The sequence below is a fragment of the Arachis stenosperma genome, chromosome 3 (assembly GCF_014773155.1).
Source record: "Arachis stenosperma cultivar V10309 chromosome 3, arast.V10309.gnm1.PFL2, whole genome shotgun sequence".
NCBI classification, from domain to species: Eukaryota; Viridiplantae; Streptophyta; class Magnoliopsida; order Fabales; family Fabaceae; genus Arachis; species Arachis stenosperma.
The window spans coordinates 171,121,780-171,193,503 of record NC_080379.1 but is presented as its reverse complement, the minus strand read 5'-3'; the positions used below and the strand labels follow the sequence as shown (position 1 = coordinate 171,193,503).

Genomic DNA, 71,724 nt, shown 5'->3' with positions numbered 1-71,724 from the left:
TTATTTACAGATCTTATATTTCAAGGGAAACAATATAGTTAGAGTACCTGATTTCATAAACAAGCTTCCCAGACTGAGAGTGTTGGTGTTAGATAACTGCAAACGGCTAATGTATGTAGATGAGTTCCCATTACCATTACCCTATCCAGCGGCAGAGCGAACAAAACTTGTGAACATCAGACAATTGAGTATGTTGAACTGCCCGAAAATAGTAGAGAAGGAAAGGTTGAGTGGAATGGGTAGTTCATGGATGAGAGAGTACATTAAGGTGCGTGCGTATTGTTGTTGCCATTATTGCTGCTCTTGTTTATCTAATGATTAGGGTTGTTTGTGTTTTGTGGTTACAGGTACACAATGAATCCACTGAAAGCCTTGGTATTGTAATACCAGGGAGTGGAGTTCCAATTCCAAGGTGGTTTAAGGATCAGAATAAGGGGGCGGATAATTCAATAATGTGGATAGAATCATTTCCGAATGCCAATGACAACAATTGGATTGGCATTGCCCTTTGTACCGAGATTGTTGTCCAATTGGATAGAATCATTTCCATTAACCTCTACTTTTACGACCAAACAGGAATAGGCAACCGAGTGTACTATGCTGATTGCCTTGAAATGGAGGAGGTGAGGGGCGAATTGGTTCAGCTCTGCCTATTCTATTTTTCTCGCCAACTACTCATTCAGGATGGAAAGCAGCATGATCTTGATGGATCCCGCTTTGAATTCAAAGTAGATTACCAAAGCTATGTCGATAATGAGCGTTTGGAAGTGAAGAAGTGGGGAATGCGTGTGGTACTGAAACAGGATTTGGAGTAACCCAACTCTGGAAGATATTGATTTGGTTTGAATATTGCCCAATTCTCAGGTATTCTTTCATCGTCTCAATGTCCAATCTTTTCCAACCTTTGACATTCACATCACCAAATTAAACATCGTTTTTATGTTTTCTTTTCCCATTCACGTAATCATTTTTTTTCATGGTCTGTATGTCATTTTGAAATATAAACGGTTTATCTACAACTTCTCTATTTTTCTTTTCTTATCAACGCTATTTTTCCATTCCAAACCGAACGCACACTAGGCTTCTAGTGGATTCTGCCGGAGTGCAAACACGAGGCTTTTCTTCCCATGTTCTATATTTCTGCTATTGTTACTGTTATTCTCACTCTATGCTGCTATATTATTCGAGTATGAAGCTTGAAGCTTGGCTGAAATTGTCTAATCTATGTCCTTGTTGCAGAGAAGAGGATTGAGATATGTTGAGGGTGATTCATAATTATTATGAGTAACTGGAACTCATCATAGAAGAACTTGTTGGTGTTCATGCTACCATGTTGCTGAAATGCACTTGCCTTTCTTGGAAAATTTGATATAAATGGTGATATCCATGTTTCAAAATAAAGTAGCGTTCTTTATTTATGTTTTTTTTTTTTAAATAAAGGAGCTCAACACAATAGAGTGGAGCAAACGTAAAAACAAGCAAATGAACAACACCTAAAGCAAACACAACATAAAGAAGCTCTCCATGTCATCTCCAGCATAGCCATCAACAACACGAAGAGCACACACCTTCCCACTCTTTAACGCTAAGCAAGGACATATTGATGATTTCTTTGACACCTCTGCTTTCATTCTGAAATATCCTTCTATTTCTTTCTATCTAAATGTTCCAGATGACGGCACAGAAGCACCTCAACCGCTGCTTACGATCCCTCTTCCTACGCGGTTCTTCTGTCCATCTTAGAAAGTGGTCCTTAATCAGTTTCGGTAGAGATCATAGTCGGCCAAACACAGATATCCAAGCATTCCACACCTGCCAGACAAAGTCGCATCCAAGAAACAAGTGATGGACCTGCTCAACATTCCTGTTGCATAAGACACACCTCGTATCCTCCTTGATGGTTTCAGTGGCTAAGAGAAGGGGGGGTTATGGAATTTGGTGGGGCCCATAAAATTTAAATTCTGTGTTCCCTCCCCCTAGACCACAGCTCTTCCATTGTGCCATTTATTTTTATCTCGTCCAAACCTACGAGCAAGACAGAACAGAGTCACAAATTCACAGATTTTCAATAAAACTCAAATCAAACATTCCCAAACTTTTTCTCAATTTGGTCTTCAGATTTTACAAATTGAATATCAATAGTACCCTTTTGCACATGTTCCCTAATGAAATGATATTTTATCTCAATGTGCTTAGTTCTTGAGTGCAGAACAGGATTTTTTGAAATGTTTATAGCACTCATATTATCACAAAATAAGGGTATACTATTGATTTTTAATTTGTAATCTTCCAATTGTGTTTTTAACCAAATTAATTGTGAGCAACAAGCAGATGCGGAAACATATTCGGCTTCAGCAGTGGATAGAGCCACTGTGGCTTGTTTCTTGCTTGACCACATGTTGAGTGAGCTTCCAAGGAAGCAACACATGCCGGAGGTGCTCCTCCTATCCACCCGGTCTCCCGCATAATCTGCATCACAAAACCCTACTGCACAAAAGTCATCAGATTTAGGATACCATAATCCATAATTACAAGTTCCCTTAATGTATCTAATGATGCGTTTAACAGCCGTAAGGTGGGATTCTTTTGGATGTGATTAAAACCTTGAACATACACCCACACTTTGGACTATATCCGGTCTAGAGGAGGTAAGGTACATGAGTGAACCTATCATTCCTCTATACCTTGTTTCGTCCACATCTTGGCCATCATCATCTTTTTCAAGTTTAGTATTGGGATGCATAGGAGTGCCCATTGATTTGGAATTTTCTAGGCCAAACTTTTTGATAAGTTCTTTTGCATACTTTCCTTGGTGAATAAAAGTACCACTAGGAGTTTGCTTAATTTGGAGGCCAAGTAAGCTCTCCCATTAAACTCATCTCAAACTCACTAGTCATGAGTTTTCCAAACTCTTCACACAAGGAAACATTGGCCGAACCAAATACAATGTCATCAACATAAACTTGAACAAGAAGAATATCATCATTAGATGCTTTAATGAATAAGGTAGTGTCGGTGGTTCCCCTTTGAAAATGATTTTCCAACAAGAAGGCACTAAGCCTTTCATACCAAGCTCTTGGAGCTTGTCTAAGACCATAAAGAGCCTTAGTTAATTTAAAAATATGATTTGGAAATTCTTTATGTTCAAAACCGGGGGGTTGAGCCACATACACTTCCCTATCAATAAAACCATTAAGGAAAGCACACTTAACATCCATTTGAAACATTTTGAAACCCTTATGGGCAGCATAGGCAAGAAGCAACCTAATTGCTTCTATTCTAGCTACCGGAGCAAAAGACTCATCAAAATCAATACCCTCTTCTTGATCGTAACCTTGGGCTACTAATCTAGCCTTGTTACGAACAACTTGTCCATCCTCACCAAGTTTATTCTTAAAAACCCACTTAGTACCCGTTACCTTCTTACCATCCGGATGAGGTACTAGTGTCCAAACCTTATTCTTGTCAAATTGAGCAAGCTCCTCTTGCATTGCTTTGACCCATGATGGATCCTCAAGAGCTTGTTTGACATTGTTGGGCTCTATTTGTGACAAGAGGGCAAGATTGCTAGGTTCGGTTGGCCTTTTGGTGGATGATCTTGTTGTTACTCCTTGAGAGGGATCACCAATGATGAAGTCATGAGGATAACCCTTCATAGACTTCCATTCTCTAGGCTTTCGAACAGGTGTTGAGCTTTGATGAACTTCTGGTGGTCTCACTGTTTCAGTTTCTCGTCCCTGCTCAGGAGACAAATCAGAAGTTTCTCCTTCAATCTGACGAGACAAAACTGGACTGGCAGATTCTTCATTCTGGACAGATTTGTGATTTTCTTTGCTTGTTTCAGCTCCTTCTCCATCTGAATCATTATCTATCATAGCACTGGGAATTAAGTTAGAATCACAAAAAGTAACATGTATGGATTCCTCTATTGTCCTATGTTCCTTGAGATAAACTCTATAAGCCTTGCTTGTGGTGGAATATCCAACAAACATTCCTTCATAGGATTTTGGATCAAATTTTCCAAGATTTTCTTTATTATTAAGTACAAAGCATTTGCATCCAAAAACATGAAAGTATTTAAGATTTGGAGGGGTTCCTTTCCATAGCTCATAAGGAGTTTTCTTTAACCCTTTCCTAATGATTGTTCTATTCAAAATATAACATGCTGTGTTCACAGCTTCAGCCCACAAAAATTTAGGAATTTCATTCTCACATAGCATGGCCCTAGTCATTTCTTGAAGGCTTCGATTCCTTCTTTCAACCACCCCATTTTGTTGGGGTGTTCTAGGGCATGAAAAATTGTGAGAAATCCCTAAGTCATCACAGAATTTTTCAAAATCTTGATTTTCAAATTCTCTTCCATGATCACTTCTCAAATGGGCAATTTTCAAATCCTTTTCATTTTGAATTTTCTTACAAAGGGTGGAAAAAGCATAAAACGCATCATTCTTATGAGCAAGGAAAAGTACCCAACCAAATCTAGAGTAATCATCAACCACAACAAGACCATAATGTTTACCTCCCAAACTTTGAGTTCTAGTAGGACCAAAAAGATCAATATGTAACATTTCCAATGGCCTTTTGGTTGAGATTCCATCTTTTAATTTAAAAGAGGATTTTACTTGTTTGCCCAATTGGCAAGCTTCACAAGTAAGGTCCTTATCAAACTTGATGTTTGGAATTCCTCTAACCAAATTCTTTTTGACTAGCTAAGAAATTTGGTACATGCTAGCATGTCCCAACTTTCTATGCCAAAGCCATTTTTCAGATTCAAGAGAGGTGAAACATGTTACATTTTGTTCCTTTAAATCCTCAAGAGTTAATCCATACACATTATTGCATCTTTTAGCTTCAAATAAAACATCCCCAGTTTTCTCACAAACAACCAAACAAACAAACTTCTTAAAGATAACATCAAAACCTAAATCACACAGTTGACTAACACTAAGTAAGTTATGTTTCAAACCATTTACAAGAAGCACATCATTTATACAAGAAGAAAAGTTTTTACCAACTTTCCCAACAGCCACTATTTTCCCTTTGGCATCATCACCAAAGGTAACAAGTCCTCCATCATATTCATCAAGCTTTATGAAGAAGGTTGTCTTTCCGGTCATATGCCTAGAGCATCCGCTATCCATGTACCACATATTTTCCTTTTTCTTAGATGCTAGGCAGACCTGATCTATCTCATTTGCCATGAGACAGTGCTGTGATTTAGTCTCAGACTCTTCATCATCATCATCTAAATCATTTTCCAAATCTTCCCATGTGGCCATCAGTCCTTTCTTCTTCACCCTTTTCGGCTTCTCTTCTTTTTTCAACTTGGGACAATCAGATTTGAAATGACCCATTTCCTTGCAATTGAAACAGGTTACCTTGCTAAGATCTTTCTTTGTCCTCCTGGAGCTGCTGCCTTTGCTTTTGAGCTTTGCCATTTTCCTAAATTTTTTTGCAAACAGCACAAACTCATTTTCAGAAGAGTTATCACTGGATTCATTATCCAGAGGGTTAGTCACAGAAGAAAAAGCAATTCCTTTCTTTTTTGAATCTTTTTTCAAATAGGAGTTTTCAAAGGCAAGTAAGTTTCCTCTCAAATCATCAAGTGTCATAGAATCTAAGTTACTACTCTCAGAAATAATTAAGGCTTTTGTTTCCCACTCTTTTGTGAGACATCTCAACACTCTTCTCACTAGCACAGATTCTGAATGTGTGATTCCAAGAGCATCTAAGCCAACAGTGATGACATTGAACCGTTCGAACAGTTTATCAATGGACTCTCCTTCCTTCATTGTAAACATTTCATATTCCCTGTTCAACATGTCTGTCCGAGTCTTCTTTACTATGGTAGTTCCTTCATGAGTGATTTGCAACTTGTCCCAGATTTCCTTTGCCGTTGTGCATCGTGATACTCGTCGGTACTCCTCAAAGCTGATAGCACAGTTGAGCAGATTGGTTGCCTTGGCATTTAACTCCACCGTCTTCCTATCTTCCTCGGTCCAGCTTGCTTCTGGTTTAAGAGAGACTACACCTTGAGCATTTGTGGTGGTTGGAAATTTGGGACCCTCCAAGATGATCTTCCAAAGTCTGTAATCCACGGCTTGTACAAATATCTTCATCCTCTCCTTCCAATAGGTATAATTTTTCCCATTGAAGAGGGGAGGTCTGTTGCTTGATTGACCTTCAGCCAGATTGTATGATAACACATTTGTGCCACTGTTTTCTGCCATGAGGATCTTTACTCCAAGCTGCAAAGCTTGATCTCTTTGAGACCAAGCTCTGATACCAATTGATGGTTTCAGTGGCTAAGAGAAGGGGGGGTTGAATCTTAGCCCTCTTTTAAATGCTGGCACTTGCTGAACTTCAGAGAAGACTTTTCTGTTTTTGCTCGTCACTTGACACGAGCAACTTTGTTTTGTCTCGTCCCTTGCCACGAGACTTTTTGTTTTGTCTCGTCACTTGGCACGAGATAATTCTGGCTTTTGCTCGTGTGTGGTAGAAAACAGAAATGGAGTAGAAAGAGAAAGAACTTGCACCCAGATATATCCTGGTTCGGCTGCTAAGTGCAGTGCAGCCTACATCCAGTCTCCATCACAAACATGATGGAATTTCACTATAATCAATCTGATTACAACTTGTAAAGTGCTAACCCAACTTACAAGGGGATTCCCACAGAATCATGATACACAACATAGATGAACAAAGGACCTCTAAGACATCTATGGCTTTTTCTTTCAATTTTGCACTCTCTGCCTTTTTCCGCTCTATGGCTTTTTCATTACAAACCTCACTTGTTTGCCTTTTACCATGAGACTCAAGACATGACAAAATTAAACAGAAAAATTACAAAACAGAATACATTGAAGGAGAAGAGAAATCTGTTAGCTCAGGTAGCTCTGAGAACTCTGTGCCTTGCACTCTCAAATTTTCTCCTTGCTTCAAACAGTGGTTGTTCCCCCTTTTTAAAACAAGAGGAAAGCCTCCACACTTGAAGCCAAAACCGAACCAACTTTCTTCCTCCTTCAACAAACAGAACCGGTTCGGCCACTCAGAGAGAGAAGAGATAACCATACATTAACCAACATGCAATTACCTCTAGTCCTTTCTTGATCATCACCCTTCATCAATCCGGGCTCTCCATCCTTGGCTTGCTCTCCAAGATGGATTTCTGGCCCTTGATGCCTCATGATGATGATGACTTCATCTGCTTCAATCCCTGCCTTCAACCATCACTTCGCCACTCTAGCTACTCCCTGTGGTGGTTGAGCAGAATCAAAGACAAGTCATGCTTCAAGAATCTCCTCTAGCTGGCCGAATCTTCTTCTTCCATTTTTGAGCATGAAAGGCTCAAGATAGCTTCACCAAATCTAACCACATTTGGTAAGCATCTTAGCCACAGCTCATCTTTCTTTTGGTATGTTTTCTTGCCATCATTAGCTTGATGGTCTTGATGCGTGCTACTCTTTCCTTTTCTTCGTTGAAGAGCACGGCGTCCATGGTTTACTGGACAAAGACCAAAGAGAAGAAGAAAGAGATGAGAGAGAATGAAAGGAATCTGAAGAAAAGAAAAGCAATGCAAAGAAGTTAAACAAATTAATTAGGCATAGCTTGCTTTTACTTCCCTAACATAGAGTGGTGTGTAAGTCATAATAACCATCAATCACATCAGCTGAATTTTTCTCTCTCATGTTCCCCATGCATTAATTAACAATGTAATAGATTTTGAAATCCATCACATGGTTAACACCTTGGTTCCGTTGGAAGCACTTAGCTTTCATTTTTCCTTTTGTTTCGGACCAAGAATGGAAACATTCATCATTTGTGAGACTTGGGCTTGTAGTGTTGAAATTAAAAGCTGGCCCAATTAGTAAGCATTTGCTTTCCTGATAAGTTGTGTAGCGGATCAAGCATAGGAAGCAAACAATAAAGCTTTTGATTGGGCTTGCAACATTAATATTTATTCTGGCCCAATTATAACTAACTTTAATAAAAAACACAAGGCTGAACCAAAAATTGCAACAGTTGGGCTTTGTTAATTTTCTTTTGTTTCGGCCCAACAAAAATCTGCACAACAAAATTATTTTAATCAGTTCATTAATCAAAATTAGCTTAATAATTTTGCTGTTAATAATGTTTGATCATCATCAATTTGGTTTAGAGTTTTCCAAACTCATCACTCCTGATTGAGGATCCCAAATCGACTCAACCTTTTCTTCGTGTTCACCCTGCCTATCAGTACAAACCAGGTAAACAGCTCTACTTTCGGTGGAACTAAACCTTTCCAAATGGAGCTAGTGAAGCTGTAGCTGGTAATATCCTCTCCAAGCATTCCCTCTTGTAGCACCTGCACAAAAGAGTTAGTCGAATAAATACCAAGTCTATCATATTTCCACACCACTCTATCCTCCTTAGTGTTTACTAGCTTCACAGGTCGCAAAGTCTCATGCAAGTGACCCACAAGCCCCAATTCCCACTTGAAGAGCTCTCTCCTCCATAGGAAGTTCCACACCCACTCTAGACCATCTCAAAACCCACAATCCCCAATAAAAGAACCACATTGGTTTGAAACAGGGAATAGTCGGGAGAACCGATCTTTCAAGGCACTACAATGTAGCCAAACATCTTCGCAGAACCGAGTCCGGCGACCATCACCAACTTCCATGGACAAACCTGTAATCATCTTATCCCTTAATAGTGTTCTTTATTTATGTGTACAGACATTTTTAGTGGTCATTGTCTTTATTTCTATATTTGCCTCCACTTGAAGTTATTAGTAAGTTGAGACTCTTGTTTGACTTCTATTACCAAAAAAAAAAAAAGAAACTGACGAATGTGAATGTGATATAGTAAACTCTGTGACCGTGAAAGTGTGAGGCAGTAGAGTATTATTTATGTTGTTGCAATTATATATCTAGTATCCATGGAAAAAAACCAACTTATTTGGTAGCATTGTTGTATCAGTTATGATTGCTTTGCTTCTAGCAGTACTTGCATATCTGTGAGCTTAATTAATGTAAAGATTTCAATATGCTTCACACGACCTTGTGCAAGTGAAGCAGTTGCAAACTTTGCATAAGATTTTTTAATTAGCCAGTTAAACTATTAAATGAAAAATGCTTATGAATGAAAAGATAATAAGATAGGACGAAAAAAGTGTAATGCACATTAGCATTTATACCATATATATATTAGTACCGTTTAATCTATGACATTGTCAATATACTAAATTGATCAGATGAAAAATACAGACAAAAAAAAAAGCATAAACTACATAATTAATATGAATGAAAGTTCAAACTTAAAGCTTAAGTGACAAATCAAGCCCTGGAGACTCGGAACTAGAGGGTTCATTATCTGGCTTGGTATCCTGATCATCCTTTGCATGGCGAGTGAGACTTGTATCAACATTGTTGGTAGAAGAATCTCCTAATTGGGAAGTAGTTCCATTACCATCATTATCATCTTCTTTTCTCAAATTTGAAGAACTTGCTTGAATTCCACTAACCCCACCTACTTCATTATTTGGTTGTAAACCCTCAATACTTAACCTATCAAGTGCTAATGATGATGATGAACCTAGAATCCCCTGCGTTGACCAATTATGATTACGACCAAACCTAAGACCAGCAGACCAAGGATAAGAAGGTTTGTGAATCATAGACTCCACTCTTACCCCAAGTGTCCTGTTATAGGACCCATATAAAGATGGTGTGGAAAAGCTATGGTAAGGGTAATATGGAAAGTGAGGGTGACCAAAAGCACCCGTGTCCATCCCTTGGCGACGTTTCGCTATCGCACGCTCTTGTTTGTGGGCATTTTGGTGCCCACCAAGGGCTTGAGAGGACGAGAACTCTCTCTTGCAAAAATTGCAAGAGAAAGTTTTCGGCTCTGAAGTCCTTTCTTTTTCTTCAGTGTTTTCATCTTTTCCTTCGTCAACATTATTATTAGTCCAAGTTGACGATGATCCCATCACCCTCTTCCCAGTGTTGAAAAAATCGAGCTCTTTCACGTTGGAAGAACAACGAATCGATGAAACATCGTTGTTGGAGAGCTTCACAAAATCCAATATCCTTTCCATATTATTATTGGAATTTGAGGCTTGGTCCGGTTCAGAAGCTAGATCATTGTCCCTTGTGTTGTTATCAATCCCTTGGGAGGTGCCAGAGATGCTAGAGGACTCAGAAGGACAAGCATCAGAACTTTGTCCTGCCATGGCTCAAGAGAGAAAGAGATTATGCAATTTTGAATTTGAATAGGTATTGATAGTGGCATGATTAAAGGTTATTTATATAAAAACTTGTATTGTATAGTGTTGATTAGAGTTTGTAGTTGTGCACAATATTAAAAGGTTTAATTGAATATACTGAGATCTTTATAATTAGAGAAATCGGTTCTACTCTTCTAATTAATATCTTTGTATTAACTTAGAAAATCTTAGAATTAAATTTGACTGATTGGCTACGTGATTTGGGAGGGTTATGTGCTTTTATTGCTACTAATAATAGTGTGTTCTATTTTAAACTTTTAGTACAAGTTGATAAAACTCGGTTATTACAAATAACTTGCTTATTTTGGTGTTTTATACAGATATCTTGAACAAATGAAAAATTACTTTCCTTTTTCAGCTGTCTCTTGCTGAGCAAACTTGTTTGATAAGGCAATTTTTATTACCATCTTCTGTCCACTTGTGTGGAATAAATTTTCACGTCTTAATGATTCGGTTCCAATTTGCAATTGGAAAGAATTGCTTGCACCGGTTCATCGTTACAATTTCAAAGTACTAAACAATAATATCTGTGTAAAAAAAATAAAAAATTGATTTGATAATCTTCAACGAATTCGGGCTGTCAATTAATTAATTTTCTTGAAGTTTTTTTCTCATTAATGAGTTTGCTAACGGAATGAGATCGAATCTTTCGTATTTAATTCTTGTTACTGTCGGATAACACTACCTCTTTAAAGAAGATACATGTATGAATGTATGTATGTATTTTTCCAATTTTAGAAAATAAAATTTGACTTGTGTTTTAGAATAAGAAAAAAATGTTATGTGAGCAAATTATTTTTGTAAATAAGTTCAACAAGTCTTTTTTCTTTTTCTTCTTATGTCTTTGTTCCTTTGTTCCTTCTCAATTGATTTTCATTATGCCAATAAACTATTGGACCAATTTGTTTACCGTAGGATTTTACTTTAGAAGGTAAAATAAGGAAGTTTTATCGTTAGATCAAATTAGAACTAATTTTTCATTCAAAGGTGAATATTTGATGAATATTTTATTTCCTGATTATTTTCCACATTCACTACATTAATATTACTAAGAGTTGAGTTCAATCCAAATAGTTATATTCATTGCCAGAAATTTGCAAATAAAAGATATTTAGAAGAAGTAAAAATCAGCAAAAAGTAACCTACAATTTTTTATTTTATATTTTTTAATTATTACCAAAATAAATAAACAATTTAAATTTAATAAATATATAACTATAAATATTATATAATATAAAATTATAAATATTAAATTAAATATAATAATTTTGTGTTATTAACTTATTATCTATTCGGTATTAATAAGCTGGGGAGAATGAAGATCTGATTTGGTCAAAAGACACGGGAGCGTTTAATGGGATTTTTTTTTTAGACTGCAGGTGAATATTATGATTCAAGGGTTTCTATTTTTGGTAAGTTTCTGTCTGATATTCAAGGCTTTAATGCTCACAATGGTGGTTTTTCTACTGAAAAAGAAATAGTGGAAATTCAAGTGGTGCAATAATTGGTTGATGCCTGTCAATGGAGCTGATCGAAGTCTGACCCAATGGGTGCAATGCAAGAATATGACAACACTATTCTTACCATAATAATCATTAGTTAACTCAAGTTTCCAACAAGACATCATGAATCATGATTCAAGAGGACTCATGTAATGTGCACAACTTTATCAATATTATTATTAGCTTTGTTGACAACACAGCTCAGTAGAAGATCTATTTCTCCCATTAATTATATTTATTATACATAATAGCTAAAACAACAGCAAAAAAAATACAGAAATAAGAAGTGGCATAATAGATATGCATGGGTGTGTCTTCACCTAACAACAAAGCTTTTCTGAATAGTTTGACTCTTGATAAACTCAATCAACCAAGTGAAAATGGAGTAACTATAAGCTTAGATACCTCTCTCAACTTTCCTCTATCTAACCTTCAAATTTTCACTACTATCAAGCACACAGGAATACCAGAACTGACTTCAGTGACTTGTACAGAACACTTGGAAAGAAAGCAAGATAGGAATTTTTTCAACTCATTGCAAGCATCATATAGATGATGAATATTGCACTACAGGGTATAGAGTATTCTTAGAAAAAACAAATGAGTTAGATTGTAAATTAAATTCCTCATAACATTCATCCTTCAATGGACAAGTTAGTGAATTCCCGGTTTATATAGTGTGGATAGAATCATAGAAGCATTGATGAGATATATTAGGTAAAAAGAATGTGACTTTTACAACTCAAGTTTCATAATTCAGTAAGGAAGAAACAAGGAACAAAATGCATTATTATATATATAGAGATAGTTACATCAAAAATGTTTAAAACTAGACAGAGTGTACAATCATACCTAACTGAAGAGATACATAAGTACAGTTAAGAATGCGTTCGACAGTTATGTGCAATTTTATGTCTCCTCTTGTAAATGAAATGATCCTTGGACATCAGAGTGCAGATACACAAAATGTGGGGGAATGCATCATCCATCAACAATGAATTGATCTTCTTGATTGTCTCCCTCAACCCTGGTGTCACCATGAACCATTCCGTTTACATGATGCAAATTTTGCATCATTTGTGAAAGATAATGGTTGCTAGCACTAGTATGATCAGATAAACCAGCAGGTTGAGCAGTCCATTGTGAGAATATACCAAGTAACTGGCTAGTAAGGTTTTGTTGCTCATGAAGTATTCGGGTTTGCATTTGGCCCATCTCTGCTCGGTGCTGATTTAGCATCTCATCAACCCTCTTCTTCCATTCTAGCCTCCTGCAATTCATTCTCTCTTCCCGTTCCCTCTCACGAATCAACTCTTCATCTCTTCTTTTCCTTTCCATCTCTTCATTCTCCTTCTCCATAGCTTCCCACTTAGGCATCCACTGCCTCCTTGCCTTCATCCTATCCTTCTCCCTCTCCTCCAGTCTCTTCTCCCACTGCTTATCGAGCTCCACTCGGACGTTCTCCCTCCTTTGTCTCTCCCTTTCTCTATCCATCTCACGCTGCTCGAACCGAGCCTCCATTTCCCTCAACTGTCTCAGCTGGTTAGCTAGAAACCTCCATGCCTTCTTTTCCATCCCCTTAACCACCTTCCTCTTCTTCTTCAAATTCAACCCCGTCAATTCCCCATTTTCACACACATAACCGTTCTCCACATCATCCCTCGCTCGACTGCCACCACTCCCATTACAATTCTCCTCCCCTTCCTCAACATCATACTCAAACCCCAAACCCATCACTTCATTGTCCATAGCAGCCCCAAAATCCCCATCCTCACCATGACCAATCTGCTCAAACTCAACTATATCCATTTCCCCACCCCCACCACCACCACTACCATCAATAAACCCATCTCCGTGATCATGATCGTGATCTCGATCCCCGTCAACGACCACCATCAAATCACCACCACTACCATGACCACCAACACCAAGTGGGACATCCCCAAAAACATCCTTGTACCTCAGAAAATTAGACCAATGCGTGAGTCCCTCCACCCAATCAAAATCACCATCACAATCCCCACCGTGAGAAGAGCCGTTCTCCGACCCGGAGAACTCAGGCTTCTTGATCTTCTGCTTAACAAGGAGGTACTGGTGGCGCATGTTCTGCACTTTTGTGGACACGTCCTTCCAGGACCACTGCCAAGGGAACGCGACAGGGTCGCGGAGGTGGTGGATCGTGTTGACGTGACAGGCGATTGGCTTGAACTTCTTCTCGCGAGTTCTCATCTTCGCGAGCGTGCCGTCACCGACCATCTCGCCATACTTGTCGATTAGGGTTTTCTCCTCCGCTTCTGTCCATTTCTTCCGTCGAGGAGGAATCATCTCAAACCAATCCCGATTACGGTAACGGTAACGGTCACGGCGGTGAAGTTGGTGTTGGTGATGCTGCCTCCTTCTTCTTCTTGTTCGGCTTCGTCAAGCACCAAAACCTTGTCGTGTATCGATTCTGATTGCATCGAGAACGGGAAAATAGCCCAACTCGCTTGAATTTTGATTGGTTTCGAATTCAGAATTTTAACCTAGCGAATGAACGGTTGATTGTCTCTGAAAATGGAGAGGAGCAACATGATGGCGGTGGTGACTTACCTAGTGGAGCTTCGGAGGAGGAATCCAAATAGAAGGAGCTGGGCGCTGAGTGTGGTAACAACAATGATTTTCGCGGAAAGTTGGATTTTTCCTGAGAAAGTGAAACTAGTTGATGTGGCTAACTGGGGTGGGATTGAAACTCACAAGCACTCGTGTGCAAAGAAAGCAGAAAATTTCCCAGCTAATTTTACTTTTCCTTTCTTTCTTTTTATTTTTCTTTTCTTCAATTTTTGAAAATAAAAAATTTAAAAATATTTTTAGAAAATTTTAAACAGCTGTGGGCATGCTGGAGTGGTTATCGGGCATGACTAGAAATTATGTGGGCTCTGCCCGCGCAGGTTCGAATCTTGCTGCTCACGTTTTATACTTCTATTTATGAATTAAGATTACACTCCATTATTTGTGCCTATACTATTGCCCATTTGGCCTACAAGAATACGAGTTCAATCAAATTTTTAATTTTCATATCATCTGCCCCTCACAAATATGCAAACATGAAAAAGCAACAAGAATAAACTATAACAGGAACTTCTAAATAGGTTAAAACTTGCAAAGATCATAATCTCATGTTCACCCAGATTAAGATCATAATCTCATGTTCACCCAGATTATTGTTAGTCTTTTGGCCAAGAATAAAACAAAAGTATCTGTTTCCATAATTTATTTCTACGAAAAAGAAAAATTATTCAATAGGAAAGACTAGGAGAAACTAAACTGTGGCATGTATCTATCTACAATTTCCAGCTATGCTTCCTGTAATCTTTCAAAGATGATGTATTTTTGGCTTTGCCGTTTTTCCATTACAGCTTCATCTTTGAAAGAGCATTTAGCATAACCTTCATCAGATTTTTCTAAAGGGGAAAAGACCATCACTGCCGCACAGCTATATTGCTTCTGAGTCGTTTCTAGTATGTTCTGGAGTCATGAACACAGGGGGAGGAAGTACCGATTTCTCTCCCATGTCCTTAGTTTTGTGAAGGAGAAAGGTCCCGGATAAAATCGTGACAAAGCCGCACATCTCAGTGGCGATTTGCGATGCATTTTGCGAGGCCCAGTCCTGCACAGCACAAAAAACAAACCACCAAAGTAGAGAAGAACTTCATTTGCAAAGTGCCAATACATATTTTATGTGAAAACAGATCACCAGAATTCAAAGTATAATCTTGGAGTCTTGGTCTTTGAAATACAAATTAGAACCTCATCCTGAACAGAATAGATTTATTTTTCTCTATATTCTAACTCTAGCACAGAGTGATCACTGGCTCAACTAATCAAATTCACATAATATGAAAATTCAGTGTGCCTAAATTTAGATGTCCATGTTCTCTAAAAAGTAGCCAGAGAGTACTGATTTATTGTTAATACCATAGGTAGTTATGTTTATCACATTTTCCATCCATGTTTTATCTTTCAATTTTACTTTGACATGCACTCTGAAGAAGCAATTTTTATTTCTACAAACTACCAGATTTGAAGATAGTATTGCAGCTCTAAGTTCTAAACAAAAGTAATAGATGTTTGGAACAAAAGATTCATAAAGGGCACAAAGGTAAAAGTCACCTTAAACATGATCATGCTGGCAAAAATGGTAAATGTTGTAAACATGACATAGTAAACTGGTGATACGACAGCAGTGTTGAAAGTGTCTAATGCCTGCAAATTTTACCAGAATAAACTAACAGCATTACAACTTAGTTAGAAAGGCTCTTATCGCAAACTGCTAACTCAACATACTTATTTTAAAGACACAGACAGAATGCCGAAATGAGGTGAAGTTCTACCGTGAGTCCACTGAAGATACTAGAATAAATAAGATGCCATGACATTCCTAGAATATTGCATCTCAAGCTTTATTCATCCGGGACAAATCAATTGTAATTGGGAGAAAACACTACAAAGCCTCTTGTTCAAAACTTTCTCAAAATGCTATATACTGAATTACACAATGAAAGTGTGGTCATTTAGCTAGTGATATCATGACAGAAACCTCAAAGAGGGAGAATGCATAATCTTTTTTTTTAGAAAAAGCCATGCAAATCACCATCTAAAGCTGAGTCAAATTCTGAAAATCCTAGGAACAGTAGAAATGACTCTGGTTCTAATTCTCCAATAATCAGCAAATAGAACAGAATACATTACATCACTGATAAATATAATTCCAAAGATTACCTTGTTCAAGTAGTTAATCTGTAAAAGACAACATCCTAACACGATCAGTGTAAAAAACCAGGTCTGAAAGTACTTGAATTGATTTGTGCCTTCAAATGTAAGCTTCAGAGCTATTCCTACTGCTTTCACGCTCATAACCTATAGTATGCAACAACAAAGAAACAAGAATAATTTTGACGATGCTAAGTTTATATGGTCAACCATGACGCATGAGAGCTGAAGATAATTAGTACCGTAATTGAGCCTGTGAAAGAACATATTCCAATATATACTATCATATGGGTCTGTCCATAGCGTGGAACGCAATAGAAAATGAGAAAATTAACCACAATGATCATAGCACAAGTGTACAAAATAAAACCTGTTCATGAGAAAAGAATGGGCGCCAATGTTAGTCACACATATATGAATGCTTGGAAGGAACTAGTTGAAACAAAGCAATTAAGGGTGAAAGCATACCTGGCTCTGTTGCAAGCTCCCAAACTTCCTTGACAGAATGAATGATTCTTTCATGCGGAGCATGTAAAACAATAGTTGTAGATCCAACCACACAAAGAGCACATCCAAGCACACCAAAGATGTGCAATCTCTCTTTCAAGATAAAGTGAGCTAGCACTGCACTGCATCATGATATGAGTTCGTAAATTTTTCCGGCATCCACATTTTTATTATTGAAGTAACAATATGCCTCTCCTAAAAAGTTATGCTATGAAGAATACCATGTCTCTTACCTGAAAATGATACTTAAGGCTCCTAAAGGGGTTACAAGAATCGCAGGTGCAAATGCATAAGCTGCAAAATTGGCTATTTCCCCAACTATCACTGCAAAAATTTAGACGTCTATACAAAATTAGTTGAAAAAATTCCCTAAGATTAGTAGCACGAGAAAAATAATCACAGAACACTAAGAGTTAAGATGAGAAATTTTTTCTATAAAAGGCCTCAGCTAAGTATATATCTAAAACATGATAGATTCATGTAAATGTAAGGGATCTAAAATACTGGTGATCACTTCAGAAGAGACTCTTTATTCTTTTATGACACTGAAAATTTTAACATGTGCCAATTATGTTTTTCCCTCTTCAGGTCTTCCCCCTTGCTTTTGAGAGTAAAAAAGGGGCAGTGTCATTTTACAATTGCTTATCAAAGAGTTACGTGAATTTTAGTGCAAAAGAGGTTAAGAAAAGTCCAATAATGTATTTCCTTTTTAGTTAAAGATATTTCAACTATTTGTAATGCTTATGAAGACCAAAGAAAGATGAAACTCATCATCAAGTAATACAGCACAACATGCAAACACAACTTGTACCTGAGGAATGTTACAATAAAATTAGGTAGCTTATACACTAAACAAAAGGGGCTGGGTTTCAGCTTTCAATACAGTAAAGGAAACAACCAGGGAAAAAAATCACTTACTTGAGATCATTCCAATCCACCAAAACGGTTCAAGTAGGTATGAATGCCCTCCAGTGGCTGACCAAACCAAAACAATTTCATTGATATTAGATATATTGATCAGATCTAATAACGTAGCAAAAAGTGACAGTGACAGATAAAAGATAACTTAGAGAGTATGCTGAATAGACAACAGACAATTGCCGCATTCTAAGGTCAAGTATTTTCAATAACACAGATGATAGCATGATATGAAAATTTCAACAGAAGAAAAAATATTGATAATTGATGATGAGATCTATATATGAACCTGCTCTTTTCCCTGTAGTGGCTGCTCTTCGAAGCCCCATCTTCTTGATTATGAAGCTAGAACCAATGAAAACGCTGGACGAAACGGCCAGAATAAGCCCAGTAACATTGTCCTTGGTTGCCTCCATATATCACAATAATCACAATAATATACTAAGAAGCAGCTACAACAGCTCGCTCAACAAATTCACCTTTAGCTATTGATCTATCATCATGAACAAAAAAGTCGCATATTACGCATACATCTCAAATTAAGGAATCAAACAGGATCGAAATTCGAACGTGAAATCACATAAATCACGAATCATGACATGAAAAGCAGTAACTGGATAGAAATTAAAAGATCCGTGCTAGCGAAGGTAACTACAGTTCTCGAATCAGATTAGTTGAATTCCCCGTAACAGGATCTAGGTACGAGTGAGTGACAGAGAACAAACACGATGATATGAAGAATAACGAAGAGAGATACGTACCTTCGGAAACAAGTTGGTAATGGGAGCTAGAAGAGCATGATTCAGAAGAAGAGAACGTGGAATTGAAATGAGTCCGTTACGCATGCATCCCCTGAAGAAATAATGATTTTCAATTTTTAATTATTGATTTTTGAATTTTTGAGATTTTAAGATCGTCCGCAACCCGCGTGTTCCAATGCGAAATTGTTATAACGTGTTGTTTCGCTGTATTGTGTGTCTATTTTGTGACACTCTTGTGTATATATATATATATATCTCCGAGTCTGAGAGCGAGTTTTGTTGATACATTGCCTCTCCACTTTCCACTCAAGTATGAAACATTTAGAATCACAAGAACCTAAGCCAATGGCATTTGGACAGATACTAATTTGCGAAGACCACGGATACTTTATACTTCCACAATAATAATCTATCAATATTGGACATCTTCTCATGTGCATTGCCCATAATCTATATCTATATCTATATATCTATATATATATATATATATATATATATATATATATATATAGGTATTTTTTTGGAATCTGAATTTCATTTAAGAGCCTATTATTAACTGTCAATGAGTAATAGTTTAAATGGCATAGTCTCTCCATACTCAATTAAGAGATTGTGGATTCGAATCTCTTATCTTTGGTAAAAAAAAAAAAAAGAGTCTATTACTAACTAAATTAATTATATTCTAATCTGCTAATGAGCTATAATTTTAAATGCCATAATTTTTTTATATTGATCTAAAAATTGTGGATTAGAATCTCACTCTATTAGTTGTTACATATAAATGATTATTAATCAATTCTAAATTTAATTATTCTGTTATAATGCTTTTAATTATTTTGGTGATTAATTATTTAGTTAAAAAATATTGTGGTAAATTTGGTAATTAAAATTTATATATGTAGCATTTTTTTTACTTGTTTATTTAGTATATTTGAGTTTTATTTATCTATCAATATTATTTATTTATTTAATATATTTAGTGGGAGAATGTTTTTTTTTTTTTTTCTCTATGTGATAGAAGGAATGAAAATTGAAAAGTCAGTGTACAAGTAGTTAGAATTCAGGACATAATTAGCATCTTATTAGCGGTGAAATCAACAACAGAAGAAAATTAAATCAAGAAGATTTGAATCCGAGACATTGCTTAAAATGAGTTTCCTTATCTATTTATAGAGTTTATTGAATCCTAAGAAATTGGATTTGAACTAAACGGAATTATTGAAATAAAGATCTAGCATTCATTTTCCTTCTCGTCCACAAAATTTAAACTCCATATTTTTATTTTATTTAAAAAAGGAAGATACCAAACAAGAGAACTAAACAAAATGGTATTGTCATCCTTTTTAGGCTTCTTACTACTTCTTTTTCTGATTTCTCGTGTTCTTTTCTCCTTTTCCACCCTTTATTTATCAGCTGATGTGAAACCGAGACATGTGAATTGGTGAAGGAATCAAAACTAAACTGAAATTGACCCAAAAAAAAATAAAAAACAACAATTAAATCCATTTTTGCTGAAACCTTGGACTATATGTATCGTAAAAATGAATCATTCAGTATTGAAAACAAGCGCTTAAAGACTAAAATGAAGGTTAAGAGTTGATTTGGATTTTAATTTTCAGTGTCCATGAGGTTTTATTATTATGTAGGAAAAAAGTGAAACCTAAAATGAAATTTTTTTACTGATTTTTTTCCCACAATTTTTTTAAAAAAATAGAAAACGTTTTCTTAAGTTAAATAGAATTTAAAATTTTAACCATATATCACCACATTACTTAAAAAATATTTTAAGAGTTTAATTTTGATATAATAATTTTTTAAATTGTCTTTGTATTGTTATCTAATTATATATGGTTACATTAATTGATTAGGGCAAATCACTATATTAAGCCAAGGAGAGCAAAAAATTACACAAATCCGCCAAACCAAAAATTATTTCATGAATCAACCGATACACATTTCTATATAGTTCGAATTAAGTTGTTTCGAACTTGATTTACATGTAATTCGAATCAACTTGATTCGAATTATACACAAACGCACACACCCACTAATTCGAATCAACCTGATTCGAATTACACACATACAATAATTCGAATCAGGTTGATTCGAATTACACTCTGATTTATTAAAAAAATTAATAATTTATTAAAAAATTTATTAAAAAATAATAATTTAAAATTAAAAAAATATATTTTATTTCATACATTAAAAAAAAGCTAACAAAATATTTAATTACGAGATTTTTTTAAAATATTAATGAGCTATCAATTCGAATTCCATACAATACTCTTTTGTCCATTTTTAACTGTTCATGAATATTTTTTAATAAATTTTTTTTAAATTATATGGTGAGATATTACATTATTCAAATTACACATGAGGAAGTTCGAATCGCTCTGATTCGAATTATATGGCGAGCAATTCAAATTCTATACAATACTCTTCTGCCCATTCTTGATAGCTCATGAATATTTTTAATAAATTTATTTTAACTATACCACAAAAAAATATTTTATTCTATGTAAAATAATTTAAAAATTGGCTTTAAAAATATTAGAAGTACTATAAAAATTTGTAATGTTCTAATGACTTAGGTAAATACATGCATGTACACAAATTTTAAATAAAATACTCTACATAGTCAATAATAATTTAGAAATTAAAAAAATTTTATTCCATCCAAAATAATTAAAAAATATATTTTATTCTATACAAAATAATTTTAAAAAAATGGCTTAAAAGATGTTATGAGTACTATAAAGTTTATAATATTCTAGTGATTTAGGTAAATACATGATAAAAATATATTTTTTTTAATTTCTAAATTATTATAGACTATGTAGAGTATTTCTTTAATGTCCTAAGTCATTACAAATGTTTATAATACTCCTAACATCTTTTAAGCCATTTTTAAATTATTTTGCATAGAATAAAATATTTTTTTGTGGTATAATTAAAATAAATTTATTAAAAAATATTCATGAGCTATCAAGAATGAGCAGAAGAATATTGTATATAATTCGAATTGCTCACCATATAATTCGAATCAGAGTGATTGAACTTCTCCATGCGTAATTCGAATTATGTAATATCTCACCATATAATTTAAAAAATTTTATTAAAAAATATTCATGAACTATTAAAAATCGACAAAAGAATATTGTATGGAATTCGAATTGATAGCTCATTAATATTTTAAAAAAATCTCGTAATTAAATATTTTGTTAGCTTTTTTTTAATGTATGAAATAAAATATATTTTTTAATTTTAAATTATTATTTTTTTAATAATTTTTTTAATAAATTATTAATTTTTTTAATAAATCAGGGTGTAATTCGAATCAACCTGATTCGAATTATTGTATGTGTGTAATTCGAATCAAGTTGATTCGAATTAGTGGGTGTGTGCGTTTGTGTATAATTCGAATCAAGTTGATTCGAATTACATGTAAATCAAGTTCGAAACAACTTAATTCGAACTATATAGAAATGTGTATCGGTTGATTCATGAAATAATTTTTGGTTTGGCGGATTTGTGTAATTTTTTGCTCTCCTTGGCTTAATATAGTGATTTGCCCAATTGATTAGATGATATAGCACATTTTATTTTGATATGGACTATGCTACGTGTACATTAAAATTAAACACCAGTATAAAATATATAACACATCTTATTTTGATATGTTACGCGTACAATTAGAATCAGCTATTAAAATTAGTCACTAATATAAAATATATACTAAAATATAAATACACATTAAAAATTAATTAAATCATACATATATTTATATATAAATATTTTAATGACTAATTTTTATATACAAATAATATTTTTGCTTCGATATTATTACTTTTTTTAAGGAGTTGTATAAGAAATCATTAAAGACATTGGAACAGCATAATTGTTGCACTCGTAAAAAATATAATATATTATGGTTATTTTTTATTAATTTTACTTAATTTATAAAATTAAAAAATAATTGTTAATATTTTTTTAAAAAAAAATGTCCTTAATCATAATCAAATGTATGAACAAAGTTGTTTTTTTATTTTTTTATTTTTTTATTTTTTTATTTTTTTATTTTTTGTGTGGACCGCACTATGCAACCTTTGAAGTGTAGCAAGGAGCCAAGGATCTAGACTTTAATATAAAATTATGAACGCCATAACAAAAAAAATTGATGTTCTGAAAATACACTAAAATCTCATGCTATCTTAATTTAAAAAAAAATAAGAAAAACTATAGAACACTAGAATTATACGATATAATTCTGATTGTGTTACTAAATAATGTAAATTATGAAAAGCAAAATCAAAAGTCAAAAGCTCTAAAAGACACAATGTAACTATGCAAACAACTGAACAAATATATTCTTTAGTCATATTCTCCGAATCTTAACAAGATGGATCGACTCACTCTAAAATCAAAACTTGAGTTAAATTATAGAGCGGTTTTTGAATTTGTAACTAAATTTTAATTTTACCTCTTAATTTATATTTATGTTTTTTTTAATTTAACAAAAGTGATTCACGGTCGTTTTTGAGATATTTTTCAACGAATATTCGTGATCAGAATAATGATATATATAAAAAAAAATTACGGCAGATAACCAACAACTATATTATATAGCAACTATAAATTTTTAACTCAATTTAATTTCTATTATTGATTTATAACCCTAATCTCAACTTAAGTTCCAAAAACTATCATTTACCATTAGAAATCACTCTCCTTCTCTTCCGTTGTTGTTAGGGACGTTTGGAAAGGGTGATGATAGATAGATTGAGGCAACAACGTTGTTGGTAACTCCAACAACCGACACTCTTAAAAAAACTATGGAAGGAAAAGTACTAGAAATAGTCACAAACAACTATCAGAGAGATGTGAATGTGGCAGCCAATTCATACCCAAATGGTCAAGAACATATATATGTAAATCTAGGGAGATTATGTTATAATTGTTCAAACTAAAATGTAAGTGTCTTTTGTTAATTTATAAAGTCGATCTCGTTGCTTTTTCAATAGGTAACATTTTTTTTCCATGATCGTGTAATGTGTTTGTAGAGTATTGATAAGAGTTGGTGTGATCTTTTTATTTGGACGGACAAAGTTCAGGAAAAAGAAAAAGTAAATGGTAGAGTAAATATTGAATTTGAAATAGAAGAATAGGTACTAAAATTTTTTTGAAAAATTGAAAGTTTGAAATCTGAAGATAGAATTGTAACGATCCATAATTTTGAAAATTTTAAATATGAAAAAGGTTCTAATTTATTTTAATAATTTAGACTCCTTATTTTTAGAAACTAATTTATTAAAAATAATTTAATTAATTTTTTAATTCAAATTTTATTTTATAAAAAAAGATTATTAATGTGATTATTATAGTTTTAACTTTAAAATAATCATTTGATTTTATTAATATGTCAATAGATATATTTTTATATATTTTTAAAATAATTTTTGGTATCATAATTACATTTTAAATTATTTTAATCTAAATATTTTGTAAAAATTTTTATACTATTAATATATATTTTTGTTATTAAGTTTCTTATTTTTATATATATCCCTATTATTCAACATGTATAATTTCTCATTTCCTCACCTTCACACATGTATACTGACACTAATCTCATTCTCAGCCTTACCTTACCCACGCGTTACATTCTTGAACTTTCCAAAATATGCGTATTATTTTCCTTTCTCCAACACACATTCATTCAAACATAAATCACTCTTCCCTTCAATTACTCATTCATTTGATAACAAAGGCAGAAGCAGAGAGTGAGAGAACTTGAGAGAAAGACACATAGAGAACAAACAACGCAAGATGAGGGAGGAGAATGAGACGCTTTCCCACGATGCTGCATCTCAGAGCAAATGCCATATAAAACCTCTCTCAAGGCGGCACCGTGGAAGACAATAAAGAGAATAAGAAGAGATTTCATGAGCCAAAGAGGAACAGTAACACCAACATGATAAAATCTCTGTAAATACCTCAAACAATATGGTTTTTAATTTATTTGGATGTTAAAAATAAAATGACAACATTTCACCAGTTCAATGTAATTTTCGTTAAACTACGTTATCATTCTGTCACTAAAAAATGTAAGTCACTTTTGTTAAGTTTAAGGAAAAAATTAGGACAAGTGTAAATTAAAAGAAAAAATTAAGACTTAATTATAAATTTAAAGACCACTTTAAGATTTAACTCTAAAAACTTTTAATTTGTAAATCAAACACGCATTACATTAATTTCATGCACAAATTATATATTTATATTATGATACATCATTATGTATTTTTTAGGACAACATAGACTACTTCTGCATTTAGTTAACATACGGACACATATTAATGTTATCAATTAAAACTATTTTTATATATAAGACATGTAAAATTTAAATTTTTAATATATTTGTTATATATTTATTAAAATAAGGGTTAAGTATTTTTTTTCCTCTAAAATTTGGGGTCAAAATTAAAATCGTCTCTAACCTTCTTTTTATTCAAATCATCTTTAATATTGTAAAATGTTATAAAATTAACATTTTGTCCATAAATAATACTTTTAGAACGATTTTATCCTTAAACAAAAATTAAAAAAAAAATTCTTCCCATGTTCACCACTAATCTCCTGCATCATCTCCGCCATCACATATGGATCTCAATCTGAATCCAACACCACCCCTTCATCCAAACAACACTAACAATGACAACAACAACTCAATTTTGAAGTGAGAAGAGAAAAAAAAAAACTTGCCAACAGCAACTCAATGGCAACAATAAGTCAAAAGCTATATTTTCATTCCATCTCCATCAAATATCAAATACACACTAATATCTCATTTCCAAAAAATAATTAGTGCTTATCTCTAATTTCTTTAATCACTTTCAACAAATTTAATTCTAATCTAAAGATCTTAGAACAAAAAATCAAAACTTTTTAATAAAATAATTATAATTCCACAAAAACACTAATGTATATGTTCTTCAAAAACAAAAATAAAAAGGAAAAAATAGGAAGAACGAAGAAGAGAACAAGAACATCGAACAAGAAAAGAGAGCAAGGGAAGAAAATAGAAACATGAAACTCGAGGCGGTGAAGAGTGTGACTGAGTTAGTCTGTTGAGGGCGACAGAAAGAGTGTCAACCATGTCAGATGCATGCAAATTTCCATGTGGCTCCACCAGAAGAGCTTATCAGTATCACTTCTCCATGGCCTTTTGCAAAATGGGGAATGGATTTGTTAGGTCCTTTTCCCCAAGCGCCAGGACAAGTCAAATACCTGATCGTGGGAATAGATTATTTCACAAAGTGGATAGAAGCAGAACCATTGGCCACCATCACCGCTCAAAGAAGTCGGAGGTTCCTCTACAAAAATATCATCACAAGATATGGGATACCTTATTCCATCACTACGGATAATGGAACCCAATTCACCGATGCTACCTTCAGAAGCTTAGTAGCCAGTATGAAAATCAAACATCAGTTCACCTCGGTGCAGCACCCACAAGCCAATGGGCAAGTCGAGGCAGCCAACAAAGTCATACTGGCAGGGCTAAAGAAGAGATTGCAAGAAGCAAAAGGAGTTTGGGCCGAAGAGCTCCCTCAAGTGCTATGGGCTTACAGGACAACGCCCCAATCCGCCACTGGAGAAACACCCTTCCGACTAGTCTATGGTGTAGAGGCAATGATACCAATAGAAATCAATGAGCAAAGCCCAAGGGTAATTCTCCATGACGAGATCGGAAACATACAGGGGCACAAAGAGGAGCTTGACTTGCTCCCCGAAGTCCGAGAAGATGCCCATATAAGAGAAGCAGCGTTGAAGCAAAGGATGACTACAAGGTACAACAAAAAAGTCATTCGAAGAACATTTGCCCCGGATGACTTGGTCTTAATCAGAAACGACATTGGAGTCAACAAATCAGGAGAAGGAAAGCTCGCCGCAAATTGGAAGGGACCATACAAAGTCAATGAAGTTTTAGGAAAAGGTTATTATAAAGTAACCGACCTGAACGACACTGAGTTCCCAAGGTCGTGGCATGCTTGTAATATGAAAAGGTACTACAGTTAAAAGCGAACTCTACTCCCTGATGTACTCTTTTCCCAACTTCATGATTTTTTCCCAAAATTAAAGGGTTTTTTCTGGAGAAGGGTTTTTAACGAGGCATCATAGTAGAGGCTAAGGGAAAATAGGCTATTAAAACCCTTAGTAGCAAGAAGGTACCTCCCCAATTAATAAAGATCTTTTTCATCTACAATATCTCTTATAAAATCCTTTTTATTTTCTAAGTCTTTCTACGAAACGCGCCGACTTAAGCTCGACAAAACGTGAAAATCCCATGAACCGACCTAGATGGTCGTCATGATAAAACGATGAGGTACAAGTCGGTGTAAAGAGGTTATATGAGTTGATCGTAAAAAACTCGGGAACAATCCGACTCATAAGTCGAAATGAGAACCCGAGTAGAAAAGCTCGGAAATACTTCGACCCGTAAATCGGAGTGAAGGACCGAGTAGAAGAAAAACGCATCGCAAAAATAACCTAAGTCATAAGAACTCGCTAAAACAAAGTTGAGTATAGGGGATAATAAAAAGAGATTGGAAAACCTAGGAAAAATTTAAAGGCTGTCCCAAAAGTCCTTAAACAAAAGGCTCAGAAAAACAAACAAGCCAAAGGGAAAGGTTTTCAAGAAAAGATCAAGGGGACTTCGAAAAATCAAAAAAGCATACACGCATAAGGTAATCTAAACCCTTATCCAAAAAAGGGTATTCATTTTGTTAACTTAAAAACCCTTATCAAAAAGGGTATTTTTTTAATATTTTGTTTACGGCCTGGGAAGGCCAAAGGAAATTGTTCAACCAACACCACCAACCAAAAATAAATAAAGAGTTTAAAAACGGGGGGCCCACAGGCCGGACCCCCAAATAGCCACAAATCATTTTTTAGGAAGAAGAGTAGACGGATCACCACCACCGGAGTCAGGAGGAGCGCCACCAGAGGCATCCATGGGAGATGAAGAGATAGGAGGATCTACTGAAGAACTCGGAGCGTCTTTAGAACGAGGAGGGAACTCAATAATCCTCTGCCCCCGAGTCTTCAATTCTGACTCGGAAACGATTACGGGGGCAGGAGGATCCACAATGGCACCATCAATAACAACTTTGTCAGGATGTAAAGGAGAAAGATCCAAGTCGGGAGCAATAACTCTGACCTGCTCCAGGAAGATCCTCCAAGACTCCTTGGCGCCATCAGCAATAGAGTCCTCCAACTCATCATATGCCTTTCGAGAATTCAGCACATCATTCTTCACAGACACAAGATCATTGAATAAACTTTGATAGCTGGCCTGCGCTGTTTTCCTCAAATCCATCTCCATGTTGCATTGGGCCTGCAAAACCTTCCCTTTCTCCCGGAGGGTATCTCTCTCCTCCCTCAGCTTGGCGATTTCCTTCTTCAACTCTCCCTCATGCTCTTGGTATGAACGAAGCCTTCCTTCCAGCTCCTCGACCCTCGAGGTCATCCTTAAAGAGCTGAGAGGAGCCTTCTCAAAAATATCCAAGAGTTTGCCATAGACCCCCGCCGCTTTGAGACTCTCCTCAATCATAGTGGTAAGGTGGATCCGAACGGACATATCATCCATGCTTATACGAGCATGGGGATAGATATTCTTTCGGACGAACGCAAGAGCATCCGCCTTAACCTCACCAGAAGAGCCAGACTCTAAGGTCTTGCGCTTCTTTGGATCAGGGGAAGGTCGGACGACGGGGGGCGGCTGAGAGGGAGCTGAAGAAGAAATCACAATGGGCTTGGAAAGAGTCCCAATGTTCCGAGGAGGAGGAGGAGGAGAGATAACCCTGGCACCACTAGTCCGGGCGCGAGACTTGGCTTTGGCCTCCTGGACTCTCTGGTAAGATTCCTGAGCATTCGTCTTTGCCATTTCTGAAAAAAAAACAATAGCTAAGGAATCAAACAAGTCGGAATGATCAGTTAACAAGTCGGGAATCTAACAAACAAGAGAAAGCTACCTAGCTGTGCTTGGATAAAGGTCGGAGACCCTTGGAGAAACTTTTTAGTATCCAAGTATGGGGCCCTCCCCCACACTTTTCGGAGGAACCCCACAATGGCAGCCTCTACTTCATCCAGGTCATCCAGACCATATTTCTCACAAGGGGTTGCCTCCAGCCAGTATAAGGGAAAGCGAGGAGAAGAGTTATCATCCAGAAAAAAGGGGTGGTGACCCTCTACAGCTTGCACTTTGAAAAAATAATTTTTGAAGTCATGGAAGGATTCGTCAAAAAGGGTAAAAATTCTCCTACCTTGTATGACTCGGAAAGACACCCATTGCTGCTTGTTGTTTAGCCCACTAAAGGGCTTAGTCATGTGGAAAAGAAAAATGAAAATCCTCAAAGAGGTCGGAAAGTCCAAAGCGTGACTAATAAATTGATAAATTTTCAGAAAACCCCAAGAATTGGGGTGAAGTTGGGTAGGGGCAACTCGACAGTGGTGCAAAACAGACATCTTAAAATCCGAAAAAGGAAGAAAGACACCCAAACAGGTGATCATACATTCATACATAAAGAAAAAATGAGAGGCTGCCTCATTGGCCCTCCCAAAACAAACCCGGTCTTCTGGACCCGGGACTACCAACTCATACTTTGGCTCGTCATCCTCAGAAGCACAAATTCTGTGGTGAGTACGAAGATGAGTAATAAACTCAGCATCGACCAAGGGTTCCTCCCCTAGGACTGTGACATCAACCCATTGAGAAAGAGCTTCTACAGAAGACATTTTTCTAAAAATACGATGAAAACCTACAAAGGAAAAAGGAAAAAGAATAAAAAACGAGAGTCCCTAAGGGGATACGAAAGCCTACAACGTCACTTCTCCCTCTCCAAAGAAAATAAAAGCATGCAAACACAAAGCATGTCATAAAAGAAAACACTAACCTTTATCCAAAAGCGAAGGTTGGAAGAAGCAGAGGTCTCCAAACGCAAGAACGAAGCACGAACAAAGAAAGAAGAAATTTGAAAAATTGCAGAAACGAAAAAATGAAAGAGAGGGAAAGTATTTATAAACATGCTAAGGGGCATAATGGTAAAAGCGGGGCAGTCATTAATAAGAATGCACCGTTACCAAAGTCTACGCACATCCCTAACGGACACGACGCTTGATTAGACGTAACTGTCAGAACCAAAAAGACACGGAAAAGTCACGTCGGTTTCAGAAAATCACGTCGGTCCTCTAACAAGTCGACTACGACCCCGAGTAAAATACTCGAACCCAAGTCTTATAGAGATCTTGGGCTCAAGTAGGGGCACTGTTCATACCCTGGCCCAATAATAAAGGCCCAGGTCCAAATAAAAGGCCTAGTCCAGAGGATTGAGCCTTGCTGAGCATCAACCTTCGCACTAAGAAGTCGGTGTTAACCCCGACTTACTCTAAAGAAGTCGGAACGGAGAATAGCTGGCAGATAAGCACTCATTCAAATGAGTAACTGCCCCTAAAATCTCTCTAACTACTTCATCGAGCCATATCTTAACCTCCCTAAGATAATGGGACGGTTAACACCCTAAAAATATGGCACTACTCCAACGGTGGTTATTGGCTCACCACTATAAATACACTGACTCCCCTCAGGTATCTCTAAGCCCAATACTCTCTAGACCTGCTCACATCCTTGCTAACTTAGGCATCGGAGTGTCTTTGCAGGTACCACCCCCCCCCATTCACTCACGTACACAAGTCGGAAGGAGGCTCCAGCGTGCAAACCAGCTCGGAGACTACCGTCCACAGACGATTGGGCCAACTAGCACCATCCATTCTATTAATCTCCGGTTACCCACCGTAATACTACTATTCCTTCTTCTATTCTCTCACTATTCTTCCTTTTCTTCTTTTTTTTTTTTTGTGTGAGGATTTAGTAATTTAATGAGAATAAATATTATTTTAATCACTAAAATTTGAGGTGAAAATTAAAATCATTTCTATCCTTTTTATTTTAAAATTGTCCTCCATCTTAAAATTATTCCTCTATTCTCCCTCTATTTTTTCTTTTCTTTTTCTTTGTGTGAGGATTTAGTAATTTAATAGAAATAAATACTATTTTAAACACTAAGATTTGGGATTAAATTAAAATTATTTCTAACATTTTTTTGTTATAACATCTTCAACGTTGAAATTATTTTTAAAATCATCCTTTTCTAATTTTTGGACCAAATTTATCCCTGATAAAATAAATTAAAAAAATCCTCTCCTTTCATTCTTACACATAATAGAATAGAGATAAAGATTGAAAAAAGAGAATCTCATCCGTTGCTGAAATTTTATATCTGACCAAAAAAAGGGGGTCACGTCCATATAAAGCTTTGAACAGGGCCATCTTTATGCTATTGTGATAAATGGAATTGTACCAAAATTGTTTCCATGGCAGCATGTCAAGCCAGCGCTTGAAATTCTCAAAACAAAAGCAATGAAAGTATATTTTCAAAATCTTGTTCAAGACTTCACTTTGGCCGTCTGTTTGCGGGTGATAGGCTGAGTTCATTGCTAAAGTGGTTCTATCAATCACAATGATGATCACCAAGTATCCATGAGAAGGAAGTAAGGATCTAATAAAATCCACGCAGATATCATCCCATACCTGATGGAAAATAGGGAGAGGATGCAAAAGCCCTGCTGGCTTGGTAGTCTCGGCCTTAGCTTGCTGACATATCAAACAATTCTGGACATAATTTTGAATGCCCTTATGCATGTTTGCCTAGTAGAATGAGGAGCGAATCCGATCAAGAGTCTTAATGATACCAAAATGTCCCCCACCCGGACTATCATAGTGTTTATGAAGGATAAGAGGAATGAGGCTGCTGGTTACAGGGAGCACTACTCTATCCTTTCATAATAGAATATCATTTCGGACCGTATAGTGTGGATCAACCTACCTCTTTTAAAGACATTGCTGCCATAATTCTTGCAATGCGCATCTGTCTCAATTTTCAATTTCAGAATCCCCATCCATTCAGCACTGGGATGAGACCAAATTGCAAAAAAAATAACGTGAAAGGTCATCAGCGACAGCATTTTTCTGCCTCAGTTTGTATTGTATCTCATAATCACACCCAAATAGCTTGTGGAGCCACTTTTGTTGCTCAGGTGTATGTAGGATTTGATCTACCAAGCAATGCCTTCAAACCCTGTTGATCAGTACGAATTAGGAATTTTTTTCCTAGCAAATAATGTCAAAATTTTGCTACAACTTCCATAATCTCATAGAACTCTCTAGCATAAACTGATTGTTTCTGCAGCGAAGGAGGCAACTTCTTTCCCAAATGGAAGGGTGCAGAAAATATAAAGATGAAATAGAACAGTAAACAGTGGTATATACCTTAAAATTGTAGTGAAATTGTATTAATAAGTGAAGAAATTGAGTGACACAACATAAGTAAGAGAGGAGAGAGTAAGACAATTAGTAAGAAGCTATAATAATGGAATTAGTAAGGTAAATAAAAAGGTAGCAGCCATGAAGTCCCTGCAAGAACCTGCGAGAGAAAGAGAAGAGAGACTTATAATACGGAAAGAAGGGAAAAGAAAGAGAAAGAAAATTCAGAAAGAAGAGAGACAAATACCACCATCATCTACTGTCTATGATTCTCCAATTTCCTATTAATAGTGCGTCTTCTGCTATTATGTCTCACGTCCTGAACATTCGCACCATGTTCTGCGTGTCTACTTTCTCTAAGTAACTCCACATGTTCCACTAAAAATTTGATTTTTCTTTTTCTTATTTGCAAATAGAAGATTGAACAAAGAAAGAAGAAGAAAAATAGCACGGCGCCAATAACTACGCCTTAGCGAGAATCCACCGGTTCTCTCTCTGTTCTCTTCCCATGTCACTGTGGTCATCGACGAAGTTAGGAGGTGGTGGCAGCAGGTTCTCCGATGAGCAAAGACAGAGATAGAGAGCTCAACAACAACAGTGGACCTCCTCATTGCTTTTGCCGCCATAATCTCCTTCAACTCCCCCCTTCTCCCCCTCCCCTTTCTTCTTGATATGCTTCTCTCTCCATTCGCATCACTTTCTCTCGTATTCTATCGTTGATGGCGGCAACAACGATGACTCTTTGCTTCACTGGCTTTGCCGTTTCCTTCTTCCCCTTCTCTCACTTCCGCCTTCTTCCCCTAATTCTTTTTGTTTTTTTTTTTTCTTTCTCTATTTCCTTCAATGGTTTTAGGAGTTTGGGAGTTAAAAAAATAAAATTTTATAAAAGGATAAAATAGTCCAAAAATGACATTATTTTAATAAAAGGATGATTTTAAAAATAATTTTAATATTAAAGACAATTTTAAAGAAAAAAAAATGATTGGAGATAATTTTAATTTTAACTTTAAATCATAGAAACTAATATGATATTTATTCTTAATTAATGTTGTGTATAAATTTAGAGATTTAGAGTTAGGATTAAATAAGAATGAATTTAAAATAATTTGAAATGTATTGATACGGGTGAATTGGATATAATAATAATAAAGGTTGGATTAAATTTAGGGATGCAGAGGTTTGTGGAGTAAGGATGGGAAGAGAGGGATTTTTTAAAATTTTATTTTATCACGGATAGTTTTGTTTAAAAAAAATATTAAGAATAATTTTAATTTTGACTCTAAATCATACAAAACAAAAAATACTTATTGCAGGTGAACACCTTACCAAAATAAATAAAGAAACAAATAAATAAAAGTGAATATAATCTATAATTTTAATAAGAAATAGGCTTATATGCTACAAAGTTAAGATTTTGAAAGAATTTAAATACACACCTTAATCATAACGAAAATCAAATAAATAACCGGTGTTAAATATATTTAAACCTTTATCAACGTAAGTTGGCATAGATGGATGAGAGTTTGTATTTCTTAACCATTTCTTTCGAATTTGATACTCATTGGAAGATAGGAATGGAACTTGCTTGCTTAGAAGGGTCACTTTGTGTGCATCCAAAAGATTAGTCATTGAGCTTCCGGTCCAATGGATATCCTGATGCAAACTAAAAAAAAAATATCTAAACCTTTTGATATGAAATAAAGGATAAATAAAAGAACAAGGACTAAAATTAAATAAAAAATAAATTAAAATTGAATATAAAAATAATTATTTTATTTTTTATCTAAATTTTTGATGCAACAAGAAAGAAATTCATCAACTTAACTTGTCTAAATTGTAGTTTAGAAATTAAATTGGAGGAAATCACTCGACATCTAAAAATTAAATTGTTCAATGCAATAAAGAAAAGACTCACTCAACTTTACTTATCAATAACATAATTTTATCATGAAACTAACAATTATTTTAACACTTTTCTATTTTTTTTATAACATTTAGAATAATTTAGAAGATATTTATAACTTCTTATTACATTAAAATAAAATAAAAAACTAAGTCTACTAATATAAATTTAATTTAATAATTAAATAAACAAAATCAAATTTCATGAAATTAAATTGAATATTCTAATATTTAAAAGTATAAACTAATAACTACTAAATAATACTTAAACTCTTCATATCACAAATATTTAAAGCACATATTATTCATCTCTTCTTCAAAAGATATTCGTTCTCAAATTTTACAGTTGAAAAAATAGTATATGAAAATAATAAATATAAGAAAGATATTTTTTCTTTTTATTTTTGTATTTTTTTTATACTGTCTATTTCTTTTAACAATAAAATCAACAACAATGATAAAACAATAATAAAGAAGACAAAAAAGAACATGAGAGACACTAGAACTCTTTTTTTTTGGGGTACAAGATGACAAACATAAGTTAATAAGAATTAATTTAAAAACTAAAGCTGATATGAAATGATATGAAATAAGGGATAAATAAAAAGATAGGGATTGAAATTGAAAAAAAAAATGTTGAAATTGAATAAAAAAATTACTCTACCTTTTATTAAATTTTTTTATGCAACAAAAAAAGACGTTTCAATCTAATTTATCCATACCATAGTTTAAAAATTAAATCAAAAGAAATTACTCAACCTTCTACCCAATTTTCTAATGTAACAAGAGAGAGATTCACTCAACCTCACTTGTCTACACTATGATTTCATCACTAAATCAAAAAGTATTTTAAAACTCTTTTCATCTCTCTATAACGGCTATAATAGATTAATAGTTTACGTTTTATGAGGTATTTATAACTGGCCTCTTATTAGATTAAAATAAAAAAATTCTAAACTTATTAATATAAAGTCTAATCTAATAATTAAATAAACAAAATCAAAATACCTGAAATTAAATTGAACATTCTAATATTTAAAAATATAAACTAATAACTACTAAATAATACTTAAACTCTTCATATCATATTAAAAGAGCACTCAACTCATCACGTTTCTTTTAATAAAATAAAGAGTAAAGTGAGAATTACGTCCCTGAAAATTTCGCGTTCAAACAAGTTAGACTCTGAAAAAAAAAAAGTAAAATTAGATCCTCCAGGATATGAGGCGTTGGACACATTACATCCTTCCGTCAGTCCATATAACAAAATGGAACGGAGTTGCTTTGCTGTCCTGTTACGTAAACTGATGTGTGCGTTTCTGCCACATCTGCAATAGGACAACATCATTTTATAAATTTCCTTCCTTAATATTTGTTTCACTTTGTCCTTAACCTTCAGTTACCCTATGTTATTACCTATTAACCCTAAGGAGAAGCTAAGGTCAAAGAGTCTTGGTTCTGCAGTAACAAAAGTCACAATTCTTCTTCAATGTACTAACAAAGAAGAAGACGTTGTCAAGAAAATCGGTGTTAACGGAGACATCCTTAAGTCATGTAAAAAATGGTGATGCTTTTGTCAGCTAGTGTATCCCATTTGTCAGTTATTTTCATGGTGGTCCCCTTGTTTGAAACAAATTGTTTAATCTTCTGCAAAGTATGGTGGTCTCATAGTTTTCAACTTGTTTGCCTGACACATTTTGCCACGTTTAGAATTATTTATGCATTTGTTGTTACTTTTTGGGACTTCCGTTTATTTGTATATAATTACTGAAACTAATGATTAATAGAAAGACTAGTATCACTTTATGTCATAATTAAAGAAAGACATACATGTTCTTGATTCTTTAGTTAACTGTTGTCCCAATTGATTCAAATAATAATTGTGTTTATACTTAACAAATGGAGAAATTTGCTATTTCTGTATTCAACCATGAGAGAAAATTCGTGAGGAACAAACGGGGAGAGTTTAGTTATTGGGATGGGTTAGTTGAGAGGCTTTCAGTGATAGATCTGGATCTTATGAACTTCTTTTACTTGAAGGAATTGTTCAAGAGCTTGGGTTATGATGATTACAAAGTAATGATGTGGTTTGATTCGAATGCTGCTAATTTTAAAGCCAGTTTGCATCCTATTTTTGGAGATTCAGAGATCAATGCTTTAAGGGAACACAAAATACAAAACAAGGAGTGTGAGGAGTTCTATATATATTTTGAGCATCATATTCTTGGTGGCGAAGATGCTATAGGGTGTGATAAAGCTGGTGATCCTCCTATTTCTGATGATGATAGTAATGATGATGGTTACGAGAGCGTTGAAGATAAGCTGTATAAGCCCCCACCTCCTAGTTTTGACAAATCAGACACTGATATCGAAGAGAAGATGCAAGAGTGATGAAAAAGAAGAAGGCTGCAGAAAGTAACCATTCTTCAAAAGGAAAGAAAGTTACTTCTCCAAAAGAAAAGAAAGTTACTAATGAAGAGATTTCTATATTTAGCAATTTCCCTAAATCTCGAAAGAAGAAGGAATATAAGAAGGTGAGGAGGAGTTCAAGACTGCAACATCGGGCTACAAAGCACGTGGGAAACTTTAATTCAAGTCTGCACCCAATTGAACTTGGAGATGATGGAGATGAAGAACATCATAAACATGCGAAAAATGCTGAAAAGGCTGAGGATGACCCTTTTGTTGGGTTCTTTTTGGGGGAAACGCGCGCTAACAGGGAATCAAATGATAAGAAAGTATTTGACTATGAATCAGAGGACTTGCACACTCCTGTTGAAAGCAATGCAGAGAATGATGTTTACAGGACTGGTTTTGTTGCTTTCTCGGAGGGTGTTGAATTTAGAGAAGTGAAGCAAGAAATTGGTATAAAGTTTGACACTTTGAACCAGTTCAAGAGGACACTAAAGAACTGGACAGTAGCTCAGGGTAGAGAATTACAGTGGCTAAAGAATGATAAGGTGAGGTCAAGAGCCAAGTGTGCTGAGAAAAATTGTCTATTCTTAATTTTTAGCTCATAGAATTCATGTGAAAATTGTTTCCAAATCAAAACTTTTTTTTCTTGAACATACATGCATTCGAAACTTTGAAAGCAATAAGGTAGATGTTAGATGGCTTACTGAGAAATTTGAGAAGCGATTATGGACAGAGCCAAAGCTCACACAATAGGAAGCATTAGAACACGTAAAGCAGAATTATAACATGCAAATTCACTACAAGAGCATGCAAAGGGCACTTGAGAAGGCAAGAGAGTTAGTAATTAGTAAGAAAAATAAACAGTATGGCAAATTAAGAGATTACCTGGTTGAGATATTGAAAAGTAATCCTAGTAGCACAGTCTTGTTAGGAGTTGAGCCAATTCTACAATCTTCTCCACTATTTAATAAACTTTATATTTGTCTACATGCATGTAAGTAAGGTTTTAAGGTAGGATATCGCCCATTGATTGGGCTAGACTGGTGTTTTCTAAAGGGCTATTATGGGAGATAATTATTATCTGTTGTCGCTCAATATTCAAATAACCATTTATATGTGGTGGCTTATGCTATGGTTGCATCAGAGACCAAAGAAACATGGAAATGGTTTCTGACTCTATCGCTAAAAGATTTAGGAGATGTTCAAACACATGGATGGAGCTTCATATCTGACCAACAAAAGATAAAATTTTTAGAGTATTCTTCATATGTTAGCATATTTTGATTGTTTATTAGGCTTATGGTACTGAATTGTATGTGTTTGTTATTAGGGTCTAGTTCCTGCACTTCGAGAAGTGATGCCCAATGCACATCACAGAAACTGTGTGATGCATATTTAGAAAAACTTCTTGAAGCAATACAAAAATAAGCAAATCAAAGGTGCTGTGTGGGAGTGTGCTAGATGCATAACTACAGTTGAGTTCAAAGCAAGTATGGAGAAGCTAAAATGAATAAATGAGAAAGCATAGGCCTATTTGGCTAAGTTTGAGCCTGTTGTGTGGGTCAAAGCATACTTTAGCCATTGACTTAAGGTAGATAATTTGACCAATAACATGTGTAAGGTTTGAAACTCAAGGATTGTGGATTATATGGCTAAACCAGTATTGACTATGTGTGAAGAACTCAGATGTTATATCATGAGAAGGATGGCAAATTACAAGAGATTTTCGAGTGGGTACAAGAAAAATATTGCACCAGCTCAACAAAAAAAAATGGAGATGCTAAAAAAGGCCAGTGATAAGTGACAACTACAATGAATTGGTGATGATGATTGAGTCAAATATGAGGTTCAGTGTGATGAGAGAAAGGTGCCAGTAAATCTGGGCCAAAGCACATGCACCTGTAATGTGTGACAACTCACAGGTCGTATCAAACTTTCTAATCATAGAACTTTTTGGATTAGATGTAGAAATAGTTTGTTAGCTGGATTAGCTGATTTGGTTTGTTATTGTTGTTTACTTGTATGTGTCAAAAATGCCATGTGTGCAAGCTATATTTGCAATAGTCTGGAGAAATGAGCGACCTGAAAACTATTATTATCCATGGCTGCAATTGCAAATGACCTCATTCAATGCTACATACTAACATTGTGTTGAACCAGTTTCAAGTGAGCAATATTAGAAGAGGACAAAAAGATCAAGACCTATTTCACCCAAGCTTAAGAGACCCGTTGGACATCCAAAGCTACATGCAAGAAAAAAAGATTTTATTGAGCCACTGCTAAATGCAAATAAAGTTAGGAGAAGCTTCACGGTGACTTGCACCAAGTGTGGCAAATCTGATCATAACTTCAAAACATACAAAGGAGCTCCAGTAATTAAGAAAAGGAAAAAAAAGAACAAGATCCTCGTAAAAGAATAATACATAAGAAGAGGTACCGCTATCTCAAAATTCTTCACAGCCAGAAAATTAAGAAACCATTGCTGAACCCAACCCATAGCCACAGGTAAGCAAAGTTAATTGTATATTCACACTATTCTTAAGGATTTAGTTATCTGTTAATATTTTTGTTAGAGATTTAAATGTCATATCTCTAACTTGTAAGGGGTTTAGGAATCCTACTATTAAAATGATTAATCGATTATTTAGATGCTTAGCCTTAATATGATATTGGAGCAATTGTTTCATTCATATCTATTTAGCCAAATTCAGTCCAAGCAGAAAACCCTAACCTTAATGTCATTACTCAAAATGTGGAACCAATTGGGTCTATGAGTAATGAAGCTACCACTAATACAAATGTTGCAAATAATTCTGATGATGTTGTTCAACATGGGACTGTAACCAATGAATCTAACATTAATGTAACTGATGCAACTATAAGTTCTTTGTGGAGGATAGTATTCCTACTGTATTTGTTTGTTTAATATCAAATGGATGTAGACCATAATAAATTTTTTTGTGAACATTGCAGGGCCAATTGGATGATGCTATAAAAAGAAGAAAAAAGGAGGACAAGAAGGTCTACATGGTTTAAGCCTTCTGGTCAAGTCCAAGCCCAATTCAAGTATTCTGGACAAGTCCAAGCCCAATATAGACCTCCTGCTCCAGTTCAGAACCAAATCAGGCTTCCAGCCAAATCTCAAGGCCATAATAAGACCCCTTTAACAACAACTGCCCAAAAAAAAGATCCAACCCAAGTCCAGTTAAAATCTTCAGCTGCTAAGCCATTGAATTTAGTCTTATTTAGAAAAAAGCAATCAATTATAAGGCATGAATAAGCTCTCCCACAACAATCAACAAGCTCAACTGATGGTATTTCTGCAGAAATTTTGGCTGCAATAAGTTCAGGAACAGCTTTAAGAATGTTTCACTTTATTCTTACTCCCTAGATTTAAGTCTTAGTTAAAGTCTTCAATAAATAAAAATGTAGTATTTTTGATATGATTGATTAGTATTTTGGATATTGTCGATTAGTATTTTGGATATACTTTCTTTGGATTTAAATCATGTTTTGAATTAGGCACAATATATTGCGCAGTTGTGATAATGTTGCTATGTAGATTTTCTTTTGATTTAGTAACACAGATAAGTGTTCAGTATTTTTTTGGATAAATTTTTGTAACTAGAAACAATCTTTTGGAAGCTTAGATAATATAACAATGCTCTTATGCCTATTATAGTTATTAGATAATATAACAATTACCCTATAATTTGAGCACTCTAAGAATAACTTATCTAGATTCTCTACTATTCTAGACTTGTATATTGTTGCATATAGCTGATAGTTACACTTGAAAGTAATTTTTATTGTTGAAACATCTTACATGTGATAAATCACCCTACAATTTCAACCGTTGCCTTCATTCCTTTTTCTTTGGTGCCTCGTGCTTCTGGAGCTTTCGATGCTATTCATTATACATTGTGCCAAGATTTTGTTTCAGGGTGAATAATTGGGAATTCTGAAAAATTAGGGTTTGAGGCATATTAAATTCAAACAATATAGAAGGACCAACTTGTCCTTATCATTTAGAATAATTTCAACGTGGCATTTAACAGGCACTTCAACACATTCACAGTCCACGTTAGAGGCGCTGCTAGTCTTACTAATAGAAGGATGTAACGTGTCCATGTTTTGTTTCTTGAGGGATCTAATTGTTACTTTTTTTTAGGATCTAATTTGTCCGAACGCGAAATTCTCAGGGACCTAATTGTCACTTTACTCTAAAATAAATATTCTCTCATATACTAAATGATTTAATTACCGCATTTTTTTCATTATAGAACTTGAATACGTACAAATTTTTTTTTAAATTTAAATCAATCCAATTCGATCTATATTTTTTTATGTACTCTTTTTGAGTACTAATTTAAATAGGTTGACTTTTAAAAAAATAATGTACTGATTTCAAATGAACAATTTTAAATAACTAATTTTAAATACGTAGCGTAGCAGTTTTAAAATTAATTTAAAAATAAAAATTAAATTGATATTATTTTAATTATAATCTTTTTATAATAATATACATATTTCGTTTACAGTTTAAACTTTAAACAAAATAATTATAAGGATAAAGTAATAAATTGGTCCCCTACGTTTGGACATAATTTATTTTTGGTCCTTAAAGTTTAAAGTGCCATATTTGAATCTAAAAAAAATTTCATTTAATTTTAATGTAGTCCTACCATGAGGTCAAAATTAAATAATTAAATGAATGTCCTACAGCAAGATCGATAATATGGACAAAATCAATCGTGGATGTATCAATACATTTATTTATCATTTTTCTTACCGTTTAAACAAAATCTTTTCTATAGAACTAAGGAGAATGATAAATAAATGTATTAATATATTCACGGTCGATAGACCTTGTTCTTCTATTATTGTCATAGAGGATATTCTGTTAATTATTTAACTTTGACTTTAAAATTAAATTAAAACTAAATAATTTTTTTTAGATTTAAATAAGATACTTTAAATTTTAAAGACCAAAACAAAATTATGTTTACATGTATGAATTAATTTAGTACTTTATCTTAATTATAAATATATCTTATTTGTACCGTAAATAAAAAAATTAATATGATGTAAATTGATAAATATGTTATAAATTATCTATTTCAATAAATAAAATAAATAAATTATTTATTTATAAAAAAGTTCAGTCCCATATGAATATTACGAATTTCCGATTGCGAAGCACAAAGCCCAAACCAACATTCAACGCCAGAGACCAGAGTGAGAACAGGTACGCGCTCTGCTTTTGCCTTTCTCCTATCAAACCTTCTTTCCCTCTTTCTCCCTCTCTCTCCCCCAAAATCTCTAATAAAATTCATCTGCGCCCTGCTTTACCAAATCAGCTTGGGATTTTCTTCTTTCCCTAACAATAACCTCTTAATTTTATTTCCATGCTTTTTCGCGGTTTTAATTATCCAAATCTTTGGAATCTGATTTTGAATCTTGATACCTTAACGTAACGCCGTTTTTCATCTCTTCCTTTCTGTAACATTTTCGCATTCGGCATCAGATTCAACCTGTTCTTATATATTCTTTATCCAGGAAGCCCTTTTATTATGCCACTTTTATTTATTTGTTTGTTTTATGTTTTAACCTAGTTCTAGGGTTTTTCCTTTGATAGTTTGTGTTAACGGGAGCTGAGTGTGCTTCAATTGAGCACTTCAATTGAAGATTTCCTTCACCAATTGGGCATTTATAGGAGATTTGCTACTTCTTGTTTTCGGTATCAGGTAGGGTTGATGGCTGATCGGAGTTCGGCCGTTGCAAAGCCGGTATGGATGAAGCAAGCCGAGGAGGCCAAGCTGAAGAGCGAAGCCGAGAAAGCCGCGGCAGCTAAAGCTGCTTTCGAAGCGACCTTCAAGGATTTGGAGAAGAGTCGCGAGAAGGGCACTGTTCAATCTGACAGTGAATCCGAGGAATACGAGGATTTGGCCAATAAGCCGATTGGACCTGTGGATCCTTCTAAGTGCACGGCAGCGGGTACTGGCATTGCCGGCGGAACAGCCTGTGCTCCTTCTTCGTTCACAGTGGTCACCAAGGATTCAGATGAGAGGAAGGTTTCAGGTGGTGGTGCACAAGTCAAGGTGAGGGTGACGCCAGGTTTGGGCGTTGGAGGGTCTGATCAAGAAGGGATTGTGAAGGATATGGGTGATGGAACGTATAACGTCACTTATGTGGTGCCCAAGAGAGGGAATTACATGGTCAGTGTTGAATGTAATGGCAAGGCAATCATGGGTAGTCCATTCCCTGTGTTTTTCAGTGCAGGTATTCACCATTACTCTGCTGCAAAATTCTCTGCATTAGTGTTTAGATATATATGATGCCATGTGTGGTTTTGAATTGCTCCTAAAGTCCTAGTTAACGGTTCTGATCACAGTTCTAACATATAGGTATTGTAAAATTTAAAATTTTGGTTACAATTGGATATAGTGTCATAATACAGGAAATGCCACCAAATATAATTGGTACCACTTGAGTATCATTTGTATTTTCATAAATCAAACACCGGTGATATTTTTTTATTGTTAAAAAAAGCATGGCAGTGATATTGTTGGATCTTAACATATTTAAATTTGATGAAAGAAACTACAAGGAAAATAAAATTTCAAAACTAAATCAGAGCAGAAAAAGACGGAAAAGATTACACCTATTTAAGTTCTCTATATCACTTTATCCTTCTTCCTTCCCCCCATTAATGGAACATAATAAGTTTACTTTCCTTCTTGGTTGGGCGATTAAGAAAGAGACAGAGTTGAACTTGTTAATTTTCAATTTTCAATGCTTTGACAGTTTGATTTGTTATATTACAGGCAATAGTAGTGGAGGGCTGCTGGGTTTAGCTCCGGCATCTTCTTTTCCAAATCTGGTTAATCAAACTATGCCAAACATGCCGAACTACTCTGGGTCCGTTTCAGGGGCATTCCCAGGATTACTGGGAATGATTCCAGGGATTGTTGCTGGAGCTTCTGGGGGTGCTATTTTGCCTGGAATTGGGGCCTCACTAGGGGAAGTTTGCCGTGATTATCTTAATGGGCGATGTATAAAAGTCGATTGTAAGTTGAATCACCCACCTCATAATTTGCTAATGACTGCATTAGCCGCAACGACCTCAATGGGAACACTTAGTCAAGCTCCTATGGCTCCGTCTGCTGCTGCAATGGCTGCTGCACAGGCAATAGTCGCTGCCCAAGCACTTCAAGCCCATGCAGCTCAGGTGCAAGCTCAGTCAGTAAAAGATTCCACTGGTATGTTGTGGCGTGTTAATTTTGTTTGTTGCTGTGTTTGGTATTACAGAGCTCTTATACAAGAAGTGCTCTCTGTTGGTGACTTTTGTCATGTTTGGTAGTTACATTTTTTTATGTTCTTGTTTTCCGTTTAAGTATTTCTTGCTGTATTCTTACCATCTATGGTAACTTAATCAGGCTCACCTGAAAAAGCTGGTAAGGATGATGCATTGAAGAAAACTCTCCAAGTTAGCAATCTGAGTCCACTTCTCACTGTTGAACAGCTAAAACAACTCTTTGGCTTCTGTGGCACAGTTGTTGAATGCACAATTGCTGATTCAAAGCATTTTGCTTATATAGAATATTCAAAACCTGAAGAAGCAACTGCTGCTCTGGCGTTAAATAACATAGATGTTGGTGGCCGGCCTTTGAATGTTGAGATGGCAAAATCTCTTCCGCAAAAACCATCTGTTGTGAATTCTTCCCTTGCTTCGTCATCTCTTCCTTTGATGATGCAGCAAGCTGTGGCAATGCAGCAGATGCAATTCCAGCAAGCTCTGCTTATGCAACAAACCATGACTGCACAGCAGGCTGCCAATAAAGCCGCCACCATGAAGTCTGCAACAGAGTTAGCGGCAGCCCGAGCTGCTGAAATAAGTAAGAAACTGAAAGCTGATGGACCTGAAATTGAAGAGAAAGAAACAAAACAGAAATCCAGGTCTGTTTACTTTGTCAATTTTTCCTAGTGTTATTGTTCTACTGGTGCATCTTGACTATTCATTTTCAATGTTTTTATTGTTGCAACTTGCAACTAATTCATTTTAGGGTGCCCTACATAAGTATCATGAACCCATTAGAGTAATGCATGAAATAGATTTATAAGTTTGGTAAAGGTGCCTGAGGTTTCTGTCATTTTGATGTTTTAGGGGGGAAAAAAAATCATAATCTTGTCCCCATTTTAAAAGTTCCCATTCGTTGGTATATGTTTTACTATACTTAATAGTTTTGGGTTTAGTGTGAGCACAATGCATCCTTTGCTTTTTTATCTTAATATATATATTACACAATTGCCTTTGTATTATAGAAGCTTGCAGTTTTATGTGCCATAGCTGTGAGGTTGAGTAGCATATCTCTTTATTGTGAATATGCATTCTCATCAATCTTAGGGGTTCCCCCCACAATGTGTGCAATTACTGTGCATAGTGTTTTAAAATTGTTGCATGTTGATCTGTCTTTAAAATATATGGCTGAATGGTTGTGGAACAAGGAAAGTTTAGATTGTGGTGACAAAATCTTGTTTTTATATTATTATTTTTTTTGTCCTTCATTTTCATATGCTAACAAAGGTCTTTAATTCATTAATTCAATTTCAATTTTCAGGTCTCCTTCTCCTCCTCGTGCAAGATCTCGGTCAAAGTCGAGATCTCCTGTTAGTTATCGAAGAAGGAGGAGGTCTCGTTCCTACTCTCCTGCTCGCTACAATAGGGGTCGTCGGTCCAGATCACCAGTCAGGTCCCATCATTATTCAAGCTATGAAAGGGATCGAAGGTCCTATAGAGACATCAGAGAACACAGTGATAGAAGCAGAAGACGGGATTCAGATAGATACCTTGATCGGCATTCATCTGCTTCAAGAAGGAATAGGAGTAGGAGCGTGAGCCCTCATTCAAGGAAATCACATCGAACTGAATCTATTTCTCCAAAACATCACAGAGAAAGTTCACCTCATAGAGGAAGGAAAGAATCACGTGCTGATTCTGGATCCCCAAGTCATCGCAGAGGTAGCAAGTCATCTCCCAAGATTGATGAAATCAAACAAGAGAGCAAAAGACGCTCAAGATCAGTTTCTTCAGATGATAATAGGCTTCAATCCAGCAAAAATGAAGAAGTCCTGCATGGAAAATCTAAAAATAGAGACAGAAGACGGTCCAGGTCAGTATCTGTCGAGGAGAAGCCTTACAGGAGGAGCCGATCATCCCCAAGAAGAGTGGATGAAAGTAGATCTAGGCATAATAAACGGTCAAGATCGAAATCTGTGGATGATAAGCAGCGCTTGCCTGAGAAATCAGATGAAAGCAAGCATAGAAGGTCAAGGCCTAGTGATAAAAGGCGTTCCAGATCAAGATCAACAGAAAGTAAGAATGAAATTGATGAAAGAGAGGATGAAAAAAAGATCAAAACTGATAGGTCAAAGCATCATCACACTAAAAGAAACAGGTCAAGATCTGTTGAAGGGAAGCATCGCACTAAAGATAAATCAGGTGATAGTAAAGATAAAAAATCAAAGCATCGCAATAGAAGACGTTCCCGGTCAATATCATTAGAGGTTGAGCATAACAACGGAGGCAGCTCATCACATAAAGAATTGGATGAAAGCAATTTTGAACAGAGAAAACTTAGGTCTAAGTCCCCTGAAGGAAAGCGTCACACTGGTGATAAATATGGAAGCAGATATGAAAGATCAGAGCATCAAGAGAAATCCCTATCTAAATCAAAATCAGGAAATCACAACCCAGTTGAATGTGATGGTAATGGGCTCTCCCCACGAGTTATGGAGGAGTACGAATCTAAGGGAATAACACAAACTGATTCTGGATTTATGGAAGGTAAACATCATTTGAATGATGGAGAAAATGCTACTAGCAATATAAATTCAAAAGTTCATGAAGATGCTGTGCAGGAACCAACTATAAATTTAAAGATGGCAAAGGCAAATGATAGTGGGAATTGGGTTTCACCAAACAAAACCTGCAAGTCAGAAGGGTCAAGTGAAAATGCTGGAGCTGATTATAACCAAGGTATGCTAAATCCTATTTTCAACCTTTGATGTTAATTATTGATTATTTTAGGTTATGTATGGCAAAACATGAGAATCCTCTTTAATGCAGACCGTATGTGTGGTGAAGAAGCAAGAAGTGGAAGATATTAAGCACTCTCTATTTGGTATTGATTTAAAATACTGAACTAAATTCAATTCTGCACACTTAAATAATTATTAAAGCTTAATTACTTTCTGTGGATTACAGGAGTGGGAATATAAATGATTTCAAAGATTCAACCTGGCTTTTGACTATGCTAATGGACATTATTGTGACATAGATCTGTCATTTCATCCGGAACCAAAAGTGGCACCTACTTATCAGAGAAGCCATGTTACACAAGGCTGATTTGGTTTCATAGTGCTGTCATATATTGTTTCACTACAAGAGCATTGCAGGAATCATGGTTGAAGATTTTTTCACCCGTCAATGATTATGGCGCATATTCTAATTAAGGATTCTCATTAAGTTTACTGAACTAATTCCTTCCAAGGAATAGACAGTTTCTTCTTAGTAGAAATCACAATTCTCAGAGGATGCTTCGCTATTTGATTTGGTTCCCAGAATATTCTGTGTTAGCTGATGAACAAATTCAATTGATTATTTCCTTTTTTCAGGTTGGGTTGGAACAAAGATCAGATATAGAATCTGAGCTGTGATGTGGTTTAAGGTTTCAAGAAGTGTCGTGAATTTGTCATGATCAGCCACGCAGCGCTTATATATCATGCTTCTTTTACTGCTTGATTGATGTATGTTGGAATGTTATCTTAATTATACAGTTCTTTTTTATGAAACTTAATTTGAAGTTTATATGAAATCTGAACTCTTTTTTTCAGTCCTCCAGATATCATGTTAGCCAGTAGGGAGAACCCCTTTTAATCAATGTCCTGATTTTATGCTTCTAAAAACTTAGGGATAATGGTATTTTTAATATGTGTTAAACTACCAACAGTTGTTTGCTATATATGTGTAGGTTCTAGACCCTTTGGGGAATTTTCTTAGTATGATAAAGTTTAGTTGCGCACATCAATCTTTGATGTTGGCAATCATAGGTTCACTTTCTTTTACTCATTTTATGGTGTGGGCATTTTATATCCAAATAAATGCAGGTTATTCACGTTGAAATCTGTTCGAGCTTTGAGATAAAGTTTTGCTGGGTTGGTTTCTCTTGTGTAAAATGAAGGTATGAGGTCAGATTCTGATGCTCTATGGTTCAGAGCACCTCTGTTTTTCTTCTATTAAAATGTGAGAGTAATGGGAGTTGCTTAGGTTTGCATTATGTATGAGTATGTTTGTTCTCAGTACCATTTGCCGATATTTTTTCTAATTGCTACCATCATTTGGTGTCTTATATTGCCCTACATTTTTGTTTTTCTTTTCTTTTTTTTCCCTTCCATTTTTTTCTCTTTCTTTTTTCTTTTTTTTTTCTTCCAAGAAATTATTATGGTTAGGTAAAGCTTCTATTTAAGGTCAAGTGAACCTGGATGTTGCTGCAATGAGTTACTTCATGTTGCATTTGAGCAAATTGGGCAGAGTTACAGTTTTTACTTAAGTAAATGCTGAAAAGCAAATGTTGATTTGAACAGGTAATTCTCCATGAAACTGCTGGGTTGGTACACTATCTGTAGGATCTTCATTAACATTTGTATTTATAGGGTATCTGTTAATTATGTCAGCCTTGTTTGTGCTGCTGCTTATTATGTTTGAGTAAATGGTCAAATTCATCCCTGAAAGATCACCCGTTCTCCAAATTGGTCTCCGAAAGATTTTTTTAATCAAATTCGTTCGTGAAAGATTTTAAGTTAGTCACATTAGTCCTTTCGTCACTCATCTGCGTTGTATGGTTCGAAACAATTCGTTGTCCGTCTGCATTTTGGAGAATGGATGATCTTTTAGACACGATTTTGACCATTTATTCTATTATGTTCCCTCTTAAAATATTTTCATATTGCACTCCTGGTAATCTGCAGTTTGACTACTTTTAGTGTTAATACATTCTGTTTATTTATTTGATATTAAGTCACATAACATGAATTGTGTCTTTTGAATATGAATTTGTTGCTGAGCGATGCTGGAGAACTTTGGTTTTTTTCTTTTCTATTTGACACAACACATGGGATTGTTTTGTTGTTGATTGTAAATGCCTTCTGAAGGTTTTTCCTTTCTTTTCCTTTGTTTTATTTTTTTTTTGGGGCAATCTTTTTTCCCTCTTTCGTTTTCACTTCTTCTGGATAGGGTAAGCTGTGGATATGATGATCTTATGAGCAGTTGCAGCCTCTTCCTCCAGATTATTATTCGAAGTTCTTGGAAGTTGTGTGCTTTTAGATTTCTATTCGTTGTGGGTAGAATATTTGAATAGAATCGTTATCTCTCTGCATCAAGTGCTCGACTCACTAATGTTTCCCCGTCAATTTGTCTTGTTGGCATTTATGGGATTTACCAGTCTGTTTTTTTCCCCCCAGTCTGAATAGTTCACTAAGAAATAGGAAACACAGTAAAGTATACTTGCCCGACATTTGACGTGTTCAATCATGATTAAGTGGAATGTCAATAGGTGTGTTGATCCTCGACAGTTGGTCGGTGACATTTTCGGGGCCATAAGTTTTTCTAGTTTTTCCCCGTGTTTTACCTGCTGCTTGTCGCCTGAACCGTAGTGTCATGCGGAATTAAAAAGCATTCCCTTCGGGATTTGCTTATAACGACTAAAATATACACTTTTATATCGATGTGGCTTTAATAGCATTGACGTGGTCGTGTTATCTTATGCTGTATCTCGAAAACCATCAGCATTGGGTTTGGTTTGGGTTTGGGTTTTTTAAAACAAATTATATTGATAAGTTTCACACAACAGATTGTCGGTGTTGGGAATATTATTTAGTAGGAAGTTGCTAGAGTAATTGCCTACACACTCACGTTTCCTCCCCACTCGTTTGCTTCGATTGGGTTCCTCGGTATTAAAAATCGCATGCATATCGTTTTTTCGTTGGTAGTACGTCCATCTCTTTTCAAATCAGGTTAAATAACAGGAAACATAAAAGTTGGTTTAACAAGATTTCCTTGCGTATTCATGAAATTATAAAGTCAACGTTTCATTTCTAATGTCATTCTTTATTAGTTTATATCTCTATCTACAACCGTCCCTATAATAGTTGAAGTTATCTTTTAGATACAGTAGTTTAAAGCCAGCGAGTATGTTTGTCATTAGTTCATTACAAAGCGGACAATCTTATCAAAATAAAACTAGTCAATATATTATGGATTGGTTCATGAATGCCGTGGATAGTGTTAATGGAACAATATACTTAACTAGGAACGTTGAATAGTCCTAATATTACATTGCTGAAGCTCTATCGGTAAAGCGGTGAAGAAATGAATAAATTTGATGTATTTCAAACGCACATGGATTGATTTACGTATGGGTTGTTTATTCCCAGTTGACTATTAGGCTGCTTGCGCTACAGAATAGGAAAGATAAATAATGGTACTTTGTGCAAGGATTCAAGTTAATTTCACTGAGCCCATGTGAACAACAAAATAATATACGTTCTAGAAAAGTTGTGCAATTCCGATTAGGTGTGCCCAAGGTAGAAAAATTGGCGTTCCGTTTAGAACCTTCTTTTAACATTGGTTCTAGATACAAAATGCGCTTAGTAATACTGATATCAATATATCATCATCATAATTGAATCCAGCGTAAAGGTGAGCCATTAGACATTTACCTACTTCTTACTAAGATTTCAGACACCTCTAAATATTTATTTAAATTTAATTTTTATATAATATAAATCATCATATGGACAGAAGGTTCGGCTTTTATAATCATTATCTCCAAAGCCAGACAAATAATAATATCATGATTCTTTAATAGGATAAAATATTTATACGGATATATTTTAAAATGAATCTTATTTATTGGAAGAAGAACATTTCACGATGTAGAACATTTGACTTTGTTGTAATCTTTACAATAAGGCGGGAAAAATATGATGGATAATAATATATTAAAATTAATCTTATTATTTTATCCAAGATGTTATGTGTAGTCACTAGATCCATCATTATATATTTGTGTATAAATATATATATTATTTGAATTATTTTTAATATATATTTTATATTTTATATCTATTTTATACAAATAACTGATTTTTAATGTATATTTTACATGATTATTGTTCTGAGAGTTGGTGTCAATGTATTTATAGTAGAGTCGATAACTACTTTTTTGAAGTAGTTTCACATTTATTGGTAGATAACCATTCCCTTTATCTTGAGAGTTTGTTAGAATTTATCTTTAAGTGGAGATAGAGATAATAGAAAAGATTCGAATAGATAATTACTTATTTGGATAAGTAAAACTGGACCTTCTTGTCGGAACCGACCTCTAAGGAGTCGAATAAGTGGAAATCCTTAGTGAGCCTTTATGCGGGAATGGATCCTCTCTATTTTTTTTAACAATTGAGTGAGTAAAGTGTGATCTTTCACTATTAGTTTGATAAGTGAGGCCAAAAATAAATATGAGAGAAAGAACAATAAAAGATTATAGATTATACTTTATACTCTTAATTTTTTTTAACAAATGAGAAGATCCATTCTCCCATTATGCTTAATAGACTTGACTTTATTTTGGGTCAGGATATAAAAAATAGTTATACATTATAACAACATAAATATTGCTTTTGCTTCTGCTTTTTGCAATAATTATATCACCTATATTCACCAGATATTCCAACCACACAAGTCTCCTCATAAATGATATAGTTCACCTACTAAAAGAAAAACTCCAAAACATGTCAATCAACACCTAACTTATACCCTTAAACAAATACCCTAAACAAACTTAAGGTTCAGATCAAATACAAAGAAGAAAACTTGCAGTTGGATTCTGTTTTTTTTTTTTTTAATTGAATAAAGAATATCACTTTACTTTAACTCTATATAAGTCAATTTTATTCAACTCAAAATTCAGTTAAAGTCCCAGGCTCCCATCCCATAGTCTTCAAATAAATAGTAACAGCAAATTATATTAAAGTAAATTATTTTTTTTTCTTTAGAAAAAAAGAAAAAGAAAAAAGAAAAAATTTAAGGCACGACCATAGAAGATATAACACGTGGTTAGAGGCCTCAGAGTTGTAACATGAGCAATCCACTCCTAAACACAAACGGAAACAGAAACATAGCCACTGAACTTCTTCTTCTATTCTATATTTTCTATTCATTCATCTAAACACACAAACATAGAAAGATGCGGTTCTATCCAGGCTTAACCATCACACCCACCGATCACCGCTTCTGCGTCCCAACCGCCACAAATCCCGTCTCTCTAAGGCCCATTATCGGCCCAATCAAATGCCCAAACCGAGTCACCTTCTCCTTCAAGAAGCCCAGGGCCACCCTCAACGGCGCCGCTGCCACCGAGGATAAGCCAGTGACGGCGGTTGCGGAGCTGAGCTTCTACGAGCTTCTAGGGATTTCGGAATCGGGGTCGCTGATGGAGATAAAGCAAGCGTACAAGCAACTCGCAAGAAAGTACCACCCGGATGTGTCTCCACCGGGTCGGCTCGAAGAGTACACGAAGCGGTTCATTCGGGTCCAAGAGGCTTACGAAACCCTCTCGGATCCCACTAGGAGAGCCATGTATGATAACGACATGGCTAGGGGAGTTCACTTCGCCTTCAATGCTCGTCGAAGTTACCACCACCGTGATCAGGTTTTCCCCCTTTTTTTTTCTGCTGAAATTTGATATTCGTTGTGGATTTTTATTTTTTTGTTATTTGTGTATAATTAGAAGCAAGTTTAGTTATCTGAAATGCTTGGATTGGTTTATTCTGTTTTCAGGATAGGGTTTCTAGCGAATAGTTCATATAAAGCTTAGTTCTTGTATTTTCCGTGCTCATCACGTTGATTCCTTTAGTTGGTTGGACATGAAAATTAGGGTTTACTTTGCGTTTGAATCTGTGAATTTGTTTCCCTGCTGATTTAACCTTGTTAGCAATTTTGCTGTTTCTGTTTCTGTTGGTATTTATTTTTTGGCTAGTTGGTTCCTCCTCCAACTCTGTGCCCATGAGGCCATGATTGATTTTTCCCCATTTTTTTAAAATTAATTATGATGAATGTAACCACTAACCAGCTCCTTCGTTGACTTTTTTTTTTTTCGTTTGAATAGATTCATATTGATTTTATTCTGGCTCGTCTTCTTTTTCTGGAATAATTTTGAATGTGTCAACTTCAACCCCATTTCATCATCTCAAAGACTTGATATACATGTATTATTAAATTCAATGCATATATATGACTCTTGAGCACACTTTGAGTCAGTAGAACCTAATTTTATACCATGGTGATGGGTAATTGTAGGTCCTACCAACATGCTTCATGCCTTCTAAACATATGGAAGAAGTAGAACCTTTTCATATATTGTATTTGATTTGTTAATTGGTCCTTGTATGTCCATCTCAATCCGAATTGTTTTAAGACAACAATCCTTAGTGTGTTTTCTTTTTGTAATTTTTTATTTTTTCTAATAATCCAAGCGATTTGATTTGTTCTCAGGTGGTTGAACATAAGAGCGAGTGGAAATCTCGTTGGCAATCACAACTTTCTGAGCTGAAAAGAAGAAGTAAGAGCAAGAGCAAGGATGAAGGGAAGAACTTGTCATGGGCAGCAAGAATGCGCCAACAAAGAAATGAATCATCAGATGAATCATGACTAGGATTTCCATTATTGTTCTCGAATCTGTGTATATGTATATATATCTATATCATTTCCACGTTAGTTTTTAGATCAGATATATAGTATTACTTTCGGTTCACAACATGTAGTTATGACTTTTATGGTATGTTCATAAATTAATGTATCTACTACCATAAACAAACTTTACCCTGATACATTAATTTATAAATGTACCAAAAAAGCTGAAATAACAGTTATTGTGTGCCAGAGTGGTCTGGTGGCTGCATTCACTATGCTAACAAAGTGACAAACCATTATAGTTTGCCATTGCCACTCAAGAACGGGAAGAAAAAGAGAAAGAGAAAGAAAAGGAAAGTGGTGCCTCTTGGCCTTAATAATCTAATTATAGTTGATTATTCTGCGTCACACTTTGTGATAAGCATGTATTCTGGTGTCATTTTCTTGGCTTAAGTGGTGTATTTTGTCTCTACTAATCATTCAACATAGTTTGTCCCAATTCCCAAGTTTCCAATCACAGAGATAAGGTGATAATAACTATGATGTCGACCCATAACAAAATTGGACACCACATAGCTCCACGCCAATTTTGGATGTAGAATTCTAGCAAAGCAAGCAAGCAGGCCCACTTGTGCCTCAGTGTTTATCATAGTTGTCTCTAAATAAATCACTAATAGCCGCCACCGTTAAAAGGTATGTGGTTTTAGTTTTATAGCGGTATAGGAAAAAATTATATTATTTTTAGGGTGTAGTTAATATGTGTATTAAATATATTTAGTGTACATGTTAAAGTTACACTTATTATTAGTAAAAGTTGTCAAATTTTTTACTTTAGTAAAAATACAATAAATAAATGTATTAAAAATTTAAACTTTGTATCTTTTTTATAAAACTTTGTTAATTAGTAATCATAACATGTGTTATTAGTTAAACCATTATTTTTATATTAACATTAAGTTTAAACTAAATTTTTAATGGATATTATTAAGCTATAAAACTATATGTTTGTGTTTTGAGAGATATAATTCATGATAAATTTGTTCATTGTTTATGTTTAAGAAGAAATTGTTTTTTGCATAAAAGGGTATAAAGTTATCCATGTAGTATGTATGATTTTAAACTTCCAGAAAATATTTATAACAATAAAACTATGTTTAGAATATTCTTGTTAAAAAGTTAAAAGTAAATGAGTTTAGCTATTTTGTGTCTTCAAGAAATATTTTAATAGTATAATAAAAAATTTAAATTTTTAATGTATTTATCTTATCCATAATTTTTAGTAAAATATTTTTTATGATATTATTAAAATATGTTTTTAGAATATATGTTAACAAGACTCAAATTGAAAGAAGAACAAATACACTTAATGCATTAAAATTTTAAATTTAACAAGTTTGTTAGAGAGTTTTTATATTTTATATCTTATGATAATAACTTGGTAGAAAGGGTTCGTTATATAATTCAACATCATCATCATCATCGTCCTCTACGTTGAAAACTAAAATTTTTGCATCTCTGTCAGATCAACCATCTATGTATCATATATGGATTAATTATAGTAGGTATATACTAAAATTAATCATTAAAATTAATTACTAATATAAAATATATATTAAAAATAAATTAAATAATATATATATATATATATATATATATATATATATATATATATGATGACTGATTTTAATCAATAATTTTAATATATAAATAGTATTTTGTATATAAATTGTTTAATTAATAATAACTTTATAAGAGGAGAAATAAAATAAAAAAGATTATTTAAAAACTAAAATTAACAACTAAAATTAGTTAATATTTATTTATATATAAATATACGTATACTTTAATTTATTTTTAATATATATATTTTATATTAATAATTAATTTTAATAGTTGATTTTAGTATATACTCATTATGTTTGATAAGGATAAATTAAATATCCAAGGCGCTCCATTGAAAACAAAAAAGGGTTTCTTTTGAAAAGCTCGTTCTCGACAAAACATAATGGTACCTTTTAATTTATATATTTAAGTATTTAACCCATCTCGGATCTGCCAAACTTATATAATAATTAATTCATGTTTTTGTTTTTTCTGGCACGTGATTTATTGTCTTAGCATTTTACTACTGTTCTAATATGAGGCGAAAATGGTCGTTAATGTAGTCAACCCAGTCGGAAAATTAAATCAGTGAATTAACTCGCAATAATCCTCTATTAACATAAAGTAAAACTCAACATTTCCTTATTTTATAGCTGTATAGACGTTAAGTTATTCACACTTTTTCCCCCTTATTTTATTGTGCCTCATTCGGACTAGTTTTTTGAACCTTTTAAGTTTTAACTTTTAACATTGAGAATTCTCATGTCTTATGTGCTTAAAAAGTTAACTAAAATAATACAAGTAAACAATGACATATTTCCACTTAATAGAATAATATATCTTAGCAAACAAGGTAACTCGTATAGAGCCAATAGAAAATGCTACATTCACACAAACATAACGTCTAACATGACAATTATTGTTTCACAAGCACTTACATTTTATTACATTTGGTGCACAATAATAACACATACTTAATTAACTAAAAATCACCCTCAAGCAGAAGACCATTATTCTTGAGCTCAGGTTTAATCTTCACAATTTGATCCTCAGGCAAAATCATGGTCACAAATTTCCCATCAGAGCCATTCTTGTTAGCACCTTTAGGCCATGGCATAACCAAAACAACTCCTTCATCTCCAACACCTTGAAGTGTTGTGTAAACAAACCTTGGTTTTTTTCCCTTCAATTCCAACTCATACACATTGGCTTCTTCTAAGTCAACAAAAGTCAAATTTGCACCATATACATAGAAATCAGCCACCCCTTGATCTTTTTCCATTGCTTCTTCAATTAGATTCCTTTCGTCGATTCCTTGTTCCGCAAGCATGCTTGCCAAAACCCTAAAATTAGTGTCAGTCATTGAAAATTCACTTCCAGCTTCAACCTTGCTTATGACTTGATTATTGCCTATTATATCATTGCCATGACTCGGGTCGGGTTTGCAAATGGTCACGGTGTTGGGCTCGAATCCGGGCCGAACTTGGGCCACACAGTGCCAAATCACAGCACAAAGGGATTCAAAAGGAGGGGTTTGGTCAGCACTTGGGCCCCAAATTTGGGCTTGTAAGTAGTTCATTTGGGAGCCAGTTACTTGGAAGGAGAATGTGACCATTTTGCAGTTGTTCGGTGGGATCCAGTGGTCGCCGACCGGGTCGACCGGCTTTGCACAGACCGGGTCCATTTGAGGTCCAGTTCCGGTGGGCCTTGGGATTGGTCTTGGGATGTTAATGGGCTTGGTTAGGTCCAAATAGTTCATGCATCGTCCCCAGTTGTTGATGAACTCAGAAGCTGCAAATGGGTCACCAAGTATATGGGCCCAGCTAAGGCCCAAGGAAATTCCACCACACCTAAAATGAGTTACCTGGAATTATAAAAAAAAAAAATTAGAAAAAGAAAAAGACAGTCATAAATGTTACTCCTTATTACTGTACATGTGAGGATGGTTATCTTAACTTAATATGTTAGTTGTTAAGTAGTGTATAATTAATTAGATAGAATAGATGTATGGTTAGTGGCTCTATTTACTATTCATTTAGACTAGGGTATTTCATCAGTTTCTTTGTTTCCTCATGTGTCTTTTCATCCTATCCATTTTTATGAAACTGACCTACATCCAACCCCATTATCATTAAGAGGAGTATATAATAGTTTTCATTCCATAATTTAAATTTCGGTTGATTTATTGTCAATTCAGGGAAATTATTTTTTTATTGAGAAATGGTTGTCTTTCTTCTCTAAATTTAATTGGGAGTATGCATTGCAGTTGAGCCCCACCGGACAGAAGGCTGGCAAGGCCATAATGGGTGTCAATTTTAAATATATGTAATCCTTGGTATTTTATTTTAATGATACAATAAAAACAATACACGTTTATAGACAATCCCTATCTTGGCTTAATATTATTTATCTTCATAGTAGTAGTGTCTATTCATTCTGACGTGCGAATTTTTCCCTCCAAGTTGTGTATATTTTATTAGAGTTCTATGAACCACTATGATCTAGAATTATTGAAAAATAATACAAAGGTGGAATTTTAAAACAAATAGATCTCTGTTTCAAGTTCAGAAGCATGGTTTCCCTAAGCAGAGCATTAATATGAGTGAAAGCCACACAAAATAACGGGTTCATGTTATATCAAATTATCAACCATTTTCTTATTCGTCATTAATAGAGCATAGTAGGGACTTATTAATAGTATGGGAAGCTCCAATAGCATGTGAATGTTAGGGTAAGGGTAGTTGCATTGTGTAATTATTAAGAAGAGAATGCTATGAGGACAATAACTTTGTTGAACAATATAAACAATCACCAATCAAATAAAAATACACTATACTTTTAAATTAATCCTCTAAATTTTAATATTAAAATAATCATCTGTATACTAATAAAATAAATATCCGATATATCTATTGTTTACATTATTTAATATTTTCATTGTTTACCTAAGAAAGATAAGTATGCTGTCGTGCTATTACTATATATGTATTTATTGATTTTATTCTATCTCAAATATTACGATGATATTTTTATAAAAAACCTAAGCCTTATACGTTATTTGTATAAAAAACATTTTTTTCTGGAAAGAAGGCTGTAAATTAAGCCTGCAGAGGCTAATTAACTGTGTGATTATTTTTGTGGAAATGAAGATGATGATGATGGTGGTGATGGTCCCTGGTCATGAACACAACTGAAATTTCACAATTAATTAAACGATTCTTCTACACATCTCTATAGTATTCTTCAAAAGAACATTTTTATTAACAATATAATTTACATTTTTAAGAAATTTAACTTTATATGTTTTAAGAATTTTGTATAGTAAATTCCATCATAGTAAAAAAATGGCATTTAAAATAGTAATTGTTTTAGAAGGAAAAATAGTGAACGCTACGTATTTTCCATGTTATTAGGACTGAAATAGGGTTAGGCAGTTAGGCATCAACAAAATGCCTAGGCGTGTATGTAGTACTAATGCATTAATTAATGTGTTTCATAAGTGACTCGTCTAAAAGTTTTTGAATTTTTAAGAAAAGATATTTTTTAATTTTTTTAAAAAAAAATTATATTTGGATATTTTAAACAAAAAAATATTTTTATTATTAATTATATTTCTGTATAATAATATAAAAGTATTTATTTATTTATTATGTAAAAAATATATTTTAAAAAATATATAAATTATAATTTCTCAAAAAAATTTTTTTAGTATTTTTATTTTTACTGCTAAAAATTTATCAATTACGTTAAAATAAAAAAATTGATTAATTTTTTTTTATCAAACTTAATAACACACAAATAAACACTAAACAAAATGATTACATTTGAATAAAAGAAATAACGATACTTCATCTAACAATAATTAAAAGTGTAGGGTTGTGTGAATGAGGTTTGAAAAAAATAAACCGTGAAATTTATACACTCAAAAGTAGTTATTAAAGTAATTCTAATATAAAGACAGAAGATAAGACTAAAAATTACAGTATATCAAACTTTACGAGCGGTAAAATGAATAAACCATGCAACACCACCTCTTTAATATAACATACAATTAGCTAATATATTAGGTGTTTATTAAAATTAGTCATTAAAATTATTTATTAATATAAAATATATATTAAAAATAAATTAAATAATATATATATATTTAAATATAATAATTGATTTAAATGGTTAATTTTAATGTATAAATTATATTTTTGTAATACAATATATGAAGAATTGGTTATTTTGTCATTCTCAAAGCAAATTTTGAAAATATAAAATTAGATAAAATAAAACATATGATCAACACAATAAATTCTGAAAATATATATATATATATATATATATATATATATATATAAAATTAAAATATCAGTGTTTCAAAATCATCTAAAATTTTTCCTAATTTATTACATGATCTTGCTTCGGTTGACTTTTGAAAATATGAACTCTTCTATTTTTAAGATTTAATCAAAAGCGAGTATATATATATATATATATATATATATATATATATATATATATATATATATATATATATATATATATATATATATATATATATGATCTGATCCTTTTGTATGATTTATTTTATAAAAAATAAGAAGAATTTTAAATGTACCTAGAATACCAGCATTTTGATAATTTTAATCATTAATCTCAATTATAATATATATATATATATAATATATTAATTAAAATTAATAATGAAAATAATTGAAACATCGATATTTTAGGTATATTTAAAAAAATAGAAATTTATGTACAGTTAACTTCATGTGAAGTTAATAAATGAGAGCTATTAAATGACAATTTAATCAAACCTATCAAATTATTTAACGATCGTCAATTATCAACTTCACATAAATTAACTGCACTTGAATTTTTACCATTTAAATTTTTTTCCAAAAAATATACCTATTACCTAACCACTTTGGTGTCTCACGAATGCTTTTGTCACACCTCCTCATATAAAGTATCAATATCATGCATTGACGCTGACAACCATAATAAGCCTGCATTTATATGCCGAAGTAGCTTTTCTCACTTCTATTTGTATTTAGTTATTTTCTAGGATTTTGTTATCATATACACTACATCCTTATTTTTATATATACAGTATTGAATATTATTAAAGAAAATAATATATATAGATATAGTGGAAAGGATCGGAATAAAAAACAAATTCTTAAAATAGAGTTCGTTCTTCAATTATAATACTGGAATGAAGAATTCAAAACTTTTTTTTTTCTTTCTGTATCGTTAAAAGTTGGTGTCTCATTTACATAACTATAGTACTACTGTTTACTGAAATTGTGGTCCATATGATATTAAACTTTATTCATTTGTGTTTTTTTTTCTTTAGTTTTTTAAATTTAATAAAGGTTAAAATCGATCTTATTTTAAAGATGTAAATAATATTGATGGAAACTCACCTATAGTTATTTTCATATAAAATTGATAGTTGATAACTGTTAGATAATAGTTTAGTCAAATCTGTTAAATCATTTAATAATTTTCGACTATTAATTTTAGATGAAGACAACTTGTGAGTTTTGACTGGTAATAATATGCTTTTTTTTTTTTTTTTTTTTGTATCTTCCAATTCATTAATTAACATTAGCAGTTCCTAGCTATTTCCTAAAGGAACCAAAAAAAAAAAAACACTTCCATAATAATAGCTTTCTCTCCGTTATTGATGATTCAATTTGAGTAGTTATTGATTCTTCAAGTCTATGAGGTGAGAGACGCAAATACGAAAAATAGAGCTTTAGAAAAAAATATTTCACCCAAAAAAAAAAACTTTCAAAAAAAATAATGTTAAATGATTAAATATATATAGAGAGATCGAAATGTTTATCTTACTGGTTTTATATATATATATATATATATATATATATATATATATATATATAAGGTACTTTATCATCGTTATAAAACAACAAGGTTATATAAGTGTAACCGAATCTGATCCCTTTAAAATTCTTACGTATTTTTTAACCACTAAACTACAATTTATTGATTTATGAAATAAGATAATGAATAAAAATATAACTTGAAAAACATAAAATGTGTGATGCAAAATAATAAATGATAATAAAGCATTATGATGTGTAGGCAGAGCACCTGCAACAAAATGGGAGGAGAAAAGAACAATTCAGGGCCAATGACTTGTTGAGAGGCCAACAACTTGTATGAACCCCAATCCTTCATTTCAAGCCACTCATCCAAGGTTTTGTCACACTTTGCCTCAATGAATCTTGCTCCACAATCATTGCACTTGATGAACGGCCGGCCGGTTTCCGATCGCCGAAACCGGCCGCACGTTATGAAGTAGTGGTTGAACCAAGGAAACATTCGTTCCTTTATGTGCATGATGCTTAGGCTTTGTGCCACCTCACTATCAAAGAAATAAATCATTCTAAGATAGTGAAGTTTCATGGCCAAGTCTAGGCCGGCCGGGTTGTGGAACACGTCTGTTCCACTCACTCGGCCTGGCCCGACTGAAGATAGTCTCAGGTCATACACTAAACTCTCTTCTTGTGCAAAACCCATGGTTATTAAACCAAAAAATAAATTGAAAAAAGAGATAAATTAAATGAAAAGAGGGACTTGAGTTGGTGTACCAAAGTGGGAGGTTGCCACCAACAATATATAGAGAGTGATGGAGTGGGGGTTTTGCAAGAGGGACCATTCTTGGATGGTTGGAGATTTTAATGGAAACTTATTGTGCGTTCACTCGCCATTGGTTCCGTACACAATGAACGGTTAGACACTTCCATTTTTCTATTTTGTTTTTCAAAAAATGCTTCTTATTTTGTTTCCAATCCTCAAAATAACTTCCCTTTTTCTACTTGTAAATATACCTTAATGCGCAGGATAATTCTCACCTTAATGAGAAGTTAAAACTTAAAATGTGATTGTTTTGTGGACACTAGGCATTTCGCTAGCTTGAGACTTAATTTGCTTTCGTTGAGAGTCGAACTCAAGACCTCCCGCTTACTAAACGGGTGCTCTAACCAACTGAGCTACGAAAGCAGTTGTTGAAAAGAAAGTTCTCTGCTTTTATGATATCCTTTATTAATATTTATACTATAAAAAATGTACTATTTAACATGAGTTTTTAAAATCCCCCGCAAAATAACTCCAAAAGTGGAATTATTAGGTAACGGCCGTTTTATAAAAATGGCCGCAATCTAATAGCAGGACATAAAATTTATGTCAGTTCTGCAAGTCGTTGTAACAAATTTTGTAGGAGTAAAAACTGCCGCGAAAAAAGAAAAAAGCGTTGCAATTTAGCGGGTTTTTTTTAGAATTATGTCGCGAATGCAACCAATTGTTAATGAATATAGATCAAAAGTGGCTTACCTGAATGCATGTTATTTGGAGAGCCAGGCCTGTAACTCCAGAAAGTGTTCCATCCCCTATTATATATATGTTTGCCAATTTTATGATATCTATTATTAATGTCTAAATATTATTTAATTTATTTTTTATAATAAATTTTAAAATCTTTAAAATTTATCAAGTTATATATTTTTAAATTAAATATGAACTATTTAACCTTTTTTTAATAAAATCACCAAATTTTAAGCACCATAATCTATGATGCACAGATACCGATACAGACACGGGACACGATACGAAATGGGATACGTCGACACGCAAATTTTAAAATCTTGTAAGACACGAGAACACGTATACATATAAAAAATAAAGTATTTTTTAGATAAATCGTAATAATATTTTGATATTTTTATTGATATTAAAATATAAATTAATTTTTAAATTATTTTTAATATCTTATTTTAATTATATCAATTATTTAAAATATTTTTTGTTTTAATAAATAATAATATATACTATATCTAAACTTATTTCAAGAATATATATTAAGAATAAGACTTGACAAGCTGACACGTGATGGTATTTAGGTGTGTCCAAGTGTGTCCGAAGAAAATTTTATTTTTATTAAGATATGGATTGACACAACAAACACGTGTGTCGGATGAGTGTCAGTGAACGTCGTGTCCAAAATGTGTCCGACACGCAGATACGACAACTTAACAAAGTGTCCGTATTTCATAGACCAGAACAAATAGAATTTCATTAGATAATTAACACTCAACTACCAGCTAACTTGTATTAATTAATAATTCTGATTTTTTAAATTAATATTAGGTAGTAATTATTTAAATTTTATTTTTAAAAAATATAAAATTAATAAATATTAATTGCAGTTATTTAAAAATAAAACATTTGGTTCAATCCGAATTTATTTCCTCGTTATTATCCGGAGCGTGTGTGGGGATGGGGCAGAAACACGGATTTGGATCTTCTAAAGTTTGAATTTTACTTTAGAGAGTAAAGTGTGATCTTTCATCATTTATTTCATAGGTGAGACTAAGAGAAAATATGAGAGAGAAATCATTTAAGGATGAGAGTTCACATTTTACTCTCTAAAGTAAAAATTCAAAATTTAGAAGATCCAAATTCCAGAAACACAATGTAACTTTTGTAAGTGATTGAAGAATTTTTCATAAAAACGAAAATTAAATTAATATTTTAAAGTTTAAACATTGTGAATGATATAAATATATCATTAAATAGTGTAACATCAGTATTCTAGCAATATGAATTTAAACTTAATGGAAAAAAGGATCACTTTCTAATAAACGAAAGATTGAAAAGTTGCCTTCTAACACTTTAAAAAACTCTTGTTGAAATCATCGGTGTTGGCAAAACTGTAAAATAGAGAACCGACTTAGCGATCTCAGATGAAACAATGGGCGCGACGCTCATTCGAAAAGTGGAGAATCGACAATTTTTGATGTATTTCATTGACAAGATATTCCATAATGTAAAAAATTGATATTCAAAATTGAAAAAACTAGATTTTGCCTTACTTATCTCGTCTCGACATCTCAGACAATATTTCTAAAGTCACCTCAATCGTAATTCGAACCGACAGTCCATCAGAAAGGTATTGTAAAAACCCAACTTGTTGGGTAAGATGATGGCATAGTCGAAAGAGCTATCACAATATGACGTCGCCTACCAGCCAAGGCATGCCAAAATGGCAAAATTCTTGGCCAAAATAGCCAGTCCTGATACCGAGACCCTGACCCAGCAATGGGAGCTCCATGTGGACGGAGTCTCCAATAATGTTTCAGGCAGGACGGAGGGAAATCTGGACAACCTGGATGGACTCTTGTACAAGCAATCCATTAAGTATGAGTTTTCGGTATTGAACAATCAAGTCGAATACGAGGCTATCTTAGTTGAACTCTCGTTAGCCAAGGAGCTCGGTGCCAAGAGTTTACTTGTCAAAAGCGATCCCCAAGTGGTCACCTCGCAAATCAACGACACCTACCAAGCTCAGGATCCACTCTTCCAAAAATACTTGAAAAAATCCGAGAATTATGTACCAGCATTGAAGAGGATGTAGTCCAGCACGTTTCTCAAAAAAGGAATACCAGGGCAACACCAAGACCTCAGGTGGTAACCTCTCCCTCATTCATGGGGTGGTCAAAGAATTGTCAGTAACCTTGGTGGTGGATTCACTGGAAGATGCCAACTAGATCACACCTATCCGACAATACTTAGAGGAAGGAAAGCTTCCTGACAGTGCGCCGGAGTAAAAACGAGTGAAAAGAGAAGCATCCAAATACACTATAATCCAAGGGACTGTATATCGAAGGCGAACCTCCCAGCCCCTCCTAAAATGCTTATGTCCTGGATAACCAGACTATGTACTAAGGGAGATCCACGAGGGGTACTGTGGCCACCACATGGGGAAAAAGGTGTTAGCCAAAAAAGTCGTGAGAGTCGATAACCCAAGAGGCGATGAAGCTCGTTAGGTCATGTGATAAGTGCCAAGAGAATGGCGAACTTCACCAAATGGATTGAGGTGGAGGCTTTGGCCACAATAACGGCTGCTCGATGCGGGAAGTTCTTTTAGAGGCAAATAATCAATCCCTTTGGAATCCCGAAAATCGTAACCTCTGGCAACGACACTCAATTCTCCAACAAAAAATTTTGGAGTCTCTTTGAGGGGTTGGGGATCTGACAGGCGACAGCACTTCACTTCTGTTGATCACCCTCAAACCAACGGACAGGTAGAAGTTGCCAACAAGGTAATCCTAAAAGGGATTAGGAAAAGGCTGGAAAAAAAAAAAAGAAAAGGGATTGGGCGGAAGAGCTCGACTAACTCCTCTGGTCTTACCGTACCACATCATAGTTGGCAATGGGAGAGACCCCCTTTCGGTTAACTTACGGCATGGAGGGCATAATCCCGGTAGAGATTGGAGAAACCAGTCCCAGGTTTCTCATCGGGGTAATTGATTGAGGAGCAGAGCTTGACTGCTGGACGAAGTTTGAGCCCTAACTCACCTGAGAGAAACAACCCTTAAGCAACGGCTAGCCCTCAGGTATAAATGAGGTGTCTGCAAAAGAGCCTTTGAAGTGGGAGATTTGGTCCTACGACGGAACGATGTTGGAGCCCGAAATTTTGGAGAAGGCAAGTTATCAACAAAAGTGAGAAGGACCCTATCGTATTCGGGAAGCATGCGGCAAGGGAACATGCAGTTGGAACGACTTGACGGTTCAGTCATCCCCATAACTTGGAATGTCATTAACCTTAAGAGATTCTACTTGTAAAAAGTCTGATTTGTAAAGGGTTAAGCCACTATGTACCTTTATGTCCTTCATCGTTTAGTTATTTTGTCATGGGTACTCTTTCCTCCCCCTCTCGACCTACCAGGGACCTAAGGGAGGTTTTCATGAGGCCCAAATAATAAATTGATTTTAAGTTATTTCTCTTTAGTTTCTGTTACAAGTACTCAAACATACGAGGATTATTGCTAATGTTCTATATTTCAAAAACGTTTGAAAGTAAGTGACAAAAGCGGCACCCCAGGCCTGAAAAACCCGGTAGCCAAAAAAGCCATCCACACGGATTTCCGAAAGATAAAACAGAATTTACACACAAAAAAAGAGTACCAACCAACACGGTCTCATAACAAGTTGGACCATAGGGCATAAATATAGAATACCGAAAATTCCAGAACATGGTAAACATAAAAATAAAGGGACAAGGAAGCCGCTATGCTCTCTTCTCGACGCTGAGGTAGGTTCACGATTTGGCCATCACGAATTGTCTTGAAAGCACCAAAATCGAGAGCGAGAAGAGCTATACCTGGGACTTCAGGGATTTCTCGGTGGCAGAGATGGCCTCTTTTGCATCCCGAACGACTTCTCTGTTTCTCTTCCTCAAGGTATCCGCTAAAGCCTTGACAGCCTTCATATTCTTCTCAGCCTCCGTTGCCCAACTCTTCGTCTTCGCGGCCTTTGGCCTTAGCAGCGTCTCCAGATCCTTAAGGCATTGAACCTCGCTAGCAACTTCCTGAACCGACTTCTTCGCTGTCAGGAATCAAAAAGAGAGAGAGCTCGCGAGGGAGAGAGGAGACGTAAGCCAGGGAGAGACCTCGCCGTCGCACTCCGCCACTGCCGCCGCTGCTACTAATCTCGTTGGCACCTCGCCGATTCTGCTTCTGCTTCTGCTTCTGCTTTCGATTCGACTTCTGCTTCTGTTTCTGCATCTGCTTCTGATTTTGATTTCGATTTGTTATTTTTTATTTTATTGTTGTTGTGTGTTGATTTTGTTGCTGAATTTGAATCATGTGTTGTTGTTGGTGTTGAATATTGTGTTCTTGAATCTGATTATTGGTATTTGGTGGGAGTAAGGGAGGTGATGGTGGTGGTGGAAGAGGGTATTTTTGTCCGTAAAAAGTTAAAAGGACGATTTTAGTACCAAATGAAACATTGGGTACGATTTTAAATCCAAAATAACGTTGTGCACGAATTTGATTTTGACCCTAAACCTTAGAGGCCAAAACAGTACTTATCTTTTATTATTATTATTATTATTATTATTATTATTATTATTATTATTATTATTATTATTATTATTATTATTATTATTATTATTATTATTATTATTATTGTTATATGCTTTCATTAAAATAAAGTTTAATTAATATTATTATTAAGTTCAAAATCTGCCGGTATGAGTAAATATCGGTACTCTTCGGCGAATTTAGCTTTGCTAATATTTCATCATATATCTTTTATCATTATGTTACTAATGTTATTTATATTAGTAATTCATATATATTTATTCCTATACATTTTGTTATTTTTTGTTTTAATATATCCACCTTTCATAATTATCTGTTTAAGATATTTATAATTTGAATTGCTGACTCAACAGTCCTAAAACGCGACACCGAGTCCCTTGTGACACCTAGCCACCATTATCATTAATTATCATCATCTAATCCTATCTTCTCTTTTACCCACCGAACTAAGAAAGAAAAAGAGAGAAAACGTGAAGCTTTCATAGAACCCGAGAGCTTCCAATCTTGATTTCTTGAATATCGTAACTCCAATAAAAACTCTAATCCGATTAAAGTGTTTATATCTTCCTCCTCTTCACGTTGACATCACTTTTGTGTGGGAGAAATCAACGGTGGTGCCACTGATCTTTCATGCATGGTTCAGCCAAGTGAGAGTTTCGGAGGTGGAGTAACTGATTTTGACATTTTCTTCTTCGATTTCTTGTTCAGAAAGCTTCCTTAGTGTTTTGGTATGGTAGTTCTCTTACGAATGTAGGATTTAGTAATTTTATAATAATTAAATATTTTATTGATATGTAATTGTTGATTGGGTGATTGTGACTTGAAATTGAATGATTTTGTGTTTGAATTTTGATGAAATATTGTTGCTTTAGTACTTTATGTTCGATTCTGATGAGGCTACCAAAATAGATTTGTTGTGGGTATTTTTGGGCTATTTTTAAGTTTGGAATATTGATAAATTTAATGTTATTTAGTGGTTGAAAGATTAAATTAAAAGCTGTGAAAAATCGATAACCGAAAAGTTCAAAAAAAAAATTTAATTAAGTATATATTTTGAAAGATCATAAAAGAAGATTTTGGTTTCGAAAACAGTGTTTGTTACTAACACAAATATTATTTTGAATATGAAAATAAAATTTGATAAAAGATCGGGATTAAAAATAGTAATTATATAAGTTTTGGGGGGTATTTTGAGTAAAAAGTAAAAATTTCAGAATAAACTGGATATTTTATAAAAGTTAAGGATTATTCTAGAAATATAAAGTTAAATTAGTAATTTTTTAAATATAAAGTTAAAATTAGTAATTTTATAAAATGTTGGGTAAAAAATAAAATATTTAACAAACTTGAGATTTAAAACAGAATTTCAAAAAATTAAGAATAAAGCCCTACAAACTAGTTTTTTATATTAAAATAAAAATATTAAATATTACTAATCTTTAAGTAATATTGTTTATTTGTATTCATTTAACTAGTATATTTCTATTAAAGTTATTTTTTTTATCAAATAAGAAAAAAAGATAAAATAATAAGATTTTCTAAAAGTATTAGAAATACAAAATTAAATTGAGAATCTTATGATTATTCTTTCATAAGACATTTAGAGAAAGACAAGAGAAGAGTGTGAAGATAATTTGAATATTAAGAACAATAAACTTAAAGAATAAAGAAAAGATAAGAAAAAGATTAAAGGGATCTCTTCCATATGAGAACGAAGAGTAAAGACTAAAAGAATCTAACGAACATCTGCCATAGAAAAGCGGAGAACAAAAAAAAAATATATATGAAAGGGATCTCTACCACAGGAGAGCAGAGTGCAAAAACTAAAAGAATTTAATGAACCTCTGCCACAGGAGAGTAGAGAACAGAAAAGAAAAGAATGTATTAACTAAAGAAAACTCTGTCATAAGAGAGAAGAGGGCAAAGATAAAAAGACTTTAAAAGATTGTCTGTCATATGAGAGCAGATGCAACATTGTTTGGCCCTTAATGCCAAATGTATAGTGGAGAGATCCACACATTATGAACTGTTTTCCAAAGGTAAGCATATTATAACACATTTAAAAGTCACATTGTATACGGCCTGGTCGTAAGACTTATATGCACACTGTATACATCTGGAAAGCCATATCTGGGACTTGTACCCGAGTAATGTCAGGAGCGTATAGGCAACTGAAACATGAGTTTTTGGCCTATATATGACAGACATGCATCATACTTGTTTACGCATATCTTTGTCCTGTGTAATTTTGTGATTGTGTATGTGTGCAATATGATTGATTGACGTCTGTATTCTTTTATTTATCATATTTGTATGTGTCATGTTAATTGTTGTTAGCTATCTATTAAAGATTGTATGTATTATAATGTGAGATTGCTGTGTAATAAAGAACAAAATGAACCTAATTATCTATCCCGACATTATTAAGGACTCCCCAATTCTTATTCCCTCTTTCCACCCCTTTCAGCTACAAGTATAAAAGTTTATTGCGAAACTGTAGGAGCATAGAAGAATATATTTACAAATTGAGTTGTTGCTAGAATTTATTTTTCCCTCGCCTTGTTAGTTGAAGTTTTATTATAATGTGTTATTAATATTTAAGTACGTGAATATGTGTTATTCTGTGCTTATTGAAAAAGTTTTTAACTTTTAGTAAAACTATCGATAGATTAATGCGTAAAGACTCAATATTAAATAGATGATAAATGAATTAGGTTAGTAACGCTTTAATTTGGTACGATCATGATATGTTGGAATTTGAGTTGTTACACCTCATAAGAGAATGCTAAGATTAACCAAGAGTCAACTATCATCAATTAATTTAAAAGGTTAACTACCAATTCAATATCCAAAAGATTCATTCACTGACAAAAAAGTTTTTAAAAAATATTATTGATAAAATAACCTCTAAATGATTTGAAAATATGACAAAAGAACTAATAAACATTATATTTTTATGAGTAGCAAAAAAAATTATATTTAGCAAACAGCTTATTCATTAAATCTAAATTTTTGTGACAATATTATGCACAAAAAATTCAGAACAAAATTTGATTTTTAGATTTTTCTTTTTATTTTTCAAAAAAATGTGGTCATCCACAATAAATTAAAAAAATTACTTGACAAAAAATTATCAAATTTTAAAAATGAAAATATCTTAGGTTGTATTTAGTTTGCGTTTTTATTTTTTGTTTTTATTTTCAGTATTTTCTATTTTTTAAATTTTATAAAGAAAAAAGATGAAACAGTAAAAACAATAAAATCATGTTTTTTATTTTCACCATTCCTTTTTTTTCTTTACAAAATTCTAAAAATAGAAAATACTGAAAATAAAAATAGAAAATAAAAATACAAACCAAAAACATTTTTATTTTAAGGTTTGTTTTGTTAACAATACAAATTTTTGGGTATTATTTTATTAAGAATAAAATCTCTTTCTGACCCCTGTATATTTTTGTTTTAAACAACCCACATCCTATGGATTGAAAAATAACAACCTTATCTCCTTATCCTTCCTTTTTATTAGACACATAAATCTTTCTGTGAAATTTTTTGTCAAATTTTGACGGAATTTAATGACATATCATGTTAGATTCAATGACATAGTGTCACTTCTCTTACGTGGAATATAACCATTCGATTAGAACTTTAAATCCCCGTCGAATGATTAGGACATTTTTTCGCAAAAACAAAACCTTAGCTCCATTCCCTGAACAGCAAGCAGCTCCATCCATCATAGTATGTCCAACACTACTTCTCAATGGTGCCACACTCTACTCTTTGTAGATTTAACTTGAACTTTCTGAATTTTTGTTTTATTTTTGGGCATTGATTTAAAAGCAGGAGGTAAGTCTAAGAAGATCAGTCCTATAGTTTAAATCTTTTAATCGAATGGTTATAGTCCACATAGGAGAAGCAATATCACGTTACGTTGCAAAGTCAAACGTGACATATTATCAAATTTTATCAAGATTTGTCAGTAAATCTCACGAAAAGATTCATGTGTTTAAAAAAAAAGAAAATGAATTATTATTTTTTAATCGATAAAGTAAGAATTATCTAATAAAAATGGACAAGACTGAAATAAAATTTTACTCTTTGTTAATTTACTCTTAAATTAAACCTCAACTACTTCTGATAAATCTTGAATAATATAATTATTTGATGTCAAGCCTTATCCACTATCCTATTGAAACACAGTATAATATTCATTAATCAAGCTAAGGAGTAACAACGATTCTTTAAAGAGAAACATTCTATAAATAATTAGTTTTGAATAAATAATGAATTACAATAAAAATAAGATAAATATATATTCTGAAATTGTTATGTGAGATTTTTAAACATTTTCTTTGTGTCATTCTAAGTTTCTAACATATATAATTATATATAATTGTCAAAATTAATTTTTTTTAGACGACATTTTTCTTCCGTTTAAAATTAAATAGTCTAAGAAGTTACGTATTACTGTCATTAATTATTAACCTTGATGCGAGTCTTATCAATATAAAGTCAAACTGTTGTTATGACAATTTCTTCGTAAATTATTAATTGTTTTTCGAACTATTTGAGCTCCCATAAATGCGGTGTTGTACTTACATGTCAAATGTAGTTCCTAATTAGTTATTATATTAAAATATAAAATATATATTTTAAATAAATAAACAATATATATAATATTTTAAATAAAATTATTATTTATACATTAAAATTTAACTAATAAAATTAATTATTATATATTTTTTATTTTTTTATAGATATATAAAATTTAATTTAATTTTAATATATATTTTATATTAGTAATTAATTTTAGTGTATATATAATATGATTGTATTTTAAATAATTAAGTATACGTAGAATTCTCTTAATTAAAATAAAAATACAATATTATTTTAATCTCCAATGTTTGGATCGAATTTTACTTTGATATCTAATGTTTCAAATGTTTTATTTTAATTTCAAAAATTTTCAGACGTCCTATTATTTTAATTTTAAAATAATTTTAATCGAATTTAATATTATTTCACCGTTAAATTTGACCAAAATAATTTACATATTAAAATATC

At 33.7% G+C, this 71,724-nt stretch overlaps 6 protein-coding genes and 2 non-coding genes across 15 annotated transcripts in view; 4 read left to right on the top strand and 4 right to left on the bottom strand.

Annotated features, from left to right (window-relative positions):
* The window catches only part of LOC130966099 (disease resistance protein RUN1-like), a 4,972-nt gene extending 2,785 nt beyond the window's left edge, over positions 1-2,187 (top strand). The window contains exons 4-7 of one of the 3 annotated variants that reach the window (XR_009081248.1): positions 1-268; positions 348-864; positions 1,240-1,377; positions 1,673-2,184. The exon at positions 1-268 is cut by the window's left edge and continues 503 nt beyond it. Coding sequence is in view for 2 of the 3 variants with exons in the window: in XM_057890861.1 (XP_057746844.1) it covers positions 1-268; positions 348-815 (736 nt within the window). In the remaining variant the exon portion in view is untranslated. Of the gene's footprint in view, positions 269-347; positions 865-1,239 lie in introns of all 3 variants that reach the window. The other 2 variants (XM_057890861.1, XM_057890860.1) reach the window with 2 other exon arrangements.
* Positions 2,188-9,298: 7,111 nt separating this feature from the next.
* Positions 9,299-10,213, bottom strand: LOC130967311 (zinc finger protein 4-like). The gene has a single exon (XM_057892129.1). It carries the CDS (start codon positions 10,211-10,213, stop codon positions 9,299-9,301), a length of 915 nt encoding a protein of 304 aa, XP_057748112.1.
* Positions 10,214-14,635: 4,422 nt separating this feature from the next.
* On the top strand, positions 14,636-14,717 carry TRNAS-AGA (transfer RNA serine (anticodon AGA)). Its single transcript has one exon. It is a non-coding gene; the product is annotated as a tRNA-Ser (tRNA).
* An 83-nt stretch (positions 14,718-14,800) lies between these two features.
* LOC130970318 (probable magnesium transporter NIPA1) lies at positions 14,801-19,033 on the bottom strand. Its single transcript, XM_057896369.1, has 9 exons — positions 18,705-19,033; positions 18,233-18,436; positions 17,944-18,000; positions 17,259-17,349; positions 16,987-17,147; positions 16,761-16,888; positions 16,528-16,665; positions 15,919-16,011; positions 14,801-15,415 (listed from the first exon to the last, which is right to left on the bottom strand). The coding sequence occupies exons 2-9, from the start codon at positions 18,357-18,359 to the stop codon at positions 15,242-15,244; spliced, it is 969 nt and encodes a 322-aa protein (XP_057752352.1). The 5' UTR covers positions 18,360-18,436; positions 18,705-19,033; the 3' UTR covers positions 14,801-15,241.
* A 22,560-nt stretch (positions 19,034-41,593) lies between these two features.
* On the top strand, positions 41,594-49,184 carry LOC130969005 (uncharacterized). 6 transcript variants are annotated; one of them, XM_057894548.1, is made up of 10 exons: positions 41,594-41,650; positions 42,041-42,684; positions 43,230-43,664; positions 43,842-44,361; positions 45,024-46,441; positions 46,532-46,586; positions 46,670-47,211; positions 47,572-47,645; positions 47,898-48,048; positions 48,698-49,184. In XM_057894548.1, exons 2-6 carry the CDS (start codon positions 42,159-42,161, stop codon positions 46,570-46,572), a joined length of 2,940 nt encoding a protein of 979 aa, XP_057750531.1. In that variant the 5' UTR covers positions 41,594-41,650; positions 42,041-42,158; the 3' UTR covers positions 46,573-46,586; positions 46,670-47,211; positions 47,572-47,645; positions 47,898-48,048; positions 48,698-49,184. The 6 variants fall into 6 exon arrangements, with proteins under 6 accessions (XP_057750531.1, XP_057750530.1, XP_057750532.1 ...); XM_057894547.1 differs by having other exon boundaries at positions 41,595-41,650; positions 42,150-42,684; XM_057894551.1 differs by lacking the exon at positions 41,594-41,650 and having other exon boundaries at positions 41,691-42,684; positions 45,024-46,249; positions 46,324-46,441.
* Positions 49,185-51,518: 2,334 nt separating this feature from the next.
* On the top strand, positions 51,519-53,591 carry LOC130969900 (chaperone protein dnaJ 20, chloroplastic). The gene is made up of 2 exons (XM_057895807.1): positions 51,519-52,172; positions 53,015-53,591. The coding sequence occupies exons 1-2, from the start codon at positions 51,708-51,710 to the stop codon at positions 53,168-53,170; spliced, it is 621 nt and encodes a 206-aa protein (XP_057751790.1). The 5' UTR covers positions 51,519-51,707; the 3' UTR covers positions 53,171-53,591.
* Positions 53,592-55,557: 1,966 nt separating this feature from the next.
* Positions 55,558-61,536, bottom strand: LOC130967799 (protein ECERIFERUM 26-like). Its single transcript, XM_057892811.1, has 2 exons — positions 60,866-61,536; positions 55,558-56,618 (listed from the first exon to the last, which is right to left on the bottom strand). Exons 1-2 carry the CDS (start codon positions 61,292-61,294, stop codon positions 55,737-55,739), a joined length of 1,311 nt encoding a protein of 436 aa, XP_057748794.1. The 5' UTR covers positions 61,295-61,536; the 3' UTR covers positions 55,558-55,736.
* A 167-nt stretch (positions 61,537-61,703) lies between these two features.
* Positions 61,704-61,777, bottom strand: TRNAT-AGU (transfer RNA threonine (anticodon AGU)). The gene has a single exon. It is a non-coding gene; the product is annotated as a tRNA-Thr (tRNA).
* Between the last annotated feature and the right edge of the window lie 9,947 nt (positions 61,778-71,724).

What these genes read in the sequence shown, in the direction of transcription:
- LOC130967311 (XM_057892129.1), bottom strand. Translation starts at nt 10,213, where the DNA reads ATGGCAGGACAAAGTTCTGATGCTTGTCCTTCTGAGTCCTCTAGCATC.
- LOC130969900 (XM_057895807.1), top strand. Translation starts at nt 51,708, where the DNA reads ATGCGGTTCTATCCAGGCTTAACCATCACACCCACCGATCACCGCTTC. An exon ending in GTTACCACCACCGTGATCAG is followed by an intron (nt 52,173 to 53,014) that starts GTTTTCCCCCTT and finishes ATTTGTTCTCAG; the next exon opens with GTGGTTGAACATAAGAGCGA.
- LOC130967799 (XM_057892811.1), bottom strand. Translation starts at nt 61,294, where the DNA reads ATGGGTTTTGCACAAGAAGAGAGTTTAGTGTATGACCTGAGACTATCT. An exon ending in CTCCTCCCATTTTGTTGCAG is followed by an intron (nt 56,619 to 60,865) that starts GTGCTCTGCCTA and finishes TTATAATTCCAG; the next exon opens with GTAACTCATTTTAGGTGTGG.
- LOC130969005 (XM_057894548.1), top strand. Translation starts at nt 42,159, where the DNA reads ATGGCTGATCGGAGTTCGGCCGTTGCAAAGCCGGTATGGATGAAGCAA. An exon ending in CCCTGTGTTTTTCAGTGCAG is followed by an intron (nt 42,685 to 43,229) that starts GTATTCACCATT and finishes GTTATATTACAG; the next exon opens with GCAATAGTAGTGGAGGGCTG. An exon ending in TGGAGCTGATTATAACCAAG is followed by an intron (nt 46,442 to 46,531) that starts GTATGCTAAATC and finishes TCTTTAATGCAG; the next exon opens with ACCGTATGTGTGGTGAAGAA.
- LOC130970318 (XM_057896369.1), bottom strand. Translation starts at nt 18,359, where the DNA reads ATGGAGGCAACCAAGGACAATGTTACTGGGCTTATTCTGGCCGTTTCG. An exon ending in GCCTTAAGTATCATTTTCAG is followed by an intron (nt 17,148 to 17,258) that starts GTAAGAGACATG and finishes ATCATGATGCAG; the next exon opens with TGCAGTGCTAGCTCACTTTA. An exon ending in GGAGCTTGCAACAGAGCCAG is followed by an intron (nt 16,889 to 16,986) that starts GTATGCTTTCAC and finishes TCTCATGAACAG; the next exon opens with GTTTTATTTTGTACACTTGT.